General features: G+C 30.2%; 3 protein-coding genes across 7 annotated transcripts in view; 1 reads left to right on the forward strand and 2 right to left on the reverse strand.

Moving 5' to 3' along the window:
• The window catches only part of LOC143193313 (potassium channel subfamily K member 18), a 133,406-nt gene extending 132,330 nt beyond the window's left edge, over positions 1-1,076 (reverse strand). Inside the window, exons 1-2 of one of the 3 annotated variants that reach the window (XM_076399462.1) lie at positions 936-1,060; positions 856-872 (exon numbers count right to left, since the gene is read on the reverse strand). The gene's annotated coding sequence lies outside the window, so the exon portion shown is untranslated. Of the gene's footprint in view, positions 1-855; positions 873-935 lie in introns of all 3 variants that reach the window. The other 2 variants (XM_076399461.1, XM_076399463.1) reach the window with 2 other exon arrangements.
• A 10,844-nt stretch (positions 1,077-11,920) lies between these two features.
• galene (potassium two pore domain channel subfamily K member galene) lies at positions 11,921-40,246 on the reverse strand. Of its 3 annotated transcripts, none has more exons than XM_076399465.1 (10): positions 39,932-40,245; positions 35,831-36,077; positions 17,981-18,200; positions 17,799-17,927; positions 14,815-15,104; positions 14,359-14,406; positions 13,396-13,548; positions 13,138-13,317; positions 12,665-12,791; positions 11,921-12,606 (listed from the first exon to the last, which is right to left on the reverse strand). In XM_076399465.1, exons 1-10 carry the CDS (start codon positions 40,121-40,123, stop codon positions 12,432-12,434), a joined length of 1,761 nt encoding a protein of 586 aa, XP_076255580.1. In that variant the 5' UTR covers positions 40,124-40,245; the 3' UTR covers positions 11,921-12,431. The 3 variants fall into 3 exon arrangements, with proteins under 3 accessions (XP_076255580.1, XP_076255582.1, XP_076255581.1); XM_076399467.1 differs by lacking the exon at positions 39,932-40,245 and adding an exon at positions 29,282-29,491 and having other exon boundaries at positions 35,831-35,971; XM_076399466.1 differs by lacking the exon at positions 14,359-14,406 and having other exon boundaries at positions 39,932-40,246.
• Positions 25,325-33,345, forward strand: LOC143193316 (uncharacterized). Its single transcript, XM_076399468.1, has 6 exons — positions 25,325-25,465; positions 28,849-28,972; positions 31,620-31,790; positions 31,846-32,035; positions 32,095-32,377; positions 33,014-33,345. Exons 1-6 carry the CDS (start codon positions 25,444-25,446, stop codon positions 33,127-33,129), a joined length of 906 nt encoding a protein of 301 aa, XP_076255583.1. The 5' UTR covers positions 25,325-25,443; the 3' UTR covers positions 33,130-33,345.
• Positions 40,247-72,089: the final 31,843 nt, after the last annotated feature.

Genomic DNA, 72,089 nt, shown 5'->3' on the forward strand with positions numbered 1-72,089 from the left:
TGATACTGATAACCCATAGAATAATTAAGGAAACAAAGGGGATGGTATGCCAAATAGACTAGGTCTTGGCTTTGTTGAGATTATTTTGGTATCTAAAATCTTAAAACCCTCTCAAGGTGTAAGACGAGCCTTGTAGAATGAAAAAAACATCAATTTTATTGAACTGTATATAGTGAACAGTATCCATCCAGTGTTCAACCAAAGCTGACTGGACAGTGTGTTCATATCTCACAAAACATTGATATTCTTTTATCTCGATACTTATCATTCTCCCAGTTTATTATTGTACAGTTTCCCCCTTGTCAATTCCCAGGCTGATACTTGAATTAAATCTACAAATTACGTAATTAATAATATTTAACTGAAATTCTGAATATACTCATTATTGTGTATTATTTTAGTGAAATATTATCAATGTTTCTCAACTGAAACTAATAAAAGACCATTTATTATTATTATTAACTATTTCTGATTTTATTAAAAAACAGTTCTGGCAAATGCTATAGAAACTGTAGTGGACATAATTAATGGCAAAAAAGTTCAGTTCTATCAGTTGTAATTCATATGGTCAAATATAACATAGAAGCCGTAATGATGATTCTAAAAGTAGCTGAATATTTCCTCACATTCACACAACATCGTTAAAACATCTTTGAAACATGTAAAACATTTATTTACATTAATATTTGTAATGTAATGCATCACATTTTTTAATTTTTTCGAATTTCAGTTTTTGTTGCATATAATAATCTAAATCACAAGTAGTAAATATATATTTTTTTATTATTTATAACTTGAAGCTTTTTTACTTTACCTTAAACTGTTAAATATTTAGCACCCTATTTATATACCTACCTTGACAAATGTATTATCTAAATTGAAAGAATAAGTTCATATTTAACTAAAAACAAAATAAAACAAAAACATCAACCAACCTGATGGTCAAAAACTACACCATATACATGATTTCAACCCAGGTAAATTACAACACAATCGTTTACTCCGAAGCAGAATATGTTGAGGTTAGTGAGAGTTTTTCGACATAATCAGGCAAACTGAAAATACGCGAAAACGCCTAACCTATAAACGAAAGCCGTGAATACTAACAGGAAAACGGGACAGACCACGATAAAAATAAAATTGTATGGTAGGTGGGAATCTTGAGTGGATTACATGATGTATTCGTGGCGTACTAAAAGTGACCGAACTGTTTGTTAAAATTAACAAATCTTAGAGTTTTATTATTAGAAAGGAGAAATTTAGATAGTTTGAATGCAAATAATTATTAACTGAATAGGTGGAGAATATATTTAGTTGCATATGCATATCATTTTACATATTACCATTTGACAAAAAATGGAAGAAGTTATTTAATAAATATTTGCTAGAAATAATTTATATTTAAAATCATTATTATTATTATTTAAAAGATTACTGTTTAATATTTTACAGTATTGATGCAATTTGTTTTAATAAATTGTTAATATTAACAATAGCTTATTACATTAATATGATTATATTCCCTTTTTTGCCATACTCCTATGTTTAATAAAAAAATTAGTTCAGAATGTCCCCTGGGACTATTATATCATCTCTTAACAGACTTTTTTTTAACTCTTTTTTTTTCGAGAAACCAGTTGATCAATTATTATGTTTATTTGAACTGATTCCGCCTGAAGTCGACGAAAAGAACCTTTTTACAATTTAGATATATGAATGGGGAGGGAGTGTTGACGAGTCCATTTTCGTGTTTTATGCGTGAACTGAAAACAAAGTTTGGAGATAATCCTCGACAAAAGCTTTGCTTCGCGATAGGTTTGTGTGTTCCTATCGAATCAGGGGCATAAAAAATGACTCAGATCTCTTTTTGTAATTCTGTATGTCCATCTAAGTTTCAATACTTGCTTATAGCTAAATAGTATATAGATATTATATCTAGCCTGTATTGAATTCCTGCTCTTTTCTTCTCACTTTTATATGTTCCCTCCAGCGAATTTCTACAACAAGATTTATCCCAAGACACCTAGCGTTGTTGTTATATGTAATGATCGAATTTTTTGTTGCTATTGATGCTTGTGCGGTCTGATTACATATACACAGATTAACTTTCATTAATTTTTATTTTCCAGGTTTACGTCAAATTATTTATATTGTCAATGGCCTCCTGTAATTTTTATGTGGTTTCTTTGCTATTGTCTCCGTCAGCAAAAATCGCATTATCATTAGCAAATGTAGCCATCACTATATCTTCTATTTGTGGTACATCACATATGTAGAGTAGCTAAAAAACTGGCCCGAATACACTTCTTTCTAGTACTCCTTCTCTAGCTTCTTTCATTGTACCATAGAATAGGCTTCCTTTTGTTTGAGTGTAACATTCTGACTGTAATAGAAGATATTAATAATTCAATGTGTTTTTTCGGTTTTATGTAGCTTATGAACAAGGCCATCATACTATACATTATCGAAAGTACGTAGGATTATTCAATTACATCCATTATTTTATACACCTGGTCAACTGTTGAATGCTTGTTAATAAACCTAATTTAATGTTTATTATTTTCAACAGGGGTTTTTAAGGTAACATCTAACGTATTAGTAGCAGTGACATATCCCTCTCAGCTTTATTTATTTTAGTTTTGGGATCATTTCAACCATCTTTCAAACGTCTGGGACATTTTTTGTCAAATTGCTACATTGATCAAGTTTTTAGGTTTTGTAAGTCCCTTTTAAAGTAGTTTTTGCAGAAATTGTCGTTTCATTTTTAACGTAAAATAAACTTAGCTTGCTCAACCTATATCAATATAGCCCTTATCTATGATTAAACTATGTATTTTAAATTATGCATTTTTTCTTTATTAAGCGCTTATATATAAGCATTTATTATATGCTAATGGTTACAATTTAGTCAATTTTGTTAAATAATATGCAAATAATGGAAAGAATAATAAAATTATGCCATAATGGAGGGGACTATTCCAGAAAAACTAGCCATGAAATGTATTATATTAGAAGAACATATAAATGCATCATAATTCCAGCATAACACCTCTTTAGAGGATTTAATAAATACATTGAATATTCTTAACGTAATATTATAATATTAAACCTCTCTTTGCTTGTGTCCATGGAGAACTCTTAGTGCATTTATTGTAAGATAGTTGCCATAGACCTTAAATAATGCTCCAAAATGAAATGACGTGGTGTTAAATCACATTATCTGAGTAGCGAATAATGACAAATAAAAATATTCAGCCAGAAAATGTTTCATGCAGTAATTGAAATGTTTCAGAGACTGTATGGCATGCGCTAGCATCTTGTAAAAAAGTATTCACACATCAATATTATCCAGAATTCCTTGATTATACCGTGAACATCAACAGCAATAACTTAGAATGTTATTCATGAACCAGTATCCATTTCGGATATATCAATCCATCATAGAGAATATGATGCTGTCGTTTTTGGTATTTGTATATAAGTTGGAATATCATATACGCACTACTTCGACATTTTAAACGGTTTGTTATTAGAAGGTCAGAGTATTCAGACCACTAACTGATTACTCTCTTCACAGTTTTAATATTATCTATTTTCTCTATACCCGTCATATTTTGTAGAACATTTTCGAACTATAGCCACCAAAGTTTCATTATTTCTAAATACTATCAATATTAAAAAACTCGTAGAGTACTCCAATTATACTAACCCTAAACTTTCAGCTGTTTATTTTTAAATCACAAAACTACTACAGAAATGGCGAAAAATTAAAATCGTGTTTAAATCGGTAATAAAATAGGGTTAACTAGATCCTTTAGTATTGTAAACATTAATGCTCAAGACTAATGTATATATATATTCATCTTTATTTCTACCGAGTTTTTCTGAGCTGACCGACTGCTTAAACTCATAAATGTTGACTTTGACGTTGAAACAAATAATTTAAGTAGATTTTATTTTAATTGGATCAACATATGTTTACATACGTCGCAAAAACACCACTCCTATAAAGCTTCCTTTATATTACCTATTAAATTATTTCGAGTTTCGGAGAGCATCTAATACTACCAGTAAATACATTTTCCCCATATAGCATAAAACTCTTTGAAAACATCGGAAAGAAATGTAAAACGCGAAAAAGTAAATTATAATACTGCGTGTAGGTATAGAACGGTTTGAGGGAGGCATTAGAGGCCATTTAATGTCACCCAGTCTTTCCTCGCTTACTTCAAACGTTTTTCCCCCCGTTTTGTTATTTCCAACATTTCTTTCTCGACTTTATTTGCTTTTATAAAGTGGCGGTTAATTTGAAGGGGACCGTCAGAGAACGTCCTACGACCTAACAGAGGCTAGATTTTCAAAATGAGGGTGCATAAAATTAATTTTGCATTAGAATCGAATTGAATTCAACGGGATACTCCTGTTGGAAGTTATTTTTATTAAGACGGATAATAAAATAATTAAAACAAGATTAGCAAAAGGATTATTCCAAAAGCGTTGTATTTTATAAAATGGGATATAAATAATTTAGAAACTGATATTTGTATTACAAATTTTGTTATCCGTAAAAATTAATACTAAGGAAAATAATACCCATAATTAATAAATGTTATTAATTACATGAAATCTGATATTGGGAGTTAAACTGCTCACGGATAGTAAGGTTCCGTTATTTTGAAGGTTAAATTACATTGTAAAGAAATGATAGCTAATCGTTCTTTTGTGAACATTATTTCACATGTGAAAGTAAACTATAATTATTGCAATTTAAATTAGAACAGTTAATCTAAAGGTATTTCTTGGTTTATACAAGGAATAGATATCCAAAATGTCCAAGAGCTTCTTCAAACTACAGTAAAAAGCTCAGAATATCATAACCTATGGCAGATAATTTAATAATCAAATTGTTGTATCCAATTTTGCTAATCTATTATTCTTTTATTATTTATAATGGAGAATTTTCAAGTTAGAAAATTAGCAGGGTCATAATATCTCAAATAAACTAGTTAATTAAACAAATAAACTTCAGCAGACAATTGACGGTAAATGACGTCAAGAGCGAGTATTCTTATCGACAGTAATGAGCGAATATGTTAACATTATGTAATATCCCTTTAAAGTTAAAAAATGGGGAAAATGTCAAACAATTCATTTGTACCTAAGATATTAGATGTTTGCATGTATTTTAATCAGCGATATCTAATAGTAAAAATACATGCGAAGTCTCAAAAACTAGCCAAACGTCTAAAATTTTCAAATATCTTAGCAGTTGTTGTTTCTAACATTTATATGTGACGGAAAACATCAAAAAATGAGGGAAAATTGCACCAAATGATTTCAAATGCAATTTCAACTATGTGGACTTCTTGCTTGTCAGGCAGAACTAAAATATTTCTGTAATTTAATGAAACTGGCATTGAAAATTGTATTTATTATGACAATCCCATACATAAAAAGTCTTAAGTTAGTCTAAAAGAACCATCCATAAATACACTGAGACTCATTCCCATAAAGTCTTGTTGTATATATAGTGGGATAACCAAAGTGTAGTGTATTACGAGGTACTAAAATCGAATTAAATAATTACCTTGATGCGGATACCTACAAACGTCAATTGAATAAGTTGCAAAGTCATCATGAATGTGTCAAAAAACGTTCTCACATATTGAACTTGAACTTAATTGAACATAATTGATCTATGGCACTGCAGCGAATGATTCACACATCCGTTGCGCTGGCGCAACGTAAGGAGTTGCCTAGCTCAGTTTCGTTTAGTGACAAGTCGTGACCTGTGCTCTCAAATGTAAGTAACTTGAATTGTACGCTTGGTGCTAATGAAGTGTTCTATAGTTTAAAGGCTTTATAAAAATTATATCTGGGTTTATGTTACCATTGAAGTTTAATAAAAAAAGATTGGACCTCCGTTGTAAGTACATCGTATTAAAATATTCTATTGTGAGTTTCGTATTTTATTTCATTATTATTTTATTCTTTGTCCTCTTTTCGGACTATAGAACATTGAAAGGGCTTTCTGCAAAAAGAAAATATTAACAGCTGAGGAAATTATAGCTGTTCTTCAGGAACTAAAAACAGAAGAAACCATTAATGCAGTCACCATACCTCCTGAACAAGACGAACTTACTGATGAAAAAGAGATAGAAGATTGTCATAAGCTTATCAATAACGTGGGTGACGAATTACCAGTAGATGTGGTGGGCACATTTGAAACTCATGCTACTATAGTCGACAAAGCAGTACACAAAATACTTCTGAAAAAACAAAGCAGAAAAAAAAGAAACCTATAACAAAATAACTGAAGTGTATTATAACTTACACTGAGACTCTTAAAAACTCTGAAGTCAAAAGTGTCGGAGAAATGTAGAATAAGTTTGAAAATTTGACACCAATACGTTTAAACTTTTCTTAGACAAACCAATTCTGATGAAACAGTACAGTAGAGACAAATTTGCTATGTCACGTACTGATTTGAAAAAACTTATTACTCTCTCCCTAAGACAAAATTTTACTAGAGTTTAGATGAAGATAAAGGGGCCCCTCTCATACGCAAAACAATATAACTCAATAGATTTCATGAAACAAATAAGTATATTCACGAACTACATATGCAAGAAATCACAGGTTCACACAGAGTGTTTTTCCAAAGTTCATGAGTGATGCCACTTACTTTGGTCAGTTTTTTCATATAATCAACGGTTTTGTACGTTCTGAGCAAATAAAAACATGTAATGGAAATGTCAAAAACTAAAAAACCAAGGAGACCAGGAAAAACCAGGAAACTCCCAACGTTGCGCCAACGCAACATTATATTTGGTGCGAATGGCTACACATACTAATAATTTTTAATATTTATAATGTTATTTCAATTATTTTAATGTGAATTTGATAACAAAATACCATAACATTTAACAATCTTTAATTTTGGTAAGAAATAAGTTAAAATCAAAAAATTATCGCAATATATTTTTATCTAATGACTCTAATAGATGCTCTAATAAATTACTTTTGCGAATCTACTTTAATAACAGCTAATTAACGTCAGTAAAAATAGCTGAATATAGAACGATTATCACTTTTATAAAGGATCAATTATATTACAGGTGAAGAAAGTACAAATCATCAGAACGTCTACATAAATATATGGAGATTTCAACAGCAAGTAATATCAACTAATAACTGCATTCTTATTATACACTGTTCACAGAAACTATTGCATTCTGAAAAGTATATCGTCCTCCCATCCCTGTTGTTAATCTCCAAGTATTACTACAATGAAAAAGATGCTAAAAAAACTACCAAATAACCTATCATCTATCATTTCCAAGTCCAAACTAAAAATTTGATTTGCCAGTAAGATGAATATTTCATGAAGTACAGTAATGAATTTATATTTAAATGTAACTGTCAAAAATATATAAGTCGATCAGTACTGTTTAGTTAACAAGATTTCTCTATAAACTCTAAACATGTTTGAATTTGATTTTGAATATCAAAATATTATTAGATTGTTAATAAAATATTCACTGAACTTGTAAACCTTTTTTATGTTGTCATTTGCCGAAAATCTAGATATGAATATAAAGATCCTTTAAAGTTCCTTTTAGCAACGATGATGACCTGACAACAACAAAACTTTAACGCACAAGTCATGGTGTCTTGAATGTATTCTTATATATAATGCTGACTCCCTGTCTATTCAAAACAGCAGTGAACTGACGTCATTATTATGTCATTATTATCATGTCAATTAGAGTTGTGTTTTAAAACGTTTGCATTGTTTTTTACTTACAACCTATGAGCTAAAGTTCCAGGCTCATTTTTTTATGTAGTAGTATCCCCCGGAAGCCTAATTCACTTAATTAACAATTACAATTATATATCCAAGTAATGAACTTTACTTTCACTAGAGAGCATATTTACCTTTTACGCTTAGTTATTATTTCCTTCGATACTGTTTCCTTGTAAAATAATGTTGATACCACTGTATTTCTCCTTAGTTTATTCTGTTACTACCTGTATAAATCTTTCTTGATAAAACTAGATTTGATCACCGAATTCTCCCTAATGCATTTGCCATATCTGCAAAACGGTTACTATTGTTCATTTCTCCTCACACATTTTAACAGAATGCTTATATATATATTAAGAACAATTACACATATATTTGTACGCACAAAAACTTTCACACTACAATAAGATTTTCCACGGTTATCGTATATAAATTATATATCACTTTAGATATTTCCACTTTCATCACTCTGTCTTGGAAATTTTCAGCATTAAATCATTATATTCAGTATTCAAAAAGTTTCATTCAAGTTAATAACTGAGCTGTTAATTTCCAATCAATATAACATTTGTTCATAATTCCATCATTTGTCAATAGCTTCTTCAATATGCCTGATACCAAACCGAAAGTGTTATTAACCATGCCTGTTTCCAGCATGAGGAACAATATATCTACAATGAATTATAAATAAATGTTAGGAGTAATAATCAATTTCTATTCCAAGGCTTACATTTTCCTTCAACTTTTGTTGTCTTACCACAATTTTTATTATCAGCTCACCCTGAGCAACTATTGGGTTTATTGGTCTCCTTATGAAATATTCATGTCTCATCTAAATACACACATTGAAATAATAAGTCTTCCTTGATTTTATTATATACAGTAATTGCTTTAAAAATAGTATTATTTTAAAGGCATTGTCTGGAAGTTCCATTTGACCTCTTCATACGTTATCTTTGTAACTTTTAAATCCTATATTACCTAACAGTCTATGAAAGTATGCTTTATATCCCTCAAAGAGCTGCATATCTCTAAGATTTCTATGGATCCTTTTTAGATTATCAGTTTTCTTTGAAGCAATTGTATCATCTATAAACTTTCATCAAAATTAATGCAACCGTTTAGGAGTTTTTAGTTTTTGGTTAGACATGCACAGAAAAATTAAATATATAAAGATGAACAGTATTTATAAAAGTACAGATTCGGTGGCAATAACTAAATGTTTCCCATCTTCAGAAGAACTGCAAAAGAAAGTTGTTATACATGACTTATTTCAAATTGTTTACGTATTGCATTAAAAAGTTATAATGTAGAAATCTATGAAACCTAACCTATGATCTAAATCTAATACATCTATGATCATTATTTGATCATAAACAAAATCACAGTATTCTATAAATATTTTTTCCAAGAGATTTGACAATCTTCTAACTATTTTAACATTAACATATTTGTGAAAGAAAAGGTTTTAACGAACGTTCAAATGTAAGAAAAATTATTAAACGTTTTATACTGAAGCACAATTAAACTCTTTTAAAAAAATTCTGAAAATGTTTACCAATGTTTCTATGATCAACAGTTTCAGCCTTCCTGTTAATATAACGAAATGTAGCAACTACTGTCTAAACATAAAAGTCAACGAAAATATTGTGAAATTGATTTTTTTATGTTTCTCTAAATATAAATAACATTGTTGAACGGTCAATTATTTAATTAGTTTGGATGTTCAAAGTATATTTAGATCCCTACTACAAATAACATCTATAAATATTTACCTTACCCATAATAAACAAGAAAAGATCAATGGTGAGTAATAAATTATAATAAAACTAGTTCCTTTCAAAATTATTATGCTATAATATATAATTTATAACAGGGAGACTGTAATTTCAGGAGTTAGGGATATTTTTTAACTCAATATATTATTCATAAAATTTAAAAATTATTTTTGTTTTATTTTGTATGTAAGTTTACCAATTGAAACCAACGGAAAAACCATCCCATATTCTGGTTCACTAAGCTTTAACCTCACCGTTTAAATCTGTATATATTATTATTTCTCAAAATATTATCATAGCTAACAAGTACGCATCGTCGTTTTTGCAAACATTTTCAAAATAATAGTAAACTCACGTATACGACGAATGTATTGCCGATTGAGGTTTATAAAATCGTATTTTTGCTTCTCTGTTTGTTTTAATTAATCAGAGTTAATCACAGTTAGAAAGAATTACAAGGCGATCCGTCCGAGCATGCAATTAATCTATGAAATTCGCAAATTGTCAAATGAAAATTTTTTTCGAAACTTGAAATTAGTGACAATAATTTGAAATTATAAAGAGACAAACGTTGTTTTAGCGCTTTTGTTTTGACAACTTTCAAAAATAAGTCAGAGATCGATTCCGTCTAAATTCAGTTACTTCGAACCCGAAAGAGATATTGGGGGGCCCCTCTTTTCAGTAAAATGTGTTAGAAAGATAAGTATTAATACTATTAAATATTAAGTTGCTACAATTTTATTGGAAATATTTTGCATGTAATTTGAAATATTCAGAGTGTTGCAATTGCATTGAATATTACTATGGTTGCTGTGACTAATATATATTAAAGTGTAAAGAATAATATAATGTTACATTAACCAAAGAGAAGCCTCCCAGATACAAAGCGAGTGACGAATCGAGAGTCACTCTATTTGGAATCAAATATACGAAAATAGCCAGTCATTTCTTAATTGTCTTCTCGATATATTTATTTATAATTTAATAATATTTCAAAGAAAACTATTAATCTGACAAATATTTTCTGAAAACTTAAGAATATGCAGATACTTAGACTAAAGAGAAGTATTTCAAATTATAACTCGATAAGTATAAATTAAATTTTTTGTTATATGTTAATTATATGTAATTTACTTTTGTAAAAAAGATAAACAAGAATGTCTCAAAAAAGATACAGAGTAAGTCAAGTGGCGGAAGAACATTGTGAGAGTATTACACCTTCCTTTCTACCATGGCATGTTTAATGATATCGAATTATTGCACATAATATTTATAATAGGCATCCAGGTCGAGGGAGATAAAATGAAGTTTAGACTTTTAGTCGATCAGAAATAAACAATTTAGTAGTTGACTTGAACACTTATACTGATAGTGCAAGTGACAGTGACTAAAGTAATTTGTGGGCATATGCATGTGTGTAAAAAACTATTGTGGCTGTATAATTTACTGTAGATATACTATAATTATAAAATATATTATATCTGATACATTATTTCTATATGATAATTTTATTTACATTAAAATTTTATTGTAAGCCGAAATAAACTTCAGTCAAGTCAAAGTTCATCGAGCAACATTCAGACATTGTGACATCATAAATTTTAATGACGTGAGTTCACTGATAGGTAGGACCATAGGTTTTTATGGATTTTTGTGGTTACTAAACAATTCAACTAGTTTCTCTTTTCGAATTATCATTTTCTCTTGTTTGTTGTTTCATAAAATTCATTTTTACACAGTATGTTCAGTTAAAAATGTTTAGGTGTAGTTTGGTTATAATTCAATTTTCTAACTTATGAAAAAATACACAAACATTTCTGCAGAATCACGCAATAATATTCATATGGATGTTAAAAGTTTGTTGTGTTAGGCCATATAACTCATATAGTCGAAATTCCTCAAAATTAAATCTTCTACATATTGAATAATCGATAACAAACACATGGAAATGTATGGAAAATATTTCGGTCGGAGAATAATACGTCACAAAATAATAACCGAATAGAAAATGGAACAAATACTATTAATACAGCAATAGTTCAGCAAATAAAAATACAAAAAACGGAGTTTTACCGGATATATTCCTGTTTTTTATTCAGTCTTCCGTTCTGGCATACGCTGAAATTGAGATATAAGTGGAACAGATTTGAATAGGTCATATATTTGAAGTTAAAGTGATTTTTAAAGTTTGTTTGATATCCAACAGATGTCGCTGAAATTATTTTTCTACGGATATTGTTGGACTATTCTTATTTTATTTATTTGCAGCACATTTTCCGCAATAAGAAATATTTCGTCAACCTGCAGTATCGGATGCGATAAAATCAATAAATCATTTTTAAAATTTCACATAAATTTATTTTAAAAATAAAAATACAAAAATTGGTTTACAAACACTTGCAATATATAAATACCTTAAAATAACAAGTTTCAACTTAACTAAATAATAAATAATAAAGTAATAGTCTACCAGAAAATGATTCAGTAATATATAAATATGCTGAATATCGCAAAAATGCTACTAATTAGAGATCTGTGATTAAAACAAAGAAACTACAGAGGGTTATACATAATTTTGCAAAATTAAATTTAAACCGCTTTCTGGCTTAAATTCAATAATTTAATAATAATTAATACAAAATAAATATACTAATGTTTGCCTGCTATATCAATGCATTGTGAAACAAAACATAAGTTAAATAAAAATGCATTTATAACTGAAATTTAATCTAACTTCAATCGATAGTTTTACATTTCATATTTTTAGAATACACAGGTTTTATTTGAAGTAGATTTTAAAAAATTTAAACTAATATACCTAAGTATAAAATTTAATTACTTTTAATTTAATCGTCATCCTCCGATTCATCTGAATCAGATTTAATAATACCTAACGTTTTAGCAACTCGTTTAACCTTATAAATCACTTCTTCTTGTACTAAATTGAAGCTCATAGCCAACAAAGAGATTCCAAACAAAAGATAAAGTGAACATAAGGCAATACTTACAGTGGCATGATACCTAAAACAAAAATAATGAATTTTGTTTATTTATAATGTGTAGATATTAACGCAATTACTTGTTTTGTGTTACGCCTTTTGCTGGTACTAAATCACCAAAGCCGATTGTTGTAAGAGTAATAAAACAAAAATAAGCAGCGTCTAGGTAATCCCAACCTTCCCAGGTTTTAAAAAGATACGCTCCGGCTGCAACAAAAAATTACTGTAATTTTATCTAAAATATCAGATAAATATGTTGCATGCAACAAAATTAATTAAACTATTAATTATTCAAAGGATGTTACGTAAATTATTGATTTCATAAAATATATTCAAATAAAATAGAGGCAATATTAACATCAAATATTTTAAAATTATTTAACTGTTTCGTGAAATATACTAATTTGAAATAAACAGATGACAAGCAAAACAAAACAATGCATATCAGAATAATAACCAGATAAGATAAATAACGTTATATTTTATAAAGCAAATTGGTGTAGAAGATTTGTTAACAATTTGTACAGACATAATTACTAAAATAATATCTCACCCAATATGTAACTAATAACAAGTAGAACACACAACCAAATAGGGACAGGTTTGGATTTTTCCCGAGCTGATGGTTCATAGACAGAACCATATTCTTCATATTCATCAGAATCAGGGTCATCAAGATATTTATTTCGGTGGCCGTAACCCAATGGAGTCATCATCTTTGGGCTTGAGTTTGCTATGCAAAATTACAATAACCGATTACAGTAACACGGTTGAACTACGTCATAAAATAAACTAATAGAAGAGAACTTACGCAATGGCGATCTGGATCTTCGTGGTTTTATTTTTCTTCGGCTACCCCGAATAGATTCGGGGCCTTCCTCAATATCTGAAGATGATTCCGGTGAATAACTACGAGGTGGCTCCAGGAAATTAGATGTTTTAGGCATTGATACCGCTCTTCGACCTGTGAGAAAAAAATCACTACGTTTGTTCACCAGTATAATTTGGTTATATAAAAAAAAATTAATGATGGTTACTGATGATCATAACTGGTTATTTCCATGAGGACGATTACAGGTGTTTATCGTGTACAAATATCTACTAGATACAAAAATCACATGGATTGATAAAGAAAAACAGTAACTTACACTGATGCTGCTGGTGCTACTTTTAATACAAAAAATTTAAATCAAAAACCACAGTAGTTGCAATAATATATTTTGTTCACTTTAGCTGATTCATTTACGATAAACTTTTACTATTGATTGAAGAATTTATTATTTTTATTGAAGAGAAATACATAACAACTGTAGAATTAATTTAGAGGGACTTTTGTACATTTAAAGCTCTATTATGTATGCCAATATTTTACAAAATAAGTTAGTCAATTTATTTTCATTTATTGTCTATAGCTTCATTTACCCATCTCGCATTTATTTTAATATCACGTTATGCCTTTTTAGTTCCAATCTGTCTAAAAATAAATTTGTTACATTTTTACTTGTACCTCAACATATCCATTTCTTAATGGTCAGTACAAATTGACCGTCTTGACGTTGACGTCTTGATTTTGTTTTACAATATCATTTTTAAATCCCTCAAAGTTAATTCAATACAATTCCTTTGTATACTATTTATCTTTAATAGGTCAGTTATTAGCGAACAAATATTATACTATAAAAATAAAAGAAAATTAACAACCACAAACTCTAAATAAAATAGATTGTTAGAAATATTATTTGAGGGTCGAAATATTGGGCATTATTTTGGTTACCTGCAAATTTTTGACTACCATATTTCTCCGCTTGCCTCAAAGTAACACCTAAGGAAGAGAAGATCTTGCGTATCATGACAAAATTAAAAATTTAGCAATTGTTAAATAAAATGGAAATTTTTCTAAAATATATTTATGATCTAGTTTAAATCAAGTCAGTTACCGGCCTATTTAGTCAGTGTGGTACTGTGTTTGATTCAAATTAAAAGTATGTATCAAATTTGACCGATTAGATAAAATTGTAAAATATCAATATTTCTTTATTAAATTACTACAAAAATACTTATAACTAATATAAATTAATATAATATATATATATATATATATATATATATATATATATATATATATATATATATATATATATATAATAAAATGGTACTTTAAATTTGAATCAGTGGTGATGATGATGATGACAAATGATATTTAATCAATACATAAAAGTTCGTCACTTACCTGGTACTTTACTTTTAAATGCGTCGTTTGTTCCAACAACATATTTATTGCATAAAATTGGTGTTTTGGCTAACAAGGTGGGATCCACATCTACCTCATTATCTTTCTGTCGATTATCAAGTTTTCTTCTATCCAATGAGCCACCCCTTTGAAAATTATCTTGTCGCTGATTCTTCTGACCGGCAGATGACTTCCTAGATGGAGCTGAAGTCTCGGAAACCCTATTTGGACGATTGAGAAGACCTGAGCCTCGTGACTGAAGAGGCGCGGATCTAAATTCATCTGGATATCTAAACTCATAGTAAATGTGATTGTAAATTGATATTTGTATATCACTTAACTAGATATAGCTTAAATATGTCAAGTCTGATATCAGCTGAAAAAAATATTAAATATTTAGAAACCAATTTTGTATAAAAGCTACAGCGTGAACCTAACTGACGCTGTTTTAATTATTTCAATCATGAAAGAAACATTTTGCGCATTTATTTTAACTCAAAAAAATTCTGTTATAAATTGTTTGGGTAAGTCTCACGGTGACTCTAAAATTAGTTTAATCTAATGAATTATTGATTATACGTAGTAGCTATAAAATTTAAATACGTACAAAATAGTTTTGAATGATTCAAAATTAAAAAAGGATGTAGCTCATACTATTGCTTGCTATTGCTGCACCCAAAATATGTTTCAATATTTTTTTTTTAATTTTCAGTTTTTTATAGAATACTGTATAAGATAAAAGAAGTTTTAGTCCACCATGTTTATAGCCCACCAGAGCACACTCGCTATGTATGCTAAAATTTTACAAAAACAGTTTACTAAAAAATCTATAGCATCCGATTCTAAAATAGTTTAGGTTTTGACCACCTAAATAACACTTCAGTCATTCTTATTAGAAAATAGTTCACAGAATTTGAATAATCCGGTACATTAAATCATACTTTGCGCGAACATCTAAAGCTACAACCCAATAAAATTTAACTGGAACAATAATCTTAGCCTTAGGATGCCAATCAAATAGCTTGATAAACCAGATAATTACGCGCTTTTCAACGCTGACACAAATATAATCCTTATAGGCTTTTGCCTTCCCATTTTCTAAATTGTGTATTTTAATCATTAGTAAGGGTGTTTTCAATAAACGGCTTATTTTTTAAATTAATTCATTGAAGAGAAACTTCCCTTGAGATACCCTGTGTTTTCTTATGTAATCCGTCAATAAAAATTTTCAAAAATAACGAAATTGAGCAGCTTGGCCATTCAGCGTCAATATATTATATTATTTTGAAAAAATATTTTGAAAAAAAGAAAATAAAAAGTATTTTCCATCTTCACTTTTAAATTTATAAATAAAAATTTTTTAATTGAGCATACTATATACACATTACGCTTTATTATTAAAAAAAATGATTCCTATTCCTTCTAAAATAACAATGAACTCACGTCATCACGACGTCGAATGTATTGCTTATTATAGTTTGTAAATTCGTTTTAAACTAAGACCGTATTTTTCTTCTCATTTTATTCTACTTATAAAGAAATGCAGTGCTGTTTAATGCATCCGAGCATGTAACCGAATCAGCTTATAAAATTCACCTGGTTATCAAATTCTAAAATTCTAAAATTCTTCAAAACATTAGTGACAGTAATTAAAAGTTGTAAACTGGCAAACGCTGTTTTCGCGCTTTGCTTGTTTTAATAAATTTCAAATCTTGCTTAATACTTGTGATTACTCCGATTGAATATGCAAAAGCCAATAAATATAGTCAGAAACAGAATTCAACTCTATCAGAAACTTCCAACAGGAACGAGATAATGAGGACCCTCTGTTGTCAGTAAAATGCGATGGAAACATAAACATTGATACTACTAAATATTAAATATTTTTAGCGTATTATAGCTGCCCTGAATGTTAGTATGGGCATTGTAACTAAAATCTCTCAAAAACTGAAGAACTATATAATGTTAGATTCACCAAAGAGAAAACTTTCACATACATAGTGGGTGGCGAATCTAGATAATGTTGATGTTGGTTTTACACGGAATTACATATGTGAAATGTATGAAAAAACTAATATTTTCCGTGCTATGTTTTCGACATAATCATAATTCAATGTAATTATTTCAAAGGAAACTATTTTCTGTTAAAATTTTAGTAACCTCAGGAATATGCAGCTCTATGATGTAGTACCATTTAAAATTGTCACTCAGTAAATATTAATTAAATGTTTGTGTTTTATGTTAATTCCTTTTTTTGAAACAGGCCGGAAAAAGCTACAAAGTATATAAGCTAGTAGAAAAATATGGTCACGGAATTGATATGGGTGTAGGAAAGAATTATTATAATGGACATGCTAGTCGAGAGAGATAAACGTAGATATGTGTTTAGTTGTACCAAATATAAATGACGATTTATTTGGTATATATGAGGGGAGAATGCATACTAATTATCTTACAGATAATAGGGCAAATATATTAAGGGAAATGCAGTAATTAAATAAGAAATAATAGAGGAAATCGGTAGGATCTTGCAAGAAAAATTTACACAGGTATAAAAAAAATAACATATACTTATATTAAAATGACTCGACAAGGAAACATATGATAGAAAACAGCAACGGAGAAAACAAGAACTAAACTTAAAAAGATAAATAATCTTCTCGTAATGTTCTCGGCTGAAAATAGTATACATTACTTGGATAAAAAATTCTTAATTAGATGCATTGAGCCTCCAGAAGATACTACTTCAGATACGTGGAAAAGAGTTAATATAATAAAACCCTAACCTACAATTCACTATAGTGGCTGTATATTTATCTTTTATCCAGTCCTTTTATATATACATCAACATTATTTTTGTATCATTATTTTATTTCAATTAGAATTTTATCAAAAACGGCAAAATTGCGACATTATGGCGTCCTAAATTTTTGATGATGTGAGTTCACTGTTACTTTAGAAAAACTATATATAGCAATAATAACCTTAATTCTGTGTCTGAGTGATAGCTAGGCAAAGCACTGGATACTGCATATCCACTGTCGGCTGACTTTCCTGATGCTCTCATTGATCTTCTATAAGACATTGTTGATCGTGATCTAACAAACCTTGAACTATAAAGATATGTTAATGAAACTAAATGGTGTGTCTTGCTAAAATTATTTACTCGTTTCTTGCCATTCCTCTGAACGATCGACCCCTTTGCCTCTTTTTTGGCTTCTTTTGGCAAACGTAACAACAAACCCTCCAGTATAAGAACCGAAACGACGTGGCCATTATATCACCAATATTTGACAAACAAAGAAGCATAAGCGGGATCCCAAGAATTGCGTAAAATATTGTTACAACTTTACCCCAATTAGTTTTAGGAGTTATATGACCATAACCTGAAATATGAAAAATCGTATTATTGAAATTCTTTATCAAAACTTATTTTAATTCCACCTACAAAAATGTTTAAAAAGATTTTCAGGTATAAGATCATAATTTGTTACAAATTACAATTTTAAATAAAAATATGATCCTTGTATAAAAAATATATTTTCTCTAATGCTTATTATATTATTGTATAAAAAATAACAACGCCCAAAAATATGGTGTCGTTAATCACTATCATTCTTTCGATTTACACATTTTTTCGATACATTTCGAAATCTATAACTATTTTAAATGCTGGAAAAGGGATTACATTCATAAAGGAAAAACCTTAAGAATAGAATGAAATGCAGTTGGAGAAATATTATTACTCTTTAACTATAATATTATTATTATGATCTAGAAAGACGCTATGAGTAGAAAAGATTGGGCTATGTTATTCAATAAGTTTAGAAAAGACCACATAGTTGTTAATAGTAAACCTAAATCTTAAAACTCGCTATCATTTTAATATTTTGCAAGAACATTTATTAAAATATCTTAAACTCACAGGAGCTGTATTCAAAATAGGCGACTTTAAATTATTAAAATAAATTGTATATTATTTATTATACTTAATTAATATTAGTTATTGAATATATTATTGGCCCATTATTATTATTGTAAATCACCACAATAGTTTAAGAAATATTTAAACCCAGCTGTTCCGCCTTGTTAGTGTCCAGAAACAGTCCGAAAACATTACTGTTGATTTGTTCGGGTAAGTTTTGTTCAATGATTCCAAGTTGCAACACAATAAACTAAGATATTTATTATACTATACCGAATTAATTAGCAGCAAAAATTCATCAAAAAACGTATTTTTAGGTTAAATAATTTACAGTTCAAGATATCATCGCTATAATCAGTGACTTAAAATACGAATTATCTCGACATTATATTTATTTGCCATATTTAATTCACTTTCTCTCTTTATTTTCTTTACCCAAAAATGTTTCATGATAGGTGCCGTCTGTGACAGACCAAAACTATTGCAATGATGTAATCACAGAGAAAACAGACTTAACTTGAGAAAAGTGTGTTTAGGTTTTTATACTGTTTAGTAATTACTTAGGTCCTTAGTAAGTATAAAGTATCCTCGATATGGGAAGTGTTGTGTACTCGTATGCACAAATAGTAAAGAAATGTAGCATCACTTCCTTTGAAGAAGCATTCGGATATCTTTAAATAATCGATTGATAATATTAAAAATCTCAAAATGGAATTAATATGAAAGAAATATAAGATCGTTATAGGTTATTTTGTTGTTGAATGTTGGGTTAAGTTTAGATCAGGTATATGCAACCCCACTAAAAGAATAACTCCAGAATGTATACTTTTAAGAGAGGATTTAAAGAACCGTTAAATTTAATAACTAATTTGTATACAATATTTCTTTAACGAAGAAGATTTTGAGTAAGTATCCCAATAAATATATTGGCTACTTAACCAAAACAGTTCAGAATTTTCTTTGGATATATTATTTAGGTATATACACCTCTCAATAAGTATATTTGAAAAACCATAATAAATTAAAGGATATAAAACAATGAACCTTAACTATGCCATAAACCATTTACTGAACTACCACATATTTGGATAATATAAATGTATTATATATAATCAGTATTCTTTAAGAGATTAAAAAAATATATATTTTTTGGGCTAATATTTCACTATATTTATTTTTTCGTAAAAATATCGATATATTTCTTGTAACGCCATGTACGCTTGTATGTCATGTAACGCATCTGTGTGGCAAACTTTATCAAAAAACCAATCAATAATACACAGGTAAATATAACGGAGATTTAAACTGCCTATCAAATTATGAATGGGCGAGTTATTTTTACAACTATAAATCTAACTATATTAACATTATTAGATACATCGTTAATAATTCACTATAAAATTAACAAAATATATTTAACATATTTAAACTTATTGTAACTAATTTGTATATCCTGTTTGATTTTAACTGCCTTTACAATTCCAATTATAAGTTTTAAAATATTATTAATTTATTTAAACAAAGGTATTATTTCTACATGCATGGTTGTTTCACTTAATTTCGGTCTTGTGCCATGACATTCACAACTAATGTCAAGCGCGTATAAATATCCAATTCCGTATTTCCTGGCTTCGTCCACTATCCAACGCTGGCCCTGACCAGCATCATTTAACAGCGCATAGCCATCAAACATTTTGCAATGACGGAAAACGGACGGAAAATAAAAAAGAAGTAAATTAAATCGTATCAAAAAAAAGTGGTTAGATAGCACCCCACGCCGACGTGTGACCATCAGGCGATACTGGGGAATCAGAGACGGACGATAGAAATGTCGGTCAATGTCATGTACCTGTTGAATTAACGAATCATTGTTTTCAGTGGGAGATAATGTATGCGAACGAATTGATGTCGAAATCCCACAATTTTTATTTTGTCGCTAATTTGAGATGAATAGAAGGGACAATCATCAATTATCATTCATGCTTCACCCAGTATACTTGTATAGCTTGCTTCCGCAAAGTCTAATTGCAAGGGTGCAATGATTTTGTTAACGAAATTGAATTATTCAAGATACTTGATTGCTACATTATCCACTCCTCACGTTTTATTCTAAGCTAAAAACAATTCAACGCAATTATGTAGTTTATTATAGTTATAATTGATTTTTTATGTTAGATAATAAACACCTAAACTAATAACTAAAATGTTACATTCAGACATATCTCTGATATCTGATATTGCATATTTGTCGAATATAAATTGTATTATCGGTAAAAATTCTGAAAACATTTAAATTAAATGGAAACTATTCTCGAAAAATTAAGTTTAGAAATATTAAAAATTTTAAAAAATATAAAAAGAAAAGAAAAATTATGCCATATTACTTAATTTATAACGATAATGAACGATTTTTTAATTATTCATGGCGTTTTATAAGTATATAAATTAGACAACAATTTATAGAACATATTTAGCATTATAACTTTACTCAAATAAAATATAAACCTTTAATATTGAAAAAAATATCTGAGTGTAAATTTTTATGTACTATTGCAAATGCTATTATAATTCAATTAAGTTGCTTATATTTCAGTCATTAGGCTATTCATTTCAGTAATAAACTTAGATTATTTAGATTGGTGGGCCATATTGCCAAATGTCTGCAAAGTCTTCAAAGCATTAATGAAAATAATTAGAGGTTATAATACAGCTAATCAAAGCTATTAAGTTCTGCTAATCAAAAGTTGGATTTGATGCGGCAACATAACGACCTGGTGGCATTATAAAATTTGACGACGTTCATTGGCTGTTTCATTACATGGTCTATACCTCTATGACGATGTTTTGCCAGAAATCAGTAAAACTTTACAGATCGACAATCATCTTTGATTACATAACCTCAAAAAAATTCAACATATTACTTTATTTCAAGTTAAATGTCTGGATAATATTTATTTATGTTAAAGAAAATATTGAAACGGTAGTATTAATTGTACTCTCTGTATCTGTCTGTACGTCCATACAGACGTCATGTGTGTTTCCATTTCTCAGAATGAATACACATATAGCTGCAAACATCAGCCATATAAATATCAAAAAACTGAGAGATAAAGCTTACCTACTTTAATAAATATGATGGATTATGTATAACATATTAGGCCTGTGACTTTTTATCTTTTTTTATAAAATGTATTCAGACTCCATAGAATCTAATTTTCGATTCACATTCATTTTCGAAGACAGCACAAACACAATGACGAGTTACACAAACAAGCCTAAACATCTGCACAAATAAGTTAAGTGAACATACTAGATCTAGATCAACATAGAGACCTAACTCTTGACTGATTACCCGTAAACAAAAAAGCTTTGTTGGCAGGTTTGTGACCGGTAATAGAAAGATTTTTTTAAAAGAATTCTAATGATAAAATCGTGGATAGATACCAGAAGAAATCGCCGCGAAAACGGAATATCCATTTTTCCAGATTTTTCTGTATATCTGATAACATCTGAATAATATGCTTTTATATATATACTAGCGACCCGCCCCGGCTTCGCACGGGTGCAATGCTGATACTAAATTAAATACACTACAGAAAAAATATGAACGTTGTATATAAAAACATAGCGGCCCGCTCCGACTTTGCACGGGCATAAAATATATATGCCTATGTCACTCAATGAAAACATGATTAAAATCGATCCAGTATTTTTGGCTCATTCATTACTGCCCTTGGCCTGCACGCATTAAATTTGGAGTAAAACAATTCCTCTTCCCCTATACTTACTATGAAGATTTCCTGCTATCTTTGGAATATCTAAATTCATACAATTTTTATTACATTACACATTTTTAAACGCAAATTTTAAATTTGTAATATCTCCGAAAATATTTGTTTAATTTACATGCTGTAAGGAACCATATTGATCTATATTAATTGCACACTGTATTTAAGGTACTTAATTCGATAAGGATTAATGCCGTATTGCTTAAAATAGCTTCGTAAATAAGCCATTTTCTCACGTAAAAAGTAAACAATAAAAATGGTTAATGTGGGTTATCCCTAAAAGCTAAACATATACCATCGCGGACTTTTTTGTAGACCTTTTTATGGTGTACAATACTATAATACATTAATTTGATCTAACTCGTAGGGTTAGGCAGCGTTTTTGCTAATTGCTAAATAAACCTAAAAAAATAGGTTAATTTACGACATCACGTTAGAAACCTCTAAAATTGGCAATGTTGCCTTAGTATATTATGCATGTATTATACATATAAACCTTCCTCTTGAATCACTCTATCTATTGAAAAAAACCGCATCAAAATCCGTTGCGTAGTTTTAAAGATTTAAGCGCACATAGGGATATAGGGACAGAAAAGGCGACTTTGTTTTATACTATGTAGTGATATAAATATATATATATATATATATATATATATATATATATATATGTATGTACATTAAAAATATTTATCAATAAACCCCAAATATCGCGTTGGTTTGTTAGAAAATTTAGCTTAATAGTGGAAATAACATTTAATTAAAATTCTATTTAATATGAAACATAGTAACATACTATATTAACAAAATCACTACATTAACAAATTGATACTTGTTTAATAATGATAATATAGTAGATCGTAAAGTTTTTCTAAAACTAAAGCTTTTGCTCTGGATTTACTCTGGACACAAAACAAACAAATTTACTTTACCACATTAAAACTGACACAATTTAATTTTAATGTAAATTACTATTTATACTTTTCCAATAATTATGCTAGGTGCAAAATATGTAACATATTATTCAACAATAATGTAAGCCTATTAATAGGCAATAATAAGCCATTAAACTAAAATATGATAATTTTCTGCAATATAATATTATACTAAAATATGGCTTATTCTAATATCTCAAATCTTATAATTATAGCTATATGAGACATCAAAAATTTATTTTATAAAAAAGATATAACCATTAAATAAAGCAATATTAAAATATAATTAAATATCCATATTATAAAAAACACCTGAACTAATTTACGGGTTATATATTGTGATAAATATATTACAGGTAAAAATATTTTAATAAAAAATTGTTAAACGAAATGTTCGTTGGTCAAAAATAACAAAAAGGATTTTTGTATATGATTTTATAAATATATTTATTCTTAATCCAAACCTAAAAATATTTATCTTCTTAAAATATATAGTTTTATATGCATAGTATCCAGTCATGACAAGAATATATACGATTTTTACCTTGTATATGTATGAGTAATCAAAATATTTGCTATATAACGATTTATATTCAGATTGGATAGTTATAAAATCAGATACAGGGTCAATGATTCCATTTAAGGATAAGAAAGGTTAATATTATTGAACTACTTCACATTTGAAAAGACTCCTTTATAGATTTTTATCAAAACATTATAAAATGTATTATCTATTACTGAAAATTATTATAATATGTATGTAAAAGACTGACGCACATATTTCATATAAATATTAAATAAAACAAACGCGAATTTTAATTTTTTAATTCGTTAATATTGATGAAGAATTAAAATGCTATGAAAGTTGAAAGCATGAAAGTTTTCGGCGATATTATTCTCTATCATTTTCCAATTATTGGATATGACTTGAAACAACTTGAAAGTGCTCATTATGATATGAATAAAAAGGGACCCCACCGACAATCAGTAATATTCAAATAAATGAAACTGGACATAAACTTACCTCTATGGCATAAAGAGTTTGATGAATAAACTTGATAAATTAACAGTTGAGGAAAAATTGTCGACTTGAATTTGAAAAAATCAAAAAGTAAATAAAATGAAAGAAATCGGTTCTTGAAATCTCATCATCATCAACAGAGCTCTATAGTAAAATTATACTGCTGACTATGAAAAAACCTGAGAACCATTGATTAAAATTATTCACACTTACAACTGCAGTGAATGCTTCTGAGGCTTAGTAAAATGAATCGAATTAAAAAAAGATCTATCAAAAGTCTTAATGCTTTCTAAAAGCTATATTAATGAATAGCCCAAAAACTTGTATTGTTCTATGCACACTGTTGGTAAAATGTGAGAACCATATAAGTGATGGAAAATATTTGCATATTAATATTGTCTATTCGTTCAAGATATTAATTAATTATAATCTTCTATTAATTTGCAACTTTCAATCCATTCTAACTTAACCTTCTAGGATAATTACTCTATATTTATCAAGGTCTTTAATTGTTTAAATTTAGTCAACATGAATGAATACCATCATATTCTATCAAATCTAAGATAATAGGCATTTATTTACATTTACATTATATTTAAAAAAAAACACATGACTAAATCTATATTTGTAATGTTTAGTGTTTCTATTTCAAAAATAGGAACATTAAACATAAATGTATACGGTCAAAGCATCATCAATTTAACTAGGGAATTTCCAACCTTCTTCTCTTCCTAAATTCATTGATAAAAATCGGTGCGTTCAAGACCATCACTCAAGGTGGGGTCAGATATTTTGGTACCATTGCATGTCGACTATTCCCCACCAAAAATTCAGCAGAGTATAAGAACCATAATACTGTTTGTTGCCGTGTATTATGCAAGATCTATTACAACAGAATTAGTGATTATTTAATTCTTAGTGTGGTTAGTTCTGTTCATCATTATAGGCGCAGCTGCAGTTATTATGGATAAGAAAATAATAATATGTAAGTATTAATTTTGAAAACAGATCTATCAGACCTTATCAGTTAAGCATATTTCTTAAATAACTTTAGCTCTCAAATTCTACTATTTAAAGTATGACAAAACGTTTTATATAGTATGAATTTTAATAAATTAAACGTCAATATATCATAATATTTATATATCGATAAAAACAAATTAAACTCCCACCAAACTGATACAACATATTACTAGATTAAAAGAACTTTTGTATTATTGACATTAATTTTAAAATACCAAATATATATTTTTTGACATAATACTGTATTACTCCAGTTATGATTATTTGTCCATTAATTACAACAAGCACAATATATATAATATTTATTCTTATATAAACATAATATTTTATAGTCAACTATTCTGTAGTATTTGTTTTTAACAAATAAAATTATTAATTAAAATAACAGTAACCAATATGCTAATGCTACTTACTATACTGCGGTGTCAATATTGTTTTGAGGGTATCTCTATAATATGTCGTTTATTACCACTCTTGTCATTCTCTGTTTGCTGTCTGTCACTGATTCCAAATAACTCTGATACCCAAATCATAAATTTTTATTATTAAAGTTAGTATTCGTTAAAGCCCATATTTTGGATAATAAATCATATTTAGTAATGAGAAATATTTTTGTATGAATGACTATATTAAGAAGATTAACTGATTAAAATATAACACCACATAAATGATAAAACAAGGCCGATCCAAACGATATTCAACAGATCATAGCGTGTCCATTAAAATTAGTCTGTACTTTTCCAACCCATCAACACCAAGCCCCACAAAACGTAATCACCTATTTTAGCCTAAGTTGTGCTATATGTATGTCGACGACATGTGGTTTCAGCAGAACATAGCTCACACCATAATGGACAATTTTGCATGATATGGTTATCTCTTACTGAAACGTGAAATAGTAACGACTTTTTTTCTCCTATTTTATTGGAATTTTAAGTCTTAGGTACATGCCGTAATGAAAGATATCTTAACTTCATTATAACGAAGACCAGCGCTCAAATTCTACAAGATCAGATGCAGCAAAATCAGTGTTTAAATAACGTTATATTCGTTATAACGTTATTTAATATTATTAAATTATTAAAATACGTTATAACGTTATAACGTTACATAATGCACACATAGCTTGTTTCATTCTATCTCACCAATCACTTATTGAAAAGGCATATATTAATAACGCTAGTTATTTAATTGTGCTACCCATAATAAAAGTGTATGTTATATTATTGTAAACATTTATCAGATAAAAAATACTATTACCATTCACGAATTCATTGTCAAGGAATCAATTTACGAAATTCATACATATTTATGTATTGCATGGCATATATTTCTAAAAAAATGTAAAATACTAATGAAATCATTAAAGTAACTATATATTAAAATTTAATTTAAACGTAACCTAGTTACGGGTTAGTAAAAGATATTTGAACCTGCCCACTCAAGACCCTGACACAAAATTGATCTTTTATGAAATTAACAACACTCCGATAATTCTTCATTCAGGATGTTTCATATATTTGAAAATTTTAAAACCCAGATATAAAATTACTATAAAACATATAATATCTGTCTGTCATCTCATAACTTTGTTAAAGCATTCGGAGATATTTTTGATTTTGAAATATGAATATTCATCAATATCATCATCAATATGATTCAGTTTTTAATTTGATCATATGAAGTTCTATTCAGACCAGTCATACGTTATTCAAAATAACTAATAACCACAAAAGTTTTAATTATCTTGTAATAACGGTAGGAGTTGTTAAAAAATTCTACTACTTATGATCAAAACTTCTGGCTACGTGTTTTTTCTTCGGCATCAAATTAACAATAATTCCCATAAATGTAATAAAAGAAGTAAAAAGGATATGTATATAAATAATAACTATTCATTTCTATTATATTATATTATATATTCATTTCTATAAAATATAACAATAGAATAAAAATAAAAAAGTTAATGATAATATACCTACAAGCTCTAACATTTTAAACTATTGAAAAAACCATTTACTCTGTAGTTAAACGGTTAGTTTAACTCGAATTCTAATTATTTATTTGCAATCGTTGTTTATATAAAGGTGTGTCTTTTAACTTAACTAAATTGCTTTAATCCACTTTTACTAATTTCTGTCGTACTTTAAGGATAGCTTAACATTGTCTTACTTTTATGCAAGAAGACACGCTCGGATGGGTGTAGCCGATTGCTTAATCGATCACTAATGATTCATTATATAATGAAACAATACCCTACATTGAGTACATCAAGGAAATGTGCAAACCGTTGCCACTAAATAAATAGTACCGAGCAATTTTAACTGAGCAATGTTTAAATACTACTATTTACAACGATTTATTAGTTACACAAAGTTGGTAGCAGAATGTATCTCAATTACTAATCCAATAATAAATGAACATAAGTATAAGCGACACTTCAAAAAGTAATCAAGAAAGCAATATTAGATGTTGGTCGCCTTATGCTTAAAAAACATTATTGGCCTTCTGAAACTAATAATACATTACTTTATACAATACAATTACTATTTTCAAATTGTAACTTCGAGTGACTTTTAAAGGTATCTTTAAATATACATTTAAAATGAATTTTAAGATTCTAAAACTAATAAAACAATTCATTTGCTAAGGAATCCAAGGTCTATTTCAAATAAAAAGTCATATAAAAACTGTTAAACTTTATCTGGCATTTTTTTGCAATTGATAAACTCCTACGATAAAATAATAATATATTTCTTATTTGGTTAGAAGTTAATAAATAAAATCAATCCAACTAGATGCAATTTCTTCAAAATCTACATGAATTTGAATGATTCCAATCCAAACCTTGTTTAATTCAACTATTTTCAAACAATCCGTTTATCCTCTTAGTATGAATGATAATTAATGAAGTTACAGATACTTAACACACAGATAAGAAGAACGTCACAAACATATGTCTATAACATTTATATTCCTTATATAAAATTACTGTATATTTATGCCCATTTTATAACACATATTTCCGCTCCTGCGTTTCTATTTTCATTTGGCTACTTTTTTTAACGGTTTATAAAGCGGTTCCCCTTTTTCATTCAAAGAAAATAACGTCTTATGCTCAAATATGTTAGCTGTTTCAAACGCCTTTCCATATATTTATGGTATTTCTATTGCGAAACTTTTTCAACTCGAAATATGGCCCCAATGCTCCCGATAGCTACAATAAAATATAATTCTATAGTAGTGGGATTACATCAAAATAGAAACGAAAACAATTTAACATATTTATATCGACAACTATATGAAGTCTTATGTAATAATTGGATTTGTGTCTTCTTTTTCAAGCTTTATGGTTGGTCGGCCTCGCTGCCTGGTCCAGTGCCGACAAGGATGATAAAAAATGGGTGTGGAGTGGGAATACACGTGGAGAATCCCGTAATTTTAATGGAGGTGTATCCGTACCCAGACCGTAAGTTTTATTGCCGAATATATAGAAATGATTTGTAATGGATAATAACATTCTACAATAATAAGAACAATGTACATTTTGATAAAAACGACTGATTATTGATTAAATTATATAAAACAATGTTCTATTTGTACGTTTTGTTTATAGGGTACGTTTATATCTGCGTTATACGTCCAATGGACGATAATTATCGAGTTGGTTTAGTTGGTCGTTAGCATAGAATATAATAATTTAACTATCTTACTCTTTCAGGAAATTCAACTAGAGAGTTTCATGTAATTTTCTTAATAGTTTTTTCTAAACACTTACTCAGGCGTCTCTCCCTTTTAAAGCTATTCGTGGAATCATTGATCTTTACACATCCACCATCAATCAACCATGGCTTTAGCTTTAGCTTCACTTGTAGTCCGGTGAACATTTGCAGCTTATCAAATCATTTATTTATTATACTTTTTTTACATTAAGATTTGAAAATGCATTTCATCACCAGACTCCATGTCCCTTATCAGGGTTTCTGTCCTACAAAAAATGTTTCTTAGTTAGAGCCCGCAAAGAATTTCTTTGTTAGAATTAAGCTTTTATCTATTGATCTATATATTGCTATTACATTTTTATATTGGCTATTTAATCAAGTACATGGTCTCGAAAAACCAATGCTGACAAATAAAGCGCTTATCGTTTCAAAAATGCCAAAGCCGTACAACTTTCAAATAACATTATGCGCATAGTATGTACCATTGAAAGAAATTCATAATGAACAACACCAATTTTTGTCTCTTTGTATATTTTCAAACACCAAATCATCGTCATCAAACCCAAATATATTTAGTACTTTGAATACATAACACTAAACAAAATGTTTATTTTGATCAATACCATTATTTAAAGTACACCACGCAAAACGTGTTTTTGACTAAATATTCGTCCTATTGGACACGAAATACTGACAAACTTTCGGGGGAGTTACGTCTTACCTTGCTTTAATACATATATTTTTTTAAGTACTCCATCAGTAAAATCAGTTCCTGAAAATACATACCTCTTACCACGCGCATTTCATTCGTTTAACGTGTGGCAGACAGCTTCATCCTGCTAAAAGCTAGTTTTCTTTTTGTCACCATGTCTTATAATTAAAGTCAGAAAACTCGCCACATCTGGTTTTTACTTTTGTTAAATTAGACAATGTTACCCGATCTTGTTATTATATCTCAAAATATAACTATTTTGTTACTGAATTAAGTTATGCTATTTTAAATAAATAATAATACCATCAACCAAATACAGGAAATGTCGTTAGGAGTAAAAAGATCCAATGCTCCAATCCAAATGAAGTCCTCCATCATTTAGTGCAACTTAGTTTGAACTCAAAGTTGCCAAGTTACTTGAACGTGTTTCTAACAGGTCAATTGAGAAGCCTGACACATAGATGGCGCTACTAGAATTAAATCCATATGTTTTTAGTTAGCCCTAACCCTCAAAATATGCGTGTATAAATTTGACAGCTGTCGGATCATTAGTTTGTGAATTATAGCATTTTGAATGAAGCAACTTCTGGCAGTGGACGCCCAAAAGATGTTGTTGCCGACGAAACCTTTTAAAACATGCACAAAATGATCTTGAATGACCGTAAATTGAAACTGAATGAAATAGCAGACACTCTAAAGATATCAACTGAACGTGTACATCTATCATTCACGAATATTTGGGTATGAGAAAGCTCTGTGCAAAGTGGGTGCCGCGTGAGTTCACTTTTGACCAAAAACAACGACGAGTTAATGATTCGGAGCAGCGTTTGAAGATGATCAAGTGTAATAAACCCGAGTTTTTGCATCGATATCTGACAATGGATGAAACATGACTCCATCATTACACTCCGAAGTCCAGTCGACAGTCATCCGAGTGGACGGCACACGATGAATCCGCTCTAAAGCGTGGGAAAACGCAACAGTCGGCTGGCAAGGTTATGGCGTCTGTAGTTTTTGGCTACCTTGGAAAAGGAAGGACCATCAACAGCGACTACAACATAGCATTATTGGACCGTTTAAAGGACGAAATCGCCGAATAACGGCTACATTTCAAGAAAAAGAAAGTGCTGCTTCACCAAGACAATACACCGTGTCAAAAATCCTTGAATTAGGCATCGAATTGCTTCCTCATCCACCGTATTCTCCAGATTTGGCCCCCAGCGACTCTTTCCTGTTCTCAGATCTCAAGAGAATGCTCGCCGGGAAGAAATTTTCGTCGAATGAAGAGGTGATGGAGGAAACTGATGCCTATTTTGAAGCAAAGGACAAACCATACTGCAGTAGGGGGCAAGTTGGAGGGTCGCTATAATCAGTGTACACCCTTGAAGGGAATTATGTCGAATAAACAAAAAAAAATTTTTTTTTCTATGGTAGATATATATAGATTTCTATATAAGAGTTGACATTCTTAGGTTTGCGAGTAATTATTCTTAAAGTTGTCAAACGATATCAAATTTGCCATTTACAAATAAGTGAATATGTATTGCTACACAAATTTTAATAACCTTACTAAGTTCTGATATAAGTTCTTTATAACGTCTAGAAATGTGTGTAATAAGAAATATCTTCCTGTATCATCGTATATATACAATATATAAAAACAAAAAATTAACAATTTTCAGGCCTAACAGATATAATAGTTATGATGATGATAATGATTACCAACCTCAATCTGCACTAAATGGACATTACTTTCCTCCAAACCTTGCCAACCAACGACCCCAATCTTTTGAAAAACCCATATACGAGAATCGTCCCCCAGTATCAGGAGTTGGTTTTTTGTCTGATAATAGGTAAAAGCAAACTTGATTAAAACTGCTTGTTATATTTAACAAAATGTTTCCTAAGGCCTGGTGGAGTTTACAATAGCGCCAATCGACCATCCTATGGTGGATCTGGGCCGTACATTCCCGAAGGAGAAAATCCTGCTATTTTAACAGGTCCGATACCATCATGGATCAGAGAGGGTCCAATCAAAAACTTTGATAAATGCAAATGCACTGAAAAATTCAACTGTAACAGCCCGGGGATATCTTACGTAACATATTTGAAATAATATATTTATAAACTAGATATGCCATACCTTTATAATTTTAGGGACACTGTGATGTAGGTAAAAAATATTGCTGTTATTCTACAAAGGGAGATGTTGGTGGACCTATTCCAAGCAAACCTGTTCATTCGATTGAAAATGGAGTTCTAGTTGGACCTGGTGGACCAGTAGATTCTATTCCTGGAGTTAATAATTACCCTAGGCCACCTAAACAAATTGGTTCTGGATTTTATAGGCCCGGAGGCCTTCAAGGTAATTACGGTCATAATGGAGGCAGTTACAATGAATTCGGTGGAAGACCTGGTGCGTTCAATGGAGTCAGAGGAGGTAAAATCATATTCTAGTTCTTGCGAAAATGTCATTAATTGATATATAGCTAAAATAACAAGTTAAATTGTTGCCTAATAAAACAAATCTATAATATAAGTAACAAATACATGTTCAAATTAATATTTGAAATTAAAATTAATATTAAAATTATACAATACATTAATGTTCGAATCTTTTAATAGCTTCCAGAAGTTTCATATTCATGACATTTTGGTGAATTTTTATTAATTCCTACTCCCCGATATGAAGCTATGTCAGTTGCATATATACTCCAGCTTAAAACTAAATAACACATTAATATTTAAACCAAAGTAAAAATCTGTTTAATTTTCTATATATAATAATTTTCACAAAATATTATAAAAATTATTATTCTAAAAATTATTAAATAATTCAGATCTTTAAAATATTAGAACAATTGAGCGCCACCTGCTCACATATGTTAAAGAATGCCTTCGTGGCATATATTATCCGTTAAGTATGTTAGATGGCGCCATAACTTCTCCAGTTTATTTGAAATTTGAGATATACTAATACACGAAATTCTAATAATAGAACTAATCTTAAATATTAATGACCAGCACTGCAAAATCTGTAGAAACCACACATAACAGTAAATTTATATATTTTTAGAAACAAATGAATATTCACCGGCAAATGGTATTTTAATCGGACCAGGTGGACCATACGACAGACCAGGACTAGATTTTGTTCAAGGCCGATCGGCAACAGATAACAAAAAGGCTTAAATACAAGCATTTCATGCACGTTCGATCAAATCTTGTTTTCTATTATCATAAAAATATTTCATTATTTTAAATACATAGCAATATTAAAAGAATTTGTAAGACTGCCTTAGTTTGTAAGAATTAACAAGTAAAAGAAATGTATCTTACATTCTATAAACCAAACAGTTGTTTTTAGTTATTTTGTTTGTTTATAATAAAACCAAGTTTTCAAGTAAAGTAACTTTTATTGACAGTCCATGAAATAACACAAGAAACAAAATACCGATTGATCCATTGTATTATCGTTATAGCTGTTTAATAACTTCCAATTATCAAATTGTTGTACATTAATAGTTCAGCTTCGTAATTATTATGCAACAGGTCAATTGAAAAGTCCCCAGCCTTCATATACAGCCCCTTTATAGTAAAACAAATTTTTTTGGAAAAATTATTTTTTTTTACGACATAATTCTATTCAAGGGTTATACACTGATTATAGCGACCCTCCAACTTTTCCATACCACTTTTGTAGTACGATTTGTCCTTTGCTTCAAAATAGGCCTCAGTTTCGGCGATCACCTCTTCATTAGACGAAACTTTCTTCCCAGCGAGCATTCTTATGAGATCTGAGAACAGGAAATAGTAGCTGGGGGTCAGATCTGGAGAATACGGTGGATGAGGAAGCAATTCGAAACCCAATTCATGAATTTTTGCTTCGGAGTGAAATGATAGGGTCAAGTTTCATCCATTGTCTCATATCGACGCAAAAAATCGGATTTAATATGCTTGATCAGCTTCGAACACTGCTCCGAATCATCAACTCGTCGTTGTTTTTGGTCAAAAGTGAAAAGTCACCCACTTTACGCAGAGCTATCTAATACCCAAATATTCGTGAATGATGTAAACGTTCAGTTTATATCTGTAGAGTGTCTACTATTTCATTCAGTTTCAATCTACGGTCATTTAAAATCATTTTGTGGATTTTTTAAATATTTTTGTCGATCCCTTTTTTGGGCGTTCACTGCGTTCACCATCTTCGGTGCTCATTTCACCACGTCTAAACTTAGCATACCAATCCTTGATGATTGATTTTCCTGGGGCAGTATCCGGAAATTTGGCATCAAGCCAAGTTTTTTCTTTAACTACATTTTTCTCTTCAAAAAGCAATATTTTATCAACGCGTTAAATTCCTTTTTATCAGGCCAGGTACTTTTCAATTGACCTGTTATGAGCTGTTTAATTTCATAAAAAAATATTTGATAATTTTCTACATTTCAGTAAGTGTGATTTTTTAATTTTAAAGGAATATCTAAAAATGTTAGCGTTTATATTATAGAAGTCGCTAATCCCAGTAAATATATTTCTATAAGTGTAATCAAAAATGATGAAGGATGATGTGGAATATTATAGATAGATCATTTCAACATATTTTTATAAGATATTTTTAGTCATGTTCCTATTTCACCAATACCGTTTCTCATTGATACCAAGTATCTAGCACCTATTGAAATAATTTTAAAAAAAATTTAATCGAGAGAGATTGATGATAATCCATAAACAGACGATATTTCTAAACCAACAGAAACTGAAATCACTTTTTGTGGTGTGGATGTAAAATGAAAGCTGTATAAAAATTTACACCTACATATTAGCACCTAGTTTTTTAGATACATTGTAGCAAAGCATTTTAGGAAATTTTTTGGCGAGACCTTGAATTAATTTTTAATTAACTTTAATACCTAAACCGTATTTTAAGTAATAGAGAATGGTGACTAGTAAACTCAATTTTAAAAAACTGCTTATATTGCTTTTACAACACATTTTTCGGTTGTCTAATCTATTCTCGTTCAATAAAAAGTCTCTCACTGACATATTAGATCACAAAAATTGTAAAAATCATATTCAATCTAAACAAAAACATAACTAGAAATGATTCATATGTTAAGTGTCGTAAAATTGGGCATGCGGCTGCCAAAGAGTTATTAATTCTAAAACAAATTTGTGCTTTAGACAACTATGAAGTTAGTTTAAAGCTTTCAAAGTACAAGCTGCACATTCAGTATAACAGCGGTCACTTTTTCAAAATAGTCGAACAGCTACCTAAATCATATCTCATTATGGAAAAACACCTGCGTAAATTTCCAAAAAGTTGTGAAAAATATAGAAAAATAAGCGATAGAACTGATAGATAGATAAAAACTCTATAACTTTAGATTAAGATATCCATAATAAGATTTCATTCAATAAATATGGTTCCAATGAGATGAAATATAAAGTAATTAAAGTGTGTCATATAATAAAACTTGTTTGTAGTATTTAATTTTTCCTTTACTTTCATATCCAGCTCATCGTGTTAGATGTTTTTATTATTATTTAAAAGCATTTCATTTTTATTTCAAATAATTCTGAAAACGTATAATGGGCAACAATTTATCTTTTTTCTTAAGATATCAAATGGGAATTAACTCACTGATTCTTACTTATATAATACGTCTTATAATGTAATATTAAAAACGTGTTCACGATGTAGCGATGATACTAACTGCATAGTATATTAAGTAATTTTCGCTAGTGTAAATTCCGCATTGATTAAACTCATAATAACTTTATAATTAATATCTACATACTTTAATGCAGGAAAAGCAACATTACTTTTTAAAGAGCATAAATATTTCTTAAATTTATCTACAATTGACTATATTTATATATATATATTACTTACCTATAGTTGTAATAACTACAATAGAGTAGAACAAAGCTCCAGCTCTTGTCCATTGTACTTTATTAGGATCCTCTTCACCATCCCATCCATCCTTTGCCATAGCTTTTAACAAGGTATTTTCAAATTCCTTCAAGTACTGTTCAGCAACCGGGGTAAAATTTTCTTCCCTTAGCGTTGCCATGTCTTGTGTAAAATTCCATAAATACAAAGTGGTATTATCTCGGATATGTTGGATGTTTTTCTTAACCTGAAAATATATATTTAAAAGTAACATAAACACTTAAAATAAATAACATTAAAGTGTATTAATTAATTACTTTATTGGAGTGTTCTGATATATAATTAAAAAAAAAAACATGAATCCAAAATTTAGACATTTTTGATTATGAAGTTATATCAGGCAGAAGCTAAGTGATTAAAGATTGGTTAATAACCGGCTATCTGACGTACACAAAACGGACTACCGAGTACTAATTTTCAGTGTATAACTTTATTATATCATTCCCACATTTTTTTAATTATGTCTTGGTGTCTTCTTTTACCAATTAAAGTTTTAAAGTCTTCATTTTACCAACAAGGGTTTACCGGACTGGTTCCACTCTTTAACGTATACTCGGAGCCACGGTCCTCGGCATTAAGCCTACCGAGTGGCGAGTGACCAACTTAAAAATCATCCCAGAAGATATCTGGTCTTACCCAGCCTGGTTACTGGCGTGCCTGGGATCATTTTCCTTGTCGGATTTTACACTCTTACCTAGGACAACCACAAATATTAAATAATCACAAACATAAATTTACGACTATGCCCAAGCAGGATTCGAACCCACAACTATCGGTGGACCGTCCTATTACCTTTACCACTGCGTCAACTAAACCGGCCCAAATAAAGCTTATCTAAATTTTTTAACATTGTCCCCAAACTATGTTCTTAGATGTTAAGTTTATCGACTTTCTCAAAGAAATATCCGGTCATATTTAGTCTAAACACTGGAGATGAAATGGCAGTTTTCTTATAAGATTTTGCACTATTATCTCTAGACAAAGACATAAACAATCACAAATATAACAGATATATGACCAATATATCAAGTTTCACTAATTTTTATATCAAAATGTATCTTTATTTTATTTAAAAATATGTAAAACAGAGAACCATGTTGTAAAAATATTGTGTTTAGCTTTGTTATAGTAAGATGATCAGAGTAGTTTCAATGATATTAATTTCCATAACCCTTTTTTAATTCCAACATTAAAAACTTACTTGATTTTTTCGTTTTTTTTTAAATTTATGTTCTTACATATATTCAAAAATGCAATAATTATGTTATTAAAAATGCAATGAATGAAACATATTTTTAATATTTCATAAAGCACCAAAATTCTTCTCTACCAGAATACGCTTTTAACATTTTTAGGCTATAATAGTTTTAAAGAAAAGGCTTCTGATACAGACTAAAACTAACCGACGTTTTAAAGAAAAAAAAGGAAGGATTGTGTATCAAATAATGTTAGTCTTAGAGCCGTTGCTATTTTAGATAATGATTACATAATGTTGTCGTATTTTAAATCTCAAAATCCTCTCTATGTTTTCTCTCAAAATAGCCTGTGGAGTGGCTAAAAAATCGACTTCATTGAACTGAATGTTATGTCCAGTGTTCAGCCAGAGCTGACTGGAGTGTGTATCCATCTCACACATCGTTAATGTTCATTTATCCGTGTACTTATCACGTTGCGGCTCAAATCCGGAAGCCATATATTCAGATAGGATCGACAGCCGAAGTCTAAGGTTTAAAATTTTTATTTTTTGTTAAAGATAAATTGTTTAACACCTCTATTGCAATGCAATTTCTCAGATATCTTCGTAATATTCGTCAATATATAATAATTATGATAATATATAAAAATATTTATTTATTATCTTAAAGTCAGTTTATCAAAATGTTTCAACAATTTAATCAAATTAAATTGTTATATCATATGAATCTTACAACACAAAAAATCTATATCCTACTAAACTTTTTAGCTTTATAAGATATTATATGACAACAAAAATATTATTATAACAAAAAGCGCCAAATCTAACGTATAAGAGATATCCTTAATAAAGTGTCAAACACCTCTAATTGAAATAGATGTGACAAATTACATTATATTACTAGTAAAAACTAAATTGCAGTAGTTTTAGTGACCTTTGTACTAGTTGTAGAATAGAAGTCAAGGTACACAATAGTAGAACTAAAATGCTATAATGGTCCAGATAGAAAGTTTGTGTGAACTAACATCTGATCACAATCCAATATTTTAACACTAGTCGAGACAATTCTAAAAAATCTAAAAAAACTTACTAACAAATATACTGACTGAGACCAGTTAAAAATGTACTTCAATATGTATTTCAACTGAATGATATATAATGTACAATAGATGCAACACTTGTTAATCAGCCTGAAATAGCTAGAATTTATTATATTTCAACTGGATTGTTGAGAGAACTGCTACAAAAGGTAATTATTATGTAGATCAACATATTTAATGCCCGTCTGATACTGAAGCACGTTCCAGTATATTTTAAGTTGGTACAAATAATTATGCTTAAAAAACCTAACAAACCGTCAGAATATCTCGCCATCTCGCTCTACACGAGATATCCAAATTATTTCGGACACTGCTTTATCCAGTTTGGATTTCAAAATAACCAGTCAACAATCGACCAAGAGCACAGGGTACTAGCAGTTATTGAAAAGGTGTATGAAGGAAAAGAATACTACCCTACAATACTACTGTGCGCCTCACAAGCATTTGGTCGGATATAGCATTTGATATTGATTCATAAGATAAAGAAATGATTATCACAACTACTGTCAATTACTCGAAATAAAATTTAGAGTTTCGCATCTACATCTCAATAACAAAAAAATAGAAACGTACTTATCTCTACATAACTAATGAACAACTATATGATGACCTTGAAGTCAAGTGGATTTACGAAATTACGAAATCATGCCCTAAAACACGAAATAAGGTTGTTAAATCGCAGCAACGTGGAAGTTTATATAGTGTATAAATAGTCATTTTAATTTGGGAAATATATACTGGTGTATTTACTTCCTTGTCTTGATTTTATATTGACTCAAGAACGACAGATAAATATTACTAAATTAATTTTATATCTTAAGATTGTACTAAAGATTAACTTATATTTACAGCGTTTTATATTTTGGAATCAAGTGTACAATACAGTATAATATGTAATTAATAAAACAAATTTATAATGCACTTTAATATCTTAGCACAGAAACTGGAAAAATAGAGCCAAAATGTCTTTATTAAATTATATTTCATTTAAAACGTTAAAGACACAATCTGCATGTATAATGTCGCATTGAAAAAGGATTCAATGATATTGTTTATATATATTGTTTGTATATATTGTGTTTATATATATTGTATATATAAGACTTCGACGAGAACTTAGAAATCGGATACAAAAACTGTTACTTATCACTTTTTACCATATAAAAGGAATTTTGTTCGTAGATTACCTGCTTTATTTGTTAATTAAGTAACAATATATTCGGATTACTAACTTAAGCTCTTGGATTACCAAGATAACGTACGTATATAATATACAATGATTCATTCATCAGGCAAATATTGCAAAATATAATGAATTTAAAATACAAATTTATTAAAATCCAGCTTAATCGCCAGATTTATCTCCTCTTATTTCTGACATCTCACAATTTGATAGATTATTTCTCGGAAAATAACTTTCACCAAACGAAAGAAAGATTAGGAAAGATTTGCTATGCTTAAGCTCCTATATCTTTGAGATACTAATAATGTATATATTGCACTTGCTACTGCTATTATTGTTGTACTACAAGATTAAAGAAAAAGGTGACGGCCGGTTTAACTATATTTAACACATAACTTATATTTACAGCGTTTTATATTTTGGAATCGAGTCTAGAGTACAGTAAAATTTAAACATAGTATGTTAATGGTATTTAGTTTTAACAATCTTATTTATCAAGTCTCGCAATTATTTTTACTATTATATTTTGACCATAAAAATCATTGTGAAACTATAAAGTTTACCTCTACTTCATGTTCAACTTCCAAAGCTTCGAATGTTACCGCTCCTAAATAACAGTATGAGATCACCATCGATATTAACGTAACGTGTGAAAACAGACATGTTATAGTTTTCCAACTGTAATGCATAAAACTAGAGCAAACTGTTCTCTTTTCAACATCCAACGACTCAGGATCTGATCGATACACCGACATCTTCTCTTTTATTTACAATATTCACGAACTATAAACCGGTAACCATCTCGACATATTGCGATAACACGTTTAAACATTCAGTACAATACTGGACAGGAGTTTGGAAAGTTTCGTCCAATACTGATGCGTTTTGGTTAAGATATTTTTAACGCGTTCTCAATTCAAATTTTGATATAAATAGAACAACTTAGAACGTCTTGGTTTCTTCATTACGTTTAATTAATGAAAATATTTATAATAGAGTTATATCTGCTATTAAATGAAATAACTGTACTGATCGTGTTTCATATATTTATCTCTTATAAGATCACTTCGTATATATCTTCTTAATTTATAATAATATGTATAAATAATAAAAAAATAATTTCAGTCTTCGCAAAATATAAAATTTTATATATAATTTCAATAATTATCGGAAAAAATGTATTTGATAATATTAATTATATTTTAATAACAAACAATATTTCACAAACATGAAAAATGAAAGTTTGAAGCGCGATTCCGATATTAGAAATGTATTTTATGCAAACGTATATATCACTGATAAGTGTATTTATTTAATACAGTTATGTTGTATAAACTTTTTTTGTCAACAAAAATCTGGTAATGGTAATCAATATATATTAACTGTATTTTATAAACAAGTTAAATAGTAATTAAAATCGAATTCAACTCGTCATCCATTTTTTGAAGTAATCATGAAAAAGTAAATAACTAAATTAATAAATAACTAAATTTAGATCATATAGATATACCAGTAGACCCGACAGACGCTGTCCTGGTCAAATGCCATTTTCAAACCGAGTGATGTGTAATCAGCTTATCGATGTATTTAATTCTTGTTCGGATACACGTACAGAGATATCATGGTGATTCATTGATGTTTCACCTGGCAATAACGAAACTTTAATTGCATCCCAGTTTAGATTCTACGTAAATATATATAAGATACCGAGAGTTCCGTGCTAGCTTTCGAAGAGAACGGTCGTGTCCGGTCCTCCGAGCCTGCCTACTCTTCCCTGAATTACCCGCAACTGATTGTCAATCTACTCGTAAACCGCTTTCAGGTGGTGGACCTTCCCCCAATTATCATAAACGTTTGTAAACGCCGAAAAGTGTTTTTCAAGCGGGGCAATGGCGTCCTGCACGCCAAAGCGATCACCGCCTCCAGAAAGCTGCCCAAGCGTTCAACAACCGAAAAATCTGCCAACGATAGCCTTGACGATGCCCGGTTGATGGGTCTTGGACTAATCGAGTATCTGCAAAAAAATTCAGAGCTTAAAATTGAGGTTACTCAACTTCGAGTACTTTTCACCAAGCAAGGAGAGCCCCCCGCAATGCGGATGCTGCTACAAGACGCCTTTGCTAAATCCACCCCGGCCCAGCCAGTACATAAACCTCCTGAGACACCAAATCAACTCACATCCCTATCGTTGGAAAATTAAGACCCGGATGATGGTTTCACCTTGGTGTGAAAAAGGAAGAGAGGGCCCATAACCCCACCTCAGGAAGCCCAGATGTGCACTTAAAGCTACGATGGCGTTACAGGCGGGGTACAAATAATAGGTGGCGACTTCAACGCCCACCATCCCGCGGGTAACGCCATCGTAGCTGTAAGTGCAGATCTGGGCTATGGTCTTGCCCTACCAGATGAACCCACCCATCATCCCAGTTCAGCTTCTCAAGGCGCAGCTAGAATCCTTGATTTCTTTGTTCTTCAAGACGTAAATCGACCTTCCGACATTCGGGTCCTTGACGAACTAGACTCTGATCATCATCCGGTCCTTCTCAAACTCAGAAAGTGCGCCACCACTCAAGTCCCACTCACAAGATACAGAAAAAAAAACTGGAAGAACTACCAATGCCTTCTCCTGGAAATCCGATTCAATTCCGAAAATTAACACTCCAGAACAGCCCGTGGAGAAACAAGCTTCCGGCACCTCTTAAACATGAAATTCGCATCAAAAACGGTCTATGCAGATTAGCTGGATTCACCCTTGATGCTGCAGACAAAAGGGAGGCGAACAGAGCATGCAAGGGGGTAAACAAGGCCGTCTCGACCTGTCAAGCAATGAAATGGAATTCATTTTTCGCGGACCAAAACTGGATAGCCGCCTTCTTTCTGGCGTGTCTCCAAATGTCTTGTAGGGAAGACGCACAATGTCTTCCCCCCCCCCTGAAGTTATCGGTTACAGGAAATTTCGCAGTCACTGCCCAAGGAAAAGTCGAGCTTCTAGTAGAGACCTACGAGGCTCAGATGAAATGCCTCCCACCCGCAGAACACTGATAGCTGTAGCGATCCACAGGGGTCAACTGTGAGGCGGTTTCGGTTTAGTGTGTTGGTAAGCCCAGAGGCAGTCCCACATAACCCGGTCCAACTTGTCACTCCAGGTCCTTGTCAAGTCTCCGCGACCAAGTATGCGTCATGCATTCCATGGTTTTAGGCAAGAACAAAAAAAACAAATACCGATGTTGTCGATATCAGTTGTTTTATCTACGATAATGATAGCACCAGTCAAATATATGTAGTCCTCAGAACGAAGCTTCGCTTGATTAAACTTAATGTTTTGTAGTAGCCCACTTTCCATTTTCGTACAAGTATCGACAATATATTGAGGAAATAGCTGCCATCATCAGAAAATGTTATTGTTTTGATTTTTAGGGATTTTCATTCCTTATGCGTATGAATTCATCGCCTTAACATTCATGTTAATTTCTGCGCCTGGACAATAAAATGATAAATAAGATACAAAGAAATTACTTGTACAAAAAAAAATAAGTTGTACTTGTCATTAAATTAATTTTTTTTAATTTTTCCATTGTATCCATATTCTCCCTTCCAAAATATCAATATCCGGCTTGGTTGGCGCAATGGTCAGGGCGACAGGACGGTTCTCCTACTGTTGCGATAGTCGAGGATTCGAATTCTGCTGATGCGTGAATATACTTTATGTTTGTGATTGTAATTGTAAATTCCCTTCATAGGGAACAGTGGAAAATCGGACAAGGAATAACCATCCCAGTCACGCCAGTATCCAGGCTTGGTAAGACAAGATTTCTTTTGGGATGGTCTCTAAGTTGGTCACTGGCTAGTCAGTAGCTTTAATGGTGAAGACCGTGGTTCGGACCCCATGTTAAACACTAGGTTCAGTTCAAATAAACCCTCGTTGGTAAAAATGAGTCTAAAAAGGATATTAAAAAAATCATTGGATATTGTAAAGAATCGTTACAAAGATTATTGTCTTGGATCATATACACTATGCTATTTCTGAATTGTATACGTCTATTGTTAATAAATTGTTTTCCTGTCGATATTGGAGAACCTCTTCTATTGTTTCTTAGTGTAACTACCGCTTGGAGCATTTTTGTGTCTGTTACTAGCACCAGCTATTCACAGACCATTGACTCTAACTTCAATATGCCTTGATTGCTCACTGTTGATGATTTTAGCTAGAGTTTGAATGTAAACAATAAAGCACTCACTGTACTTACTACTAATTTATAAATTGAACTATTTACAATGAAATGAATTAAAGCAATAATTTGTTTAGGTCTTCTCAACTCGACCTCTTGAATGTGAATGGTCCATACGATGCTTTGTTGCTGCATCGTCGAGTGGTGGATGTATAACCACAACCTAAGAGAATATTATGTTTTCGAAGAACCTTATCCTATCGACGGATTTACAAATCTTCCCAGTAAATGCGCTCTAACATATATACCAACGTTTAGATGAGTCGCCAGCCTTAACAATTGCCACTTCATTAACAGTTGATACGGTTTATCTTCCTAAGTGCTCTCTATATTGTAATTTGCCTGGTTTAATGATAATAACGTAGTTGTCGTTATCTAATCTCAGATCTAGAAACAATGTTGAATAACTTGACGAATTAATTACGATTTTATAAAAACCTCCTGAGAATTATATTTTTCGTTAAAAAATGACTGCTGCTTACTTCTCTTAATAAACGTTTGTCCACATATATTTGTTATGCTACTGAACACTATATTTTATAAATTATCATGCACATCTGACGTTAATTCAATCACGATACATTAATGATTGGTAGAGTCCACGAAAAATGTACGTCATTACTTTATGATGGGCATATTTCGTTTTTTAATTCTATAATATCAAAGTAACAGTTTAGCTTAATTTCATCTCTTCGGATTCTGAATACCGTTCGTTTTAGCCAGAAATTCAATTTGTTTAAACATTATATAAAACATGATTCAATGCATGTATATATATATATATATATATATATATATATATATTATTAAACACATATTTATTAGTTAATAAAGAACATTATTAAACTCTCTCTAGTCAAGATTCAACCAAGTTGCTGCGAATCTGGTAAACGATACTTTGAAAATTAGGTTAGTAGAACAATTTATCGGTATTAAATGTTTGTATCTTCAAAGGTATTATTAATAACAATGATCATTTTAAATAGTAACATATATTTTTTATTAATGTTACTATTAGTATATTTATTCTAATAAATTTCATTTCTTCATATATGACTTCATGTCAGGTCATAAGTACATATGATTACAACTTATAAACCCAATATAAATCATACTTTACTGATTATTTACCTATATACTGCTTTAGTTTTGAAAATAACGTCATTATTTCAATATATAACATAATATGATACAATAGTATAATTTAATCTCATTTACCTAAATAATATACAAGATAAAAGATTTTGACATTATTCAATAACAAGATCTTCATTATTTGATTTTATTTATCCATTATTTCCGAAGAAGTGTTATTTCGATAAATAGGACTACTTATATTATATGCATTGCATATTGATATATTTCATGTATTTATATTCATGAAAATATTTAAAATAGAATTAATTTCGCCATAGCCGGCTTGGTGGCGCAGTGGTAAAGGCGATGTCCTCCTACTCTTGCGATAGCCGCGGGTTCGAATCCTGCAGAGGCATGGCCGTAAATGTATGTTTGTGATTGTTTAAAATTTGTGAATATTCTAGGCAAGAGTGTTAAAATCCGACCTGGAAAATGGTCCCAGTCACGCCAGTAACCAGACTGGATAAGACCGGATGTCTTCTAGGATGATTTCTAAAGTTGGTCACTCGCCAGTCGGTAGGCTTAAATGCTGAGGACTGTGGTTCGGAGCCAACTTTAAACTTTAGGCCCAGTCCAGATAAACCCATAGTTAGTAAAAGAAGACTTTAAAATATATTTTTAAAAGAACTTCGCCATAAAATTATTTTTCTTTCAATCTTTTAATCTCTTACTAGATTACTTTAAGTTCATAATCTTTATTTGTCATAGTATGTATAAATTAAATTAAAAATATAGTTGATATAATTTTAGATTTTATAAATATTTTTATTAATTGCAGCGCTTGACATTGATTGATTGATATTACTGATTATTTCGTACAACGGAGCCATATCGCTTATGCTTATATTATATATTGCTTATATTACATTGCCACACTGAACCACACTTAATGAAACTTGGTTAATGTTCGTTGAGGATATATACCCACTTTTTATTATTTAATTAATATATTGTTACTAGTCGTTTCCGTCTAACCTACAATTTGTCTTTACGCTAACTTAAATCTAGGTATATAACTAGGAGGACACGTCGGCCCTAACTCAGTCTCTGGTGAAATAATGTTTATACATGTCACTGCTGAATTCTTTAATATATCCACCTCACTACACAACACTACACAAGATCAGATGGTCTGATTCTTTTGAGTCTGTGTCATGTTCTGGTCGTATCCAAAAGTTGCAATATTTCAATATTAGTATGAGAGTGGAGTCTTTCCTCACGCCCCCTTGCAATTCTCTTCATTTCTTGACTGACTGTGGGTATCTGAAGGTCTCGATGTAGATAATCAGTCCTATAGTATTTGGGTGCACCCAGAATACCTCTCAGGACTTTGTTCTGAAAAATTTTTATTTTATTAATGTTACTCTTTGCAGAACATCCCCATAATTGAATTCCGTATGTCCATATAGGTTTCAATATTTGCTTATATAATAGCAATTTATTATGTACTGATAATTGTGATTTTCTTCCAATTAGCCAGTACATTTTCCTATATTTCAATTCCAGTTCTTTTCTTTTCTTCTTTATATGTTCCTTCCAGCGAAGTTTTGCATCGAGATTCATTCCGAGATATTTAGCGTTGTTGCTATATGGAATGATAGTATTATTTAATGTTATTGGTGCTTGTACGGTCTGTTTATAGGTGGACTGTACATGTACAGATTTACTTTCATTAATTCTTATTTTCCAAGCTTATGTCCAATTATTTATATTGTCACTTGCCTGTTGTAATTTTCGTGAGGCTTCTTCACAATTGTCTCCGACAGCTATAATCACAGTATCATCAGCAAATGTAGCCATCGTGATATTTTCTATTTGTTGTATATCACAAATGTAAAGTAGATAAAGCATTGGTCCCAGTACACTTCCTTGTGATACACCTTCTTTAGCTTCTTTTATTGTAGAGTAAGCTTCTTCTTGCTTGACTCTAAACATTCTGGTTGTAATGTATGATTTTAATAGTTCGGTGTATTGTTTTGGTAGCATTTTCTGTAGTTTATGAACAAGGCCTTCATGCCAAACCTTACCGAAGGCTTGTGCTACATCTAAGAATATAGCTAAGCATACTATTTGACTTTCGTAGGCTTTTTTAATAATATGTGTTACTCTGTGGACCTGGTCAATTGTTGAGTGTACCCAAACTGGGGTGTTGGTATTAGGTTTTTTCATTCTATGATCGGTTTTATTCTGTTCAACAGGAGTTCTTCAAAAACCTTACAGGCAGCAGTGATATAGGTGTATAGGATTTTATTTTGTTTGGTGACTTCCCAGGTTTTGGGATCATTATAATTTCCGCCACCTTCCAAATGTCTGGGACATGTTTTAATCTAAATGCTGTATTGATCAACTCGCCAAGTTTTATAATTCCCTTTCTTGGTAGTTTTTGCAGTAATTCTCCTGTTATTAAATCGTAGCCTGCTGATTTCCTGGGATCCATACCCACTAATACAATATTATGTTGTTGAAAAATGTCCATTCTCAGATAACTTTATATTTCTTAATTAGTAACAATTTTTATTAAAATTAATATACTTTTTGTATATATCATAACGAATATTATCAAATAAACAACTTAGATGTTACCTTTTCTATTTTATTCAATTGTATATAAAAATTATTATCATTAATAGCCTAAAAATTGCATTAATAGCGATTAATTACAATAAAGAATTTTCCAATTACAGAAATATTAATCGTATTAAGGTACCATTAAATTCAAATCTTTAAATTAAATAAATCTAAATAGATTAACCATCAGATAAAGATAATTAAATAAAAAAATAATTAAAACAAAGTTGAATTTATGATAGCCCTATAATATAAACTCGAAACCATACCATTTCGAGACAATTTGCGGTTATTTAAAGTGAAGGTCCATTTTTTTAAATTTAACGTTGAACATGATTAATCAAAAAATCGTTTAGTTCTATGAAATTGAATGAAAGCAGTATCCAAAAAGTTGCTATTAGGAAGAAATCTATTTGGTGTTATAACATATTTTTTATAATACTTTTATATATAAAATACTTCCACACAACAACAATAAAAAATAAGAATTCAAATTAAAAAACCATAAAAACCACCAAATTAGTAAAGATATGAGATTTATTGTAGTAAATCGCTACTGAATGTTAATACAGTTTTTGAATGTTTAATGTTTCACTTATAATAAAAAATATATTACATGATTATTCCGAAATTAATACTTTCAATTCAAGGAGATCAACAAAAAAATTAAATTCCATCGCTTTTAGTTCATTGATAAAGAAGTAATTATTAACATTGGTAATATCTTTGCTGATTAACGTTTTTTCTTTACTGTAATTTAGCTTTTTTATCACTGTACTTTTTTTAATAGCTTACCGTAATTAAAAAATTATATACTGTTGTCAATTTATGATCTTACCTTAGTCTAGTTGCTGACATTACTTGGATTAAAACTTAAATATTAGTACTCGCCTGACTATAATTCAAACCTAAATCTATTTCAACAACAGTAGAATGGTTCTGCTGTCTTAATTGATACCCGCAGTAGGGTATCAAGCCGACTATTATGTTTTATACTTAAAATATATGTTTTTTTAAACATTTTAACATTTTACATGTTGACAATATTTTAAAAGGTGAACATAATTTCCTTTAAAAAACAGATGACAGCTACAGAAGTGTAGATTAACTAAACAATACTATACTGTAATAATGCCATGTTCTTCTCTTTATTTAAAAAGAGGATGTCAGTGTGATCCAAATCAGGTTATATTCGCAAACACTTTAAATGTAGTTATACGCTTGTAAGATGAAGAGCCATGTCGGAATCAATTATTCATTAAGGTGCTATTATCCAAAGCTCTTGAAGTTTTTTTAACAACATACCAGTAATTGCACGGTAAATCTTTTTACGTCAACTCGGGTACAGAATGCCAATAATTAACAACCTTGAAGAATCCGAAACTGGTAATTCTGTAATAATTTTTTTTTGTTCCAAACGATCTTCCATTTTTAAGTACTAATTTGTATGTAGGAAAATTACGTTATTAAGAATATAAAATTTAATAACAAGCTAATCTGGTATGGTAATGAAATCTACTTGACATATATGAATATTAATTAATATCAGATGTATATCTGTATTTTCTTGTTAATCTCATTTTTATAATTTATTGCTTTATAATTTATTTTCCCCATTTTCTCCTGAGATCAATTTTGCTGAGTCATTTATTAAACTTAGTGTTGATAACTATTAACTATCGAGGGGAAAACTACTATCAACTAGTAATTGACTATTTTACTCTCGACTGTCGTGTGTCATTCATTCGTTCGTCAGTTCATACGATTGTCTTTCGCAACTTGTCGACAGAAACAGTCGTTACTGCGTTTATACAGACTAGTTTTCAAAGTTCTTGTTTTGCCGTCTTAACTTTAACCTTGAAAGTTTTGTGCATATGTGTGTTATATCTTACTTGTAATATGATATCAAGAAATAATGTATGTTATTATAGTAGCCTTTGAGATCTCCAATTTTTAATATTATTTAGTAATGTAATAGGGAAAACAGAACAAAATTTTGATTAATAATTAGTAAAATATTTTGGACTATATTTATATTATCTTGAAAATTATTAGGTCCCCTTTTCATTAATTTTTTCAATTTTACTAAGTGTCTCGATGATTTTAAACTTTTTGATTATTAAAACTCACTAACCATAAGTAAAATTAATATTTGTTTAAAAAGGTTGCGATAGTTAAATGTTGAATAATTGATTAATATTGATTGAGAAAATACAATAAAAAGCATGGCACTGACAGCAGGGTTGAGAAAAAGAAAAAGCATTGAAATTTATTTAAAATAAACTGATCTCTACGGTACAAGACTACAAGCAATTATCACCGACTTTTCTCTTCCAAAGAAGGAATTCGTATATCTCCGTCTGTTATCAGTATTGGAAAAAAAAACAGGCAAAGCGTGTATATTCCAGAGAAATTACTATTTTCAGTCGACTACTTTTTTTACTATCGATTGCTTCGATTGTTTTGTGACTATCGACAGTTTCGACTTTTTTTTGTCAATAGTTTTCAACGCTAGTTACAACATATATCATGTAATTTATCGAGAAAATCCAGTTGATGGGACCAAGTGGTTGTAAATAGATAATCAATCATCGCAATAAAAAAAATCATAACTTCAAAAAAATCAAAACCAAAATATATTCCGTAATTGTATTTGCCATTGTTTGTCTGTTTAAATATACTCTCAAGAAAAAAATATTTAAAAGTTGTTATAGCTGTAGATTTACCATTGGAGGAGCTTTCAATGCTGATCATCTGATCATGATCAAGATAATCACTACAAAAGTAAACCAGATAATTGAAATTTATATAACCGGTTGACCAACTGAAACGCACAAGATTATCAACTGACAAGTCCACATATTACAGACTGAATTGATTTGTTCATAGTATGTGACGGTAAATAATATAAAGCGGAAGCGGCTTGGGATATGAATTGTTATGGTTCTCCTATCCTGCTCATTCTGATAGTATGCAATTCTCCGAAAATAAATGTCTAATAAAATGACCAAAAACAAAACCTAAAAAAATGAACAGTTGGCTCAAGTAGTGGTAAAGCAAATAGAATCAGACTCAACCTGTTCATATTAATTTAGGGACTATAGGGACTGGACATGGAGACATGAAAATGGACACCATTAGCCAGAATATTAGGAATTGCTTCAACAGCCATCCACATTCAACGGAACCGAGCTTAGCGACAGCGGATCTAACAAGACGACTCAAGAGGGCTAAACCTAGTATACACCTCAACATTAGTTTAAACAAATTATTGGAACCTAAGATATTAAGCATAAATACATCTAATTATTTTATGAAATGAAGATTTAATTTAAAAAGTTATTATTAAATATTAAACTCGTAACAACTATAAATGAGACATTAATTGAAATGGAGTGAAATAGAAAAAATAAATCAGGTAAAATATATAAAAGTATATACGGGATATTCCGTTGTCACTACACTACACTCATACATCAAACTCAGAAAAAGGTTATACTAAAAAGAATAAATGAAGCTAAGGATGGTTAGAAACTACGAAAGAAGTTCAAGTAATTCCTTTTAAGGAGTTAAGATAATCGATAAATAGACAGGCTACTGTAATAAACATTTGTAATGTAAATCTTAAATCCAAAAGAGTAAGTCATGATCAAACAATCAAAGGAGCGTTCCAATTTGAAATAAAGGCGAAATTATCTCGAAGGTGAACAAAAGACAGATGAAAAGGACAAAGACGTTCTAACAATAAGAGTATCGAAAGTAAGTGAGCATAATATGTAATGCTGTATAATTTGTAAGTATCTCAAGTCTGAGCATTAGGATATATAAGTCTACCACTATATTTAAAAACATGCTGATGAGATTTGAGCACAGAAAGAACTATGTATAGATAGCAATTGAGTATGAGGGCAGTATCATATTCTACGCTAAGAAAGTAATTTAAAAAAAAACACTAAACGAGAAATGGAATACAATTTCTTAATTGGTGTAACGATGGAAAAGTGGTGACAAAACTGTACGATACGGCCAGAGTAGATGTCACTTACGGCAAAGCAACTAGAGGGACAATGATTAAAGAACCTAGCCAGCACAAGAAGAATAAAATGTAATGGATGTAAATACTATAAGAAAACAAAATACAGTAAAGAAAAGAGCAGACGATAAGCATACAAAGATGATTACTATCCTAAAAATTAAAAATCACGAAATATATCTAAGATCCAGGAACAGGCAGAAGATAAATCAACATATGATAAAGACAAGAGACGAGATAGATTTCCATTACAAAGTACATTTCAAGTTGAATAGGTAAGAAATAGTGAAGGTGGATGAGCAATCAGCGATAAAACCAAAAATAACAGTACACTTATGATTAGTTCTGATCTGAGCAAGTGGTAACCAGAAGGCCCTGTGTTGTGAGTACACTGAGTGCAGACCGAGCATTGTCATGCATGAGAATACGTCTGTTTATCGCTACTAATGACCTGTTCTGCAAAAATACGTTGTTCATTTTGTTTAGCTAGCGTCTGCAGATATCAGTAGCAAACGTTTCCGTTTGTTTTTTTTTTTTCGTTTCCTAATGGCTTATAATACATTACACTTTGCTGATTCCACCATATTCACAACAAGACTATAATCATAAATATTGCGCTTCATTGTCGATTTGAGCAGCTCACCTGGGCTAACTCATGAATTTTTGTAGTAGATCCAGTTTTTATTGCCGGTAACAATATGCTCTTCTCTTTTTGCTTGACAAGCAATGAAACCGCGTTGTAGTGGTTCGAAATGTCATTTCAGACAATTCGTGTAGTAGCCATTTTCTCCCCTTTCGGATCTTTCTCATCGCATATAAAAATTTGGAAATAAACCTTTTAGTTTCTTAGTCAAGTACTGCTAAGCCGCCTGAAATTTCTTAGAGTTCTTTTTGCGTTGCGTTTAAAATAAAATTGAATATACTAAATGAAAATTGTTATTTTATGTTGAAAGATGTTTACCATAGAATTTAATAGTTATGTTGGGTTGGTCAACGGTTGTTTACATTGATACTCACCAATAAATACCGCTGATCAAAATACATGCAAGGATCTAATAAAACATCAGTGAAACAAAAACAGCAGATTATATGGAACAAAGTATCTTATATCATAAAAATCATGTTAATCTCATCGAATATCCCCATACAACTAAAAGAGTATTAAAAAATATGTTCTTCATACACGTATTACTATTATTTTTGCTTTCTTCATACACGTATTACTAACTAATAGCAAAATAATAAATAATGAAGTCTTGTTTTAATTATTACATATAACGAGTCATAAAAATATAAATTTCTTATTATTACATCTTATTACATGCACATATGAAATGAATTAATAAAGCTTTAATTGGGTTGAATATTGTGAGGCGTAACGCAATTAATAAATCGCATGCAAGACAACCAGATAGGAAGTTTAATAGCTTATTAAGATTTCTAGCACAAATTGTGAATCCCGTTCTATCCGAGCCAAATGAAATTCTTGAAACAAACCATGGGAAAGGATGAGCATCGACATTTACTATTATTAACGGTATTCGAACTTAATTAATATTACATATACAGAATGGATCCAATGTGATGAAACTATTTTTATTTAATGTTTATATTAACGTCAGTTGTTAACCCAATTATTCATGTAATTATTAAAGATAACATAGTACCCATATGCCGCGGACTATAAAAAATAAAAAGTGGGCGAAAAGTAAACATGCTATCCTAAATAAAATAATTATAAATGAAAATAAAATTAATATTCGCATACTTCTTGATATTCACATTCTCATCCACAAAATGTATACGAACATTTTACAATTATATATGTGGTTTCAAATAAACGTACTCTTTAATATTAAAATATATAATTTATAGGGGTGGTCCGATAAGTACTTAGCCTACAAAAAAAAATTTTAGAAATTCTCCTTATAGTTCAATACATTTGACCAAGCGATGTCTTGAGTTCTGTAAAATGGATCTCAGTGGCGGCGATGACCTCCTCATTCGACTCAAATATCTGCCCGCTGAATGACTTTTTCAAGTTCGGAAACAAAAAGTAGTCACCCAGTGCCAAATCTCGAGAATATGGTAAATAGGGTAGCAGTTCGTGGCCCAATTCATCTAATTTCACTGTGGCGAGTGTGGAGGTATGAGCCGCCAGTTTCATGGTGGAAGAGCACTTTTTTCTTCTCCAAATAAAACCGTTTTTTGTGGCCATTTTGTCCTTCTCCAGGCCCATAATCGATAGGACAGTCTTCGCCTGCTTCAGAGCACGTTCGTTGGGCGAAGTTCATTATTTCGGCTGTTCCTTAGTCTATTGTGTGTACCAGTGGATCCATGGTTCATCGACGGTCATGAAACGATCCTTTTAATTGCGCTTAAACAGCATCAAACAGTGCTCTGAACTGATCTCACGGTTGCGCTTGTTGTACAAAGTAAATAAATGCGGTACCCATCACGTCGATAACTTCCTCAAGTTCATAATTTCATGCAGGATATAGCCCACGCAGTCATTTGAGACGCCTACCGTTTCCGCTATCTTGCGCACCTTCAATCAGCGATTGGCTATTGGCAGAGCCGTTTTCGAGGCACCTGAGCGTGGCTCATCAAAAGCCAACGTGCAACGTTGGAACTCGTTAAACTAATTTTTTATATAAATAAATTCCGCTGGACATGTTAATAAAATACACATTTCTACAGTCACTTTTATTTTATTTAGAACTATTTCAATACGTTAACTTTCCCTCTAGACACTCTGTATATAGAGGATCATTATTGGTATGAAGTTTTTAAGACGTTTACAAAAACCTTTGTAGCACTTTATTCTTATCCAAAAAGGTTATGACAATTCACATTTCAGATTTAACCTTTACGATATGCATTCTGACATTTTGTAATGTATACAAGCGGATATTACATTTGAAAAAGGGCTTGGCAAACCTTCGCACTGTTAAAATTATAAACCTATAGTATGTATATATAATACAGACTATAACAATTTGAAAAAAATAGTATGTTTTTTTTTGAAATAACAAAAAAATTATTAAAATGTATTAAAGATGACAACCCCTACTGCATTTTTCTTGCACATATAACATAATCATCCATGTTTTAAATCCAATTTACTTCAATAGACCTTATAATGTTTTTGCTTTCTGCTAGTATTGTTGGAATTCTCATCCTTTGTTCAATACCCATTGATGGGTGATTCAAAAACCACGGAACACAATCCGCACTAAACGTAACTTTTTCTAGATCAATTGTCACCTAGTGAACCTCGCGTGGACTGACGTCATTAACGTTTTTACATAACTTTAATAAGTTAAACTGAAACTTTAATGATAAACAACGTCATTTTTTGGGAAGCATTTTATTATTTATTTGAACTAACAGCAACATAATCGTTAAAAATAATACCTTTTAATTATTGCATAAACCTTAAATGGTGACCTCGAAAAATATGAGACAAAATAACGGATATTAAATGCATCGTGCGTAACAAAATTTCAAAACAATCCGATGGTATTGCGAATTTCAATTAAATTACAGACTGTGATCGTTCCATTATCATCCTGATCTATAATTTATATATTGTTTCGTGATTAGAAATGTCACGTTAAATCACTTATAAAACATCTAATTTTAATCGTTTATTTATATTATTACACATAATTAAGGCATGTTAAGCTCATATTTCCTCTTTCTAATTAAAAAATCAATGTTTTCTATAATATTATTATTCCGTTAATATTTCTTTATCCTTAGTAAAAATCGCCCGGCCACGTAAAATTAGAATAGATTTGCGATTATTTTAGTTCTATAAATTTGAATGCAGTATTGAGAAGGTAGAAAATAAATATATTTTTAATGATCTTATTTATTATTATTTATACTTATAATACAGTGACTTGAAACTAGGTACTTGTTTAAGAAAACCGAGTGACCTTTACTTAGTCACTAATACAAGTTAGTTACACTTTTCAGTGTCTAACCATCCACAACATAACTACACAACATCACATGGTTTAGTTCTCATGAGCTTACGTTCTAGTTCAGTATTGCTCATGTGAAACTGAATTCCATAGGACCCTATAGGTTTTAGTATCTGAACAGCAGCAACTTATTATATACGGATAATTGAAATTTTCTTCCAAATAATCAATATTTCAATTCGAGTTTTTTTTTTTTGTTGATATGCTCCTTTCAACGAATTTTGGGATTAATTCCTTGATACTTGATAACAATGAACTTACGTCATCACGATGTCGAATATATTGCCTATACCAATTTGTAAGTTCGTTTTAAAATCAGACAGTATGTTCCTTCTCATTTTATTCTAGTTATAAAAGATATAATGCTATCTGAGAGGTTAGTCAAACGTCTGCAAAATTCTTCAAAATATTAGTTATAATATTTACATGTTGTACATTTACACATTTACGGCAAACGTTGTTTTTACACACATTACATTTTACTTATAATTTACGTTCGTTAACAATTTACCTTTAGTTTTCACCGACACGTTACTTCACATCCATAAATATGTTTATAAAATCGTAAAAACATTATATTTTTTAGTTTGTTTGTCTTCCTGAATAACTGCCGATTATGAGTAGAGCATAATACGACCGCTTTAAAATCCCATACATGAACAGAAAATATTTAAAGTATATTATATTAGATCCCGAAATCAAATTTTAGTGCTCCTTTAACATAGTATATTTGGAACTAAATTCAGATCTCTGTGGATGTTCTTATTTCTAATATACTATGAAGCGTTAACAATGCTGCAAAGAAGTTTATTTAGGTAAGTTTGGATCATGGTTACATTCATCATTCAAACATTGCCCACCGTAGATCCACAATGGGTTCAAGGTTCGCTTGTATAATAAATGTTTATTGTGAAGTGTTGAACCACCACATTTTCTTCCTCCTATAAAGTTTTACTCAATTATTTTTAACATGCTCTTTCCACTTGAGCCTCAAGCCCAGTGTAATGGCCAAGTATTTAGGTGTATTTGCATACAGCACGATTCTAAAACCAATTATAATTGGCAGGTACTCTATTTATTAGTATGTAAAATTAACAGGAGTAGTCAACAGCATTATTTGCCATTTCTTAACCCACCCAGTAATGTTTTGACCGCTTTTTGTACACCTTTTAGTGTTGTCTCAATATTCTTATCTGTAGCAACTGCTGCAGTATTATCAGCGATTGTAGCTATTGTTACTTCTTCCATATTTAGGCGTATCTACTATAGAGTAAATAAAACATTTGTCCAAGGACACTATCTTGTGATATATTTGCTTAGATGGGTTTCATATCTAAATATTCATCACCGTATCTTCTTCTGAAATGACAATTGGGAAAATACTATTTGAGGATCTATAGCTAATGCACAGAGACAATTTGTTTGCCAACTTGTATGGGAGGCCATCAGGCCGTACTTTATTAAAACGATACAAATTTTTTTCTCGTTAAAAGCCGTTTCAAGTACATGCTTAATATAATGTATCTGATCAATTTTGAAATGTTCGTTTATAAATCCAAGTTGGTAAGCCGGATTGCATAAGTTTTCTTCGGCGCAGAGATTTTTTAACGTTAGCTTCTGGAATAATTTCGATATCATTTGCACAAGAGATATCTGTCCACTAGGGTTCATAATTTCCTCAATTTTCGACTACATTCGCACGTATTGCATTAGAGTTACATAAATAAATATTTTTATTAAGCCCTTTTTTTTGTGTTTGTTTATGTACTTGTCAACTTGTTAAAGCATTCCCTACAGCATTTTTAATATTGAAATTTTTTTGATAACTTTTGATTTTTTGAAACTGAGTTTCGATAACAACTTCCGTTAGAGTTATTGGGTTTATAACTTTATCTTATTTTTTTAATTAACTTAATTTGGATTAGATAAACTATCACATCCGTCAGCAGCGTGAGGTTGAAATGTATTTGCTAATTACTTAGTAAAGAATTCAGCCATCTCGCTGTCCTTTTTACCCACTCTTCACTTTCTTTACAGATCGGCGAATTAGTATTTCGGTCATTTTAATTTTCTAACTGCCTTTAAAAAAATATTCCAACTCCTTAATGTCTATTAAGTTCATATTAAAATAGTGAAATAAATTTTGCACGGTGTTCGGAATCTTTCGTAATTCATATATATAAATATTTGATCCTGACTCTAATATAATTTATGATTATAATTGCTAATCTTACGATGATGAACAGGCTATATAATAACTAGGATATCTTCCAGATGTTAGGTTAGTAAAATTAGTAAAAAGAAGATTCCAAAATAATATAAAAATGACACTTTATTTTGAAAAAAAATTAATAATATTTGATGGTATAATAGTAGTATAAATTATTGTTGTTTACGTCTAACTAAATAATATACACTGAAATAGACCAAAAACAGCATTTTTGTCGAAAACAGATTGTCATGTTTTATATAAAATCTATAAAATATTATTAATTTGTTATAATTAGTTGCAAAAACTGTTATTTTCAGTCTAGTTGTATAAACTATAAAAACTATTCAAATGTTACATCATTAGCTAAACCCAGTTAGCAACAACAATGAATTCCTTGTGAAGCGCTGATGCAAATCTGTTTTATGATTCTTGTCAATTTATTTTTAATTAATCATTGAATATTAGACTTTATTATGATGCCATTCATGAAATAAATTATTGTATTTGGCCATTCATCAAAGACTAATTGTTTTTTAGATTGCTAGTTTTAAGAACATTTTAAAAATGTAGTGACTTACAAAACTATTGATAATTAACAAAACAGTTCTCATGAATGCCGGTTTAAACTAGATTTGAAATAAACGAAAATTCACAAAATTGAAGTGATTTATAATCATCCACTGAAATTGTTATTATAAAACTCTTTTTATATAAAAATATATGTATGTCTTACTTTCATTAAATGAAGTAAGTTTAAAAGATCCTCCAAAACGAGTAATGTATCTTTCCTTATAACAAATTGTTTACAACAGGTAGGATAACAAATTCATCGTTACACTATTTCTATATATTGCTGCTATATTAATACTTAAATATTAATCAGCAGACTGTGACAAAATGATGTGAAAGTTGAATATATAAAAATATTCGTAATATCAAATTATAGTCAAACCTATTACAATATATTCAATCCAATCGAATTGATGTGGGGTATGGCAAAGAATTACTAATATTACATGCAGTTCGAGAATAATATACCAGCAAAAACTGTTAAGAAGGAAAGGAGTGGAAAGAAGCATTATCCAAAATAACACTTTTAGTCTAAATGAACTATATCAGACTCACCGAAAGAGAAATTGGCAAATGAAGAAATCCTATTAGATGAATTGGAAATTAACAGTTGAATTATTAATTTGAATAGTAGTTCACAATGTGACATTGAATGAATGAATCTTTAAGGATATGGGATTATGATCCAATGCTAACAATAACCAAGATTAGGTGATGAGAGTGGAAAGAACTAAATGTAGGTATGTAATTAATATAGGATAACTGTATAATTTGCTTAGAATGTATGAGAAGAGAGTGAATACTAACGGTTTTCCGGATATGACAAATGCATTATTGCATTGAGACTGAAGTAATTAAATGTAGTTATATCAAGAAATGTACATGGGAGTTAGCAGAAGAAACTCAGGAGATATAAAGTTATACGACAAAATGATTTGACAAGGAAACACGACAAAGAGGGAAACAAAACTAAACGTAAAACGGTAATAGTGCTCTCTAATGAAAGTAAAATACATTAATTGGATATGCAGTTGTTACAATTAAGCTTCTAGGGTATACTACTACATAAAGAAATACGTCTGGAACCCTACCTCATAGATATAGAAAAATATAATTAGACAGCCCTAATCTACAAACCATTGTGGCTGTTGTTATTGTTAATTGTCGTTTCAGCCCTTCGATAATAGACGTATTAGATACACTATAATGTTAAAATAAATTATATTTGATAACATAATTTTTATTTCAATATTTTATATATGTTTTGTTATGTCAGAGTAAAAAAGAAACAAAAAATTGATGCTACAACATTGCGACGTGCTACATCATAAATGATGACATGCATTAGCTGTCTTATTGGATACACAACGATATTCAACTACATAATATATAGGTATTAAAAATTAATACAATAGTTTCGCATAATGACAATTATTACTTTGCAGCCACACCCTGTATGTAGATCAGAAAAAAATATGAATAGCATATGGTTGTCAGTAATGACATATGGCCAGACAATAAAGGAACACTAAGCAAATCATAAAAAGTCGAGAAAAATAATTTGTTTGAAATTTTATTTGAAAAATGTCTAGTAATTTTGAATTTTACAGTTCACATTTCAAGGAATTTACAAGGCGTACCCATATTATCAGGCCAAATTCCAAAGAGTGTTTTGCTATTATATACCTATTATTATATATTTTATAATTAGAAATGTTTACTCGGCAGTATTTTGGATGTCGATATCCGATATCTTATACGAATTTAAAAGGCCTAGTAGAGATAACAGGAGACACTGCGATATTATTCCTGTTTGTTACTAGTCAGTTAATAAATTTTACGAGTTGCCAAGGATTAATACCCTGTTCATGACCCAAATTTTAAATTTTAGTATCTACATTATGGCTTACCATTATTCTGAGTATGAAACTCGGTAGCCTCCTTTTCCAACAATAATTGCGAAATAATTCATATTCTGATATGTTTATTTTAAAACCAAATTATACAAGAAAACAAATAAATTATTTCTACAGTTGTCTCAAAATATCTATATATCCAGATTTTGGTACCCAAAGTTTATAATACTTACTTGAAATATTGTAATCTTAGATCGAACATAGATAACTTACTGTATATGAAATACAAATATTCAAATTAGGTTTAAAGTAACATTTGATTGATTGCTTTTTAACAGTATTAATATTAAAGGTGACAATTCAAAGGCTCTTTCAATAATACTTTCTTAGGTAGCTTATGTATTTTTTAAACGTAGAACAAACAAAAAGATTCTACTCAATTAGAATATTAGTAAATAGTAAATAGACTTTCAGAAATTAAAAACTTTGATTTATTTGTGGGTAATAGGTAATAGAACGTATATTTCTGATTACATTTTAAACATTTCAATGAAAATTTTTGGATGGTTTTTAATAGTTTGTCACTAGAAAAATAAACAACTAACAAAGTTACAGTTTCCAGTTAAGACTAGTATAATAGTTTATCTGAAACCCAGCTTAAGAACCAATAAACAAGATAATTTGCTATGGGCAAAGAACATAAATGATTTTTACTGCTTCTGTTAACTATAAATGAAAATACACAGACGTTAGGCCTATTATTACTTTAATAAATAAACTTTGGTTTTTTAAGGTTTCTGGAAATAGTAAATCAGTCAGTTTTATCCAAAATAGCATATTTTGTGATTTATTCCTGGCATAAATATCACATCACATAGAAGTTCTATATAATTTATGCATGGTATCTTACGTATGGTATCAACGGTAGACGCTTGTTTATATGTCAAATAAGTATATCTTATTAAAATAAAAATAGGAAGCAAAAAGTAGTAATATTTCTAAACAACAAACAATGTGACAATAAAAAAATATAATTAATGGAAGATTAAATTAAAATATATGCCAGAAGATATTACTAGCCAGTTTATGCAGTAAAACAAAGAAAAGTATGTCGGTTGGCGGCACTGATATTCCGGCTTGTTCTCTTGACATCATGACATCTGGTGACCTTTTCGCGTGGGTAGAGTGAGAAAATACAACCATAGAACCCAGACTATCTGCAAATAAATTACATATACCGATAGATTTAAAGTATTAAATAACGGAGAACAATCAATGTATTGTTTGCAGATTTATCCTGTAGGAGATAATAATAATAATACAACAATAATTATTATAACATAAGATTGTATTGTTGATTTATTCATTTCTCGGATTGCTGAGAAAAAATTTACTATAAATAACCGAAGCTAATTTCTGTTTTATTTTATTTCATTTTTTACCACTTAAATTGTTCATAGATGAATGAATTAGTTCAGTGATTTCAGTAAATTACATCGAAAATTTTAATTTGATAATTTAATTGAGCTTGAACAAATTTAATATTTATAGATTATGCGTATAAAAACAATTCCTTTTCTAGTCTAGTCTTTTAAAACTGGAAGATATAATTGGAGAATAATTATGTTTTAAGACTTCTATATATGGAAATAGTTATATATTGCAATATACGAATATTAGAAATATAAATTAAATTATGTGACAAAGATTAAAAACAGATTTATTCAAGAAAGAAGACGCTACTGCCATAAAAAATATAAATTGGATAGTATAAGCGACCTTGAGAAAATGTTTTGCTTATTTCAATCACAGGCAGCGCTGCGATCGCAACGTGTAATTGGCTGGTTTAAATTGTTCGAGCCACCACTACAAAAGCACGTGATTGGTTCGGATTAACCACTATACAAATTTCCCAATTGTCATTGTGTGCATGAACGGGTTTTAGGGTATCCAATGCCTATCCAACATTGTTTTTGTCATGTATATATATAATTATCTATCTATTATATGCTTATCACATGTATATATTGTTTGTTTACAAAAAGTCAACCTACTCGGTAAGAAGACGTAAGTAACAGTAGTGAAAATATTAATTTAAGTAGTCTACCAAGTTGATCCAATGCTTTCAATATGATGTCATCATATAAAGAAGTCTCCCAAACAGGGAATAATTAATTAGAATAAACTAATAATTAGCACTAATAAATAGTATCTTTAATTGTAAAATACCTAAACAATATTTTTAATACTTATAAACATCTTTTATTTTTTAGAACAACAATTAGAATGTCCATTCAAACAAACTCCCCGAAAAAGTAATATTTTTGATACATAATACATATAGTTTTTAAGACTATTTTTTAGAACATAGAAACTATAAGAGTGATATAATGAAGTTTAGTTCCTCTACGGAGCATACTTGTCACAAGAATTTACGGTTATTAATAAGAAAGTAACAATGTTTGTTGTTGCCTCATACAAAAGCAGATTGGTGAACATCAGTTCAGGTTTGCGTGCAGACTTTTACAGATTTACAGTAGAGTGCAGTGTAGATTTAATTTTTTCTCAGTTGAAAAATCCACCGAAGGCACCTAGAGCTAGACGTTTCACAATACAAGAGAAAGCTTTTACTGCTGCTGTTTTAAAGTCAAACAAAGAGGACTATACACTATTGTCAAAAATATTTGCTTTCCCCGCAATATTTGGGTACCCGCTTAGCATTTATTAGGAAAATTCCAATGCGAGCAGGGCTAAATGAGCAAATATTTTTGCCGTTGAGAAACGCAGTTGAAGATATGAACATGAAGGATAGATCTTGTATTGTGATGTTCGACAAGATTAGGGTCATAGGCTCCCAATTTGTAATATTATAATAAAGAAGATTATATTGGCTTGTAGAATGAAGGCAGCCATAAAAGGGCATCAATGGCAGACTACGTAAATGTGTTTATGGTAAAAGGATTCTTCCGAAAATGGAAACAAACTGTCTCCTTTACCTATTTAAAAGGACCAATTAAATAAAAATTAAAAATTAAAGAAATTTGAAATAATTTGTTGAAATAATATGTGTAAACATAAAAAAGGATAACAAAAATAAAACTTGTAAAATGGGAGCATATTATATGTTCAGTTATGCAGAGTATGCTGCAATGTAACCTGTTTGATTTTGAAAACATTTTTTGTGATTTTTTCTTCTAAAAAAGGCTGAACAAGCAAGTATTGTTGTAACATTTTTGGATAGACTATTTGATATTTGCAATTCGAACATCAAATTAGCGTCTGAGCCTTCTTCAAGCCTCTTCTTGGAGCTTTATCATTAAATTCACAGCATGAAAAAATTTTAAGTCGGGCTATTGTATGTTTAAGTAGTGCCAGATATTATTTTCGCATTAATAAAATACTTGTTACAGTGCCGTCAATTAAAAATGTAGTTACTAGTTTAAGGAGATTTAATTCCTTAAAGAAATATATTTTAGCTAAGTTTCCAAATACCTATATTTATTTGCGGAATCTTAACCAAAATTTTTTAGATTTCTTTGCATCTATTTGATGTTATGGAGTCAGATATGTTTGAGAAATAATTAAAAGCGTTCATCAGTCCATTTTTTCACATCATTCTCCCCGATCAAATTTTGAAGAAGATGAACATGTTGGCGCTTTAGATAACCTAAATTCTTTTTTAACTAGAGACCTAGTATCGCCAAATGTAGTAAAATCGCCAGTTAAGTTTATATTTTCAAGCCCAAGGAACTTTGCTGTAAGGAAAACAAGAGTGAAACGTTGCACGTTAGTTTATATTTCATTTTATTTGATGAAACTTCTAAAAAAAAGAGACAACGTACAAGCTTTGTCAATATTCTCTATTGAGTACTTCCATATCAAAAACTCGATACTGATTTTGTTGAAGCAGTGCAGCCACATAGGCCCTAGTTAACAGCTATTGTATTTTAATAAATTGACTTTAAATATTATTTGCTTTTAAAAAGTGATATGTGACGTATAAATATGACATCATAGAGTAATTACGTGAAACGGAGTACCAATCAAAATAAAATATTTGCACTACATAACCAAATTAAACTAAGGAATAAAATATAACGTCCTCAGCGGCCCCACTGATTGAACTAACTGACGTTGTCCCAGAACTTACCACAGAAGTTACACCCCCTGACGACTGCTTGAATGGCGATAACGCAGCACCGAGGGTTCCGATCTTTTAGAAAACCGACCCGGTCTTCGTCTAACTTGTTCGCTATTCAGGTAGTTTTTACACAAATGACCGGATAATCAGGTCAGGTCAGGTCTGAGCGTTTAATTATTAGTTTTCTCTCAAACCAATAATTCACACCTTAAAAATAGATATTCAACATACTCTCAGCCTTAATTCGTATAGCACCCAATTTCCTTGCCTTACACCGAGATTATTGTTGTCCACGGACATCTAGCATAAAAATTCTCGAAAGTAATATTTTATTAACTCGCTATACGACATCGGAAGTGATCTTATTTATAACGAGCAGCACTCATTAATATATTTTCAAAGGGTTCCTGAAACCTATTGTGAAAGTGTTGGTACAATTACATATTAAGTCGCGCCTTTCCTTCGATTTTCAATTTTGTTTTTTCCATATTATTACCATCTGAACCTATCTGAACAAAACCGACTTTGTAAACAGTATTCTAAAATATGAGAAACAAAAAATACTATGAGAATATTCTTTGTATATTATATACCTTTTATTATCACTATTTACTCAATAACGAAAAGGTATAACATCTCAACAATTAAGTTAGTTATCATAATTTTCTAATACATGTTCTTATATTGTGAAAACTAATCCTCATATGACAGAGATTGCCATGACAACATGACAAAATGGCCCAGATGACTATTTTTGAGAAAATACTTATTAACAACTCTGTCTATTTAGTTCACCGGAAATAAAAGTAATTTCTGCTAAAAAGATATTTGAAAGAAAGGTATACGTTTGAAATAGTGTAATTTTAAATGCGCGCTAAAACTTTCCAAATCTGCTCGTGATGTCGTTGTATTGGTTTTAGTGTACGGTTTACGGTCTTATTTATACATTATTTTGATAATTTTGCCCTAATATCTAATGTATTTAAAGTGTAATTAAAGTAATTCCGAATAAAACAACGCTATTGATTACATTTGAGGTTAGGCCACATTTGTTTTGTTTATTGTGTATATGGCTCCCTGAAAATTTTGTTGTTTATTCAGTTACCAAATAATATGGAAAACTAAACAGGTGTCAATCGAATCCCATCATGATTAGCTTACAAAAAGCCAATATTAAATATCTGGTTCCCTGTACATTAAATAGTTCAATAGGATATACATATTTCATTGAACAATGTAATTTTATCAACTTTTTATAGCTTGGTATTTATGTCCTTTTTATAGTTTAAAGTCTCCATTTACCAACGAGAGTTTATCTGGCCTAGACCTACAATTTAACGTGGGCCCCGAACCACGGTCCTCGGCATTAAGCCTGCCAACTGGCGAGTGAACAACTGAGAAATTATCCCAGAAGACATCCGATCTTACTCAGCTTAGTTACTGGCGTGACTGGGATCATTTTTTTGTCAGATTTTGCACTCTTATCTAATACAATCACAAATATTAAACATGTCCCAGCAGGATTAAAACCCGCGACTATAGCTACAGAAGACAGTCTTGTTACCTTTACCACTACCCCAGCCAAACCGACTTATATGTATTTGTTTTGGCAAACAGAATCTTCAAATATTTTGAACAGTACATACGTGCAGACAATGTTTGAACCCAAATGTTTTCACTGAAGTCAAGTAGAGTCAAGCAGAGATCAGGTTTAAGAATTTATAGGAGAATCTAATATGTTAAAACATGGTATAAATACAGATTTTGTAGTATTAAGTATTTTGTAGTTACAAAGTATTTGATTGTACCTTTTTAATTGTAATTTTAAGTAATTGTACTGATAAAGCATTGCAGTTGCACATGCTTATCAGTTTATAAATGCACATGGTTATAAATAAGGCTATTATTAAAATAAACCACAAAATTACAATTTGTGCATTTTATTTACCCAAATATTATAAGGAACTTGATACAATACTGCATACACATCCATCATCAGACATGTATGCATCATGAAATATATATGGTTTAATCTAATGGTTAATTTTTTGTGTGTAAGTCTATCAACTATGTAACATGAATATTTTGATAAACTTGTCAAATTAATTTGCATATGTATCTTCAAATTATCATCACCAAGTTTTCAATAGTTAGTAGGTTTGTTATCGATACAACTTTTTTGTATCTGTGTATATTTGATTTGTCTTAGTAAATATAAGGCACTTGATTTCAATAATACTATTCTTGTAGTTCCCAACTGACGATTATGGTATTACTAATTAATCCTGTTCTTATTAATTTTCTCAACTATAATATTTAAGTTTTTCTTAAATCTTCTTTTCTTCTTCCACATTTCATGGTTATTGTGTCTAGAATGCTCACTCACTTCAATTCTATAAAAATACTAATATTCTTTTTAAAATTATTATTTCACTTACAGTGATTATCGAGGAATCGATTCTGGGTAAAGTTATGTTATTTGCCTTGATAAATATGAGTTCATTTTTTTTGTTTACCTTTTCTTTGCATTAGTAGTAAAAAATCAATTTTTAACTCTAAATATAAGATAAATAATACAAATAAAATCAAAGTCCGCTAAAAAGTTAAACGTTGGAATGCTGAAATGATAGTTAGGAAATGGTAAATGACGTCAATGTTTCGTAGCGCTTCTGATAGGTGTTTAACTTAACATAGCGAATTTAAAAAAAAATGTGGTTTTATTTCTAATAAAATCTTAATAATCCTTCAAAAATTTTAAAATAAATATATTTTTAATAACCTCTCTATAGTATGTTATAAATCAATATTTTTGTGTTTTTATTACTATCTCAGTCAAATATTTTAAAAGAGTAACTACTAAATCAACGAAGGATTTTATCCTAACTAACTAAAAAAATGGAAAAGTATTCAAACCGAGATGTTTAATAAAATAAAAAACACAATAAGCTGAAATATTGTCACAAAAAAAATATCTAAAAAATAGCCATGTCTGCCATCGTTTCAAAAGTTGTTCACAACTTTCTCGGTATCCACAAATCACCGGATTACAAGCACAATTTGTTGCAAAATTGCCACAAGATTATAGCCCGAACGTTTCACAAAATACATTTTCTGTATTCACATCTTGATATCGAGGAGACACGAGCGACGAGACAAGGCTATATAGGCTAGCAGTATATAAGACTCAGTTCAACCTCTGTTCATTTCTGATTTATACTTCTTAATTCAATAAATGGTCATTAATGGTCAAAAATAGTAAAATAATGAAATTATTGAATGTTTATTAGAACCAATATAAAAAACATGCTGCTGATATATATTCATCAATTTTCACACCTTATAAACAGTTTTTTTAACCAGTGCAATCAGGCTCAAAACCGTATATACTTGTGTATACTCCATAAAATAAAAATAATTTCCATAGAAGTAACATTCATAGAAGGGCTCATTTGCAAAACTATTTATAAAGGAAGTCAACGCTACGCTGCGAAAGAAATAAGGTAACGATCATAAAACCTGAATATTTGATGATAAAAAGAATGTGGTAAGTATGGTTTCCTGGTCTACGTTTATATATGGTCGACACTTGAGATTACAGTGTTATTGAGGGAGAGGAAATGGGTACAGTAACGGTTGCATGAGAAGTAGATTACAGAAGACTTGGAAGAAGGAATAAGAAAACAGGTAAAGAAGGATCAGCAGGAGAGTTAAAAGGTTCAATTTTGGTTTGAGGACCATCACAATATTATCAAACATCTTCCCTGGCTAACACAGTCTTCAAACCTCAATATATGTGAACAGCTAAGGGGAGTTTTAGAGCAGAGAGTGAGATGTAAATATCCACCTTCAACATTATTGAAGCAATTGGCGGATGTTTTAGAGCAAAAATTGGACGAAATTCCGTTGGAAATTATTCAGACATTCTATGAATTTAGTCCGCTAAAATGCAGCTGTTTATTGAAAACAAATGGTAGCTCAGCATCTTATTACGTGTCAAGTGTCATACTATTTTGTCCTTCCCCTGTATGTTAAAATTTAATTTCTTTAAAATCTTTCGGTAATTTAACGTAATCCTTGAATTTTAAATGAATACTAAGAGAAATTGGTCTAATTAGGAATGTTGAGGTTTAAAAAAAATCTATAAATCACTATGGTTGGAGTGCAAAATGCATATTATTTGTTTGTTCAGCAACAGATGAATTATTATTTAAATTAGAATACATATAAACATTGCTTTCTCTTTAGTTTTTCGAAATCGCCCCTATAAATGTGTAAAAATAAATTTCACAATGGCAATTCCGAAGATCACAGTCCAACCAAACCCGCATTTACAGCATTTCTAGATTAATAATTCCATATTATAACAGATTCAGTATTGAACACACGTTATTGCACGAACCGCCACCTATGTTGAATAAACAGAATGGCACTAAAACAAGCTAATTTACTAAAAAGTCTGTTATTAATTTATTATAATTATAAAATGCATCTTATTAAAATGAATGAAAAATGTGTGAATTCATATGGTTCAACCGTCAGTCATATACACCAAGTTACTCATATTTAATTTAAAGTTAATTATTTCTACATTTAAATAATATATTTAACATGTTTTAGTAATCTTTATATCATACTACATTTCCTCTTGCACAAGTATGCACAGATTTGAACCTGACCAACCCCAACAGTTCTTTAATTGGGGAGCTGAATCCAAATCAGCACGTCTTTTTTTAGATTGGCTCTAGTTTTCGCAATATTCAATAAATTCATTATTTTGTTGAGTTTGACCATTAACGGCCATTTATTAAGTTAAAAACTATAAATAAGAAAAAAACATAGTTTAAACTGAATCTTTAATATGCCTTAGTATCTGTTTCACGCAATAGGATCCACCAGTAATTGCTCATCGCTCATGACGCCCAAAGTTTGTGCGAAAAAATCAAGATGTGAATGCAGAAAATATATTTGGAGAGACATTCCCGTTCCAGTATTGTGGTAATTCTACAACAATTTTTATATTTGCAGCGCCGTTCTTTTCAATGCTAACTAACTATGAATCTCCGATATGAGAGCTATATTTATATTATTTGTTCTCAGAAATAGTTCTAATTCCCAGACTCGCTGATTTAACCCCTTTGCGTTCCATGTCATAATTCTTAAAAAGAAATTACTCATATTTGGTTTTCTTTAACTTGTTTTGGGATTTTTTCTAATTTTTCTACCCTGATTGCTAACTGACTGATATTGTGTCGCATTTAAGTATGAAATTCATTGAGCAATTTCTTCACGTCAACGATGGTTGGCTCGTTGCTTACACTTTGCTGCTTTTTTACGTTAATTTGTTTATCATTAGATATTTTGTCACATATATTTTTTACCGTTGGAATTGCTGTTTCACCGATAGTAATAAAGTACAAGAACTATTGGATTTTTACATTTCGAAGGGCATCTCATCAAATCGAGAGCTTGTGTGAACTATCATCTGATCAAATTCCAGTATTGTTAACACTAGGGATGACAATTTTGAAAGGAAACAAAGAACTAATCTTACTAACAAATTTACTAACTGGGAGAAGTTTAGATTTATAATGCAGGAAAAAATCAATTTAAACGTAAGTCTCAAAAGTATAGACAATCTTGAACTGCAAACCCAAAATATAATTGAACAAATTCGGTCTGCTTCAAACGAAGCTACCCTGGCATCAAGAGAGAAATCAGAATATGAGGTAAATTACCCTCTTGAAATTAGGGAATTGTTAACAGAAAGACGATAATCTAGAAGAGTATGGCACATAATCAAAAATTCTGTAAACAAAACAATATTCAATAGAATTAGTAACCAGACCAATCAAAAGAATAAAGAAAATAAACAGAATTACTTCCAGAACTATGTAAGTGAATTAAGCCAGAAGTAGACAAATATTACTCGCAATGGAAAGCAACTCGGAGATTTAAAAGCCCAATTCTAGAGTACCGCCTATTAAAAATGATCAAAATGAATGAGTTGAGGATATTTCACCTGGGTTTTTAAAAGAGATCATATATATTCAATGACTGTTTCAGACCGAAGCATGCTCCGGAATGTTTTAAGGTTACTCGACTAAGTATGCTTAAAAAAACCTGACAAACCGACAGAAAAAGTTGAATTTTACAGGCCTATTCCGCTGCTACTTGCTATATCAAAATTATTTACGAAACTACTGTTAAAATTTGCATTTTGGATTTCGGAATCACCATTCGACAATCGACCAAGAGCAACAGCAGTTGTTGGAAAGGATGTTTCACAAAATCTTGACCGGGTATGGCATTTGCGATTAATTTACAAAATGAGCAAATTGCTACCGCGGAATTACTGTCGACTGCTGCAATCATAATATCTTTTCCCAGTCAAGTTCACAACAAATTAAGTTTCAACGTGACAGCAATACTCGACAACACACATGAAATCAGAAGATTGAAGTGAACCAAACCACACGAACTTATTTAGTGTGTAAGTGTATTCTTAAATATAATTTAAGTAGATTATTTTTATTTTTATTTTGAAAATACATACTGATGTATTATTTCCGTACTTGCCTTGCTTGTGTATTAATGCAAGTACAACAGAACAGTAGTAATATATTAATTGAAAATTAAGATTGTGCTAAGCATATCTAATCTATGATGTAAATAATACAAAAATATTGATGTCATCCATAGCATTCCTGGAATAACACATGACTTCTTGCATTATCGTAGTAGATCCACTATTAATTGCTAGTATCGGTAAGCCATTGAAAGTTCTTCTTTTATTTCCTATTTATTGCCTAGCAAGCAATGAAACCGTATGTTGGGTCTTTCTCATCGCATGCATTCACATGCTTTGCTAGTAAACGCAGACTAGTGTACAGACATGTAAACGTCTGAAAGCGCTCAAATCCATTACTAGCGTTTATATTGACAAAACAACTCAAAAGTACTATAGAAATATATTAGTTTATGACGAAAAAAAAATCTTATTTTTACCAATAGATATCACTTATGAAAATAGATGTAAGCAACTAATAATTGTCAATATATATAAATAATAGAATACGTTTCTTAATTTTAAATATTATTTCTTATATTAGCACAGTAATTAGAAACTAGTTGGAATGAAATATAATGAAAAAGTTAGATAGTAGCTAATAAAAAGAAACAAAAGTTATATTCCAACATGGAATTAAATATTTTAGCACAACTAATAATAATTTACACATACTACATACTAATTCATGTTTAGAGTGCAAGCTGACGATAATTTGGTCAACGATCGCCAGAGAGATTTACCGGTTTACAATCGCATCACCATCTGGTAGTTAGAATAAGGTTAATATGAACATTCAATAAACAGCAACGATGCTAATGATAATACGCTTTCATTATGTTCTCTAAGTAGACCAGACTGAAAGAGAAAAATTAATCACACCACACACTACTTTAGGTGAAATTTATCGACTTTTAAAATATGTTAATTTCAAGTACTTTTTAAATATATGGTTCCACTTTAATGAAATTATATTTCTAAATAATTGTTTTAGCCTTTATGAAAATCTGAGAATAAAAACTTAATTGCAAAAATATGTTACAATTGCAAAGTTACTAAAAGATATCTGGTCTTACCCAGCCTGGTAACTTTCCTCTGTTGCCTATAAAGATATTTGCAATTACAATCGTAAACATAAAGTACATCCATGCTCCAGCAGGATTCAAACCCGCGACTATCGCAACAGTAGGGGGACCGTCCTTTCGCCTTAATCACTGCGCCAGCAAGCCGGCTAGAGATGTTTTAGACTAACTAATAAATTTGTTAGTGCACAATTACTTTTCTATCTATTTATTAGCTTGATTTAAAAATATTGAAATATTTTATTCTTTATTTTAAAACTATTTAATCTATAAATCATTGCTCTGAAATATACAAACATTTAATCGAAAAAAACTATAACAACAAATCTAAATAAT

This window comes from Rhynchophorus ferrugineus, unplaced genomic scaffold (assembly GCF_030347505.1).
Source record: "Rhynchophorus ferrugineus isolate W39M unplaced genomic scaffold, kcgeb_rfMv2 rfM3, whole genome shotgun sequence".
NCBI lineage: Eukaryota > Metazoa > Arthropoda > Insecta > Coleoptera > Curculionidae > Rhynchophorus > Rhynchophorus ferrugineus.

Excerpts from the sequence above, each read along its gene's own strand:
- LOC143193316 (XM_076399468.1), top strand. The coding sequence starts at position 25,444 with ATGGATAAGAAAATAATAATAT. Across the intron at positions 32,036-32,094 it reads ACAGCCCGGGGATATCTTAC|GGACACTGTGATGTAGGTAA; the intron begins GTAACATATTTG and ends TTATAATTTTAG. Across the intron at positions 32,378-33,013 it reads GTTCAATGGAGTCAGAGGAG|AAACAAATGAATATTCACCG; the intron begins GTAAAATCATAT and ends ATATATTTTTAG.
- galene (XM_076399465.1), bottom strand. The coding sequence starts at position 40,123 with ATGTCGGTGTATCGATCAGATCCTGAGTCGTTGGATGTTGAAAAGAGA. Across the intron at positions 36,078-39,931 it reads AAGTTGAACATGAAGTAGAG|GTTAAGAAAAACATCCAACA; the intron begins GTAAACTTTATA and ends ATATATTTTCAG. Across the intron at positions 12,607-12,664 it reads AAAGGCGTAACACAAAACAA|GTATCATGCCACTGTAAGTA; the intron begins GTAATTGCGTTA and ends TTTTTGTTTTAG.